This window comes from Cibotium barometz, chromosome 52 (assembly GCF_041138505.1).
Source record: "Cibotium barometz isolate CiBa-2024 chromosome 52, ASM4113850v1, whole genome shotgun sequence".
In the NCBI taxonomy this organism is placed as follows: Eukaryota; Viridiplantae; Streptophyta; class Polypodiopsida; order Cyatheales; family Cibotiaceae; genus Cibotium; species Cibotium barometz.
This window is the reverse complement of record NC_141097.1, coordinates 40252619-40322663: the sequence shown is the minus strand read 5'-3', so window position 1 is coordinate 40322663 and position 70045 is coordinate 40252619. Positions and strand designations below refer to the sequence as shown.

Genomic DNA, 70045 nt, shown 5'->3' with positions numbered 1-70045 from the left:
TTTTGACAAATGAAACCATTAATATCTCATTCGACTGGCAAGCATCTCAAGCCCTCATCATCTAGACCTTTTCAAACCCAAGCGCTCTGTCATAAATGATGGGAATTCTATCCATTACTCTACCACCCTAAGGACCTAATTTTTATTGAGAAAAGGTGAAAGAGAAGTTTTGACCAATTTTTTAAAAATAGAAATTTTCACAACAAACATTTATATACTTAAGTTTCAATTTATTTTAAAAGTGTAGCATACATCAAATCAATATATATTTTATAGAGTATAATATTATTTTATATACCAACTTTATTTACAAAGACCTAAAAAGTAAATTATAATTTACTTGATTTTTAATTTTAATAAATGACATATTTCATAAATTGTGTAAAGAAAAATGATTATATTATTTTGGATTGCAAGAAAAATAAATTTCTCAAAGTAATGAAGTTGAAAGCCAACTCATGAGCAAGAGGAAAAAATTAAAAGAACCTTTTTTATGAGACAGTTAGTATCCGCACGTAAATTATAATTTACTTGATTTTTAATTTTAATAAATGACATTTCATAAATTGTGTAAAGAAAAATGATTATATTTATTTTTTAGTGCAAGAAAAATAAATTTCTTAAAGTAACTAAGTTGAAGGCCAAATCATGAGCAAGAGGAAAAAATGAAGAGAACCTTTTTTATGAGACGGTCAGTAACGCATCGCATTCCAAATGTCATAATCTGCCCGCGCAAATCTCTCAACAATTGATACTGTAAACATAATGGGTCAAAAAGATCGGACACCATAGCATTTCTACCCGCTGCTGGATTGTGTGTAATAGCACCATAGCCCCATCCACCACCCAGTTCTTCTCCCCCAAGTACCAGCACCCAACCACCACCATCCCCACCCCCCTCGGGCACATCCACCCTACCAAACTTCTTCTCCTCCCATTCATTTTCCCACACCACCCCCCTAACCAACCCCACCCTCAGCACCCTTTTTATCATTACAGCTCTGCGATATCCCGTCAACCTCAGCAATACCCCCACCCCTCTTCGACACAAACCTCACCACACAGGAGCCTCCACATCGACCACCCCTCCTCCTCCATCGTCGACACAACAACCCCCCCCACCCCTCTTCGACACAAACCTCACCACACAGGAGCCTCCACATCGACCACCCCTCCACCTCCATCGTCGACACAACAACCCCCCCAACCAAACCTCGAAAAAAGTGAAATTCTACCACTACCACCACTAGAGTGTGAGGAGGTCGACCCTCTGCTCAACCCTCTCAACTCCATGAAATTCGAGTAGGATATCGCCATCCTTCTCGGTCGACAGCTCTAGGTCGTGCCCATCACTTGCATAACGGACCGCATGGACATCCATGTCATGTGCCCATACCTTGAAGCCAAGCATAGAGAGTGGCGGTGAGAACACCCACCCAGGGAGCGTGAAGGATACCACCGCCACCCGGTGCTGCTCACCCCATCACGTTTGAGCTCATGGGGGCGAGCATCCGGCCTGGAGGCTCCCTTTCCTACTCAAACCATTCATCTAGGAAACATATTGCAATGTGCCCTACGCACTCCGCATCATCAACCCAAACTACCTACCCATACAAAGACGGTGGGCATATAATGTTTTCCACAAGGAGCAGAAGACGAACCCGAAGCTCCAATTCAACTTTCCTTGGTTCTCTCCTTTGACGGTGCAGCAGCCATGTACCGAAGATACCATGATTAGGCGCTTCAACGAGTTCATCTACTGCTATGATCAAGTCCCAGACCTAGCCGTGATTGCAACGATCAGATTTTTCCACTTGATTATCATGTTGCTGGAGTCATTTCTGGATTGGGACCACTACAATGAAGGCACATAGAGTTTGGCCTTCATCATCAATAAAGGCCCAACCCTGAAGCAAATTTTTGACTATTATGAGGGGATTATGTGGATGCCCGCCTGGTGCCTCTGCAGACATGATGGAGACGGCCTTCTAGACCATCTACAAAGTCTTCCATCGAGCCCCCCTACTCTAACCTTGTGCCGCAACTTCATCTGAACATACTTGATATACTACTGATAAATCCGGCTAGCTCTGAGGACGGACCTACATTAGGGAAGGGTATGTTAACCACTCTGTTTAACATTACCTTTAGTGTGGCTACACTTATTGTAATCCATCTTTTGTAAAAGATGGATTACAATAAAAGAGACGTGGGATGACCAAGCTTACGGCTTGTGTGATGCCCGGTCATGAGGAATAGTTGTACATAGAGCTAGAAAGACTAGCAAGACTAGTTTTGGGCCACCAATTTTAAATGGTTGGCTGGCCATTGTAACTATGAGCTCTTGTATATAAGTCATTTTATGGAATATGAAAGGGAACAATCCTATTAGTCTCATTTGAGCGTCTCATTTGAGCTTTGCCTCTTCTCTCTCTCTCTCTCATTTGAGCTTGTGGATGTATGCTTGCTTGCATGCTTGATTGCTAGTGTGTGCATGTAGAGATAGTGATGTTCTAACCTCTCTCCTTCTCTTCCCTCTCCTTGCTCTCTACCAAGTCCCCTTTGTATGCATGTGGCATGAAATGAAGGTTGAGCTTTCCATAGCTCCCTCTTTCTTGCTCTCAACCTAGCCATTAAATCTCTTCTTGGGGTGACACAAGAAGAGGTGGAGTGAGCCCCTAGCTGCTTCACATCCCTCATTAGGGTTGGCTAAGTGTAACTCTCCGAACTCAACCCTTTCATGTGTCTCTCTTTTCTTCTCTCCCCTTCTTTGTGCAAGGTAGTATGTTAGGCTCAACTGTGAGTGTGTGTGGGGTGTGTGTGTGTGTGTGTTGAGAGAGAGAGAGAATGTGTATGTATGTGTGTGTTGAGAGAGAGAGAGAGAGAGAGAGAGAGAATAAAAGTGCCACGTAGGATGGTTGTTCATCATCGGCTATCTTAAATATGAGAGAGAGAGAGAGAGAGAGAGAGAGAGAGAGAGAGAGAGAGTGGATGTGCATGGTAATACCAGGATTGATGGTACATGGTGGGATGTGGTGAATGGTTCCCAACAGGTTCGAGTGGTGGCTTCTCCTCTCCTTTCTCATTTGATGATCTCATGGAAGGAGGTGTTGGCACACACTAAATAGAAGCCTTTAGATCAGCAGTGGTTGCAGTTGAATTCTATGACAGGTGAGGTGTTGGCTACTTCACGACTTCTGGAGTGGCTTGACAAACTTGTTGAGAGCAGCCAAATTCAATAGGATGGATCAATTGGGACTAGTGAGAATTATGGATGCTTTGTTGCCATATAGAGGCCACTTATTATCTTTTCGAAAAATCCGTCAATATTTTCAGGTTCCACGTGGATATGTACAGTTATGGGATAAGGTGAGTATATGACTTACACCATTTTGTTATATTTCTCAATTGGAGGATCAACACCTTGGCTAGATTCGAAATTTAGAAAGCCTCAGGACATTGTCTAGCGTACAACTAATCAAGTGTACCATATGATGGTGGAAGATAAGCGCTAGATCACTGAGAATGCTAGTAGGGTATGGAACATAAGGAAAAGTAGGGCCTCGTGGAAGTAATCTTACAAGGTTGGTGGTCTAAGATTCCATATCAAGGGAAGGTGTTCCTATGGTGCATGCTAGTTGGAGGCCTACCATTGGGGGACCAGTTATGAAAGCAACAGATTGCTTCTAATAATTGTGTTTTGTACTACATGCTTAGAAACATGCCTGCATCATTTCATTTCATTTCTGGTGGTGGCAAAGATAGAGTAATGGCCTTGCTCTTAATTATGGACATTCGGTGGTAGTGTGATTCAATCTGCACATAGAGAACCACACCAATTTCCTGCGGGGGTAAAGATGGTTATGCCCATGCCCAGATAATTAACTTCCCTCCTTTACCTTCAATTTCTCTAGTATTGCGTTACTGAGCTCGTCCACCACAGTCATGTTTCCAACTTGCTTACTCCGAGTTCTAATTTCTTGGTGACTCAAGAGACAAGAAGTCGTAGTTGCTAAAGATATTCTGACATCTTCTAGTTTTACAGCAATTCTAGCATATTATCTTTATATTCAATTTCGAGTTTGCAACATGTATCTAGAGTGGTTGGTCGGGCTAGTACCAGATAATTATGCATCTTGTGGTCTCTAACCCCTCTCCGGAAGCAAGGCAATAACTGATTGTTAGTTAACCTCTCCCATAGTTTGCAACATGTATCTAGAGTGGTTGGTCGGGCTAGTACCAGATAATCATGCATCTTGTGGTCTCTAACCCCTCTTCGGAAGCAAATCCTTACATGTCTAGGGGTTTCCCGCTTTTGCGACGTAGACGCTTCGGTGGTAGCGTGAGCTGCGGCTCTCCTTTGTGTTTGCATTCAAGTGACTGCATTTAGAGGCACTATGTGAATGAAGCCATCCTATCTACTTAGCAAGTTAGTGCTGGTACTAGGTTTAGCTTCATTTCCCTTCCCCATTGTACTCGTTCTCAATGGACAATCCTTGTACATATGGTACCTATGCATAAGGGAGTTAAAGTGGGAGTACTCACTAAAGTATCACTAAAGTACTAGCCATCCCTTTCTTGACTGGACACTCACCTATTCGGTGAGGTGGTCTGGCAAAGTGATAGCACTGCATAGGCAGTTGTTTAGCCATGCTATTCAAGTCTTGTCCCCGTCTCGTGGTGTCGTGGGGGGCGGCTAGGTACACAAGGGGTACATGTGCTCACCCTTTATCACATAGCGACTGAGGATTTATGGAGATGGGCTACTTAACTCAATAGGTTTGAAGATGGTATTATTGATAGCTTCTCCCTCCTCACCTTATTCGAAGATTTTGGTCAGGGTTAACTAATACGGGTTACTTAAGGTAATGGTGGTTGTTATGGAAGAACTAGGGGTGGCAAGGGTACTTTGGGTACCCTAAGGATTCCTCGTGAGGCGACTTCATGGCTTTGTTGAGGTGCATTGTGTTGTGCTAGGACTGGCAAGGCCAACAGTTATTTTGGGTTAGGTGGTAAGGCTTGTGGTAGAGCCCTTGCTTGAGTAGCTCTTTGGTGGTAGTAATTGGAGGTCTCGTGATTACCTCACCTTTAGCAACAATAAGCATAGTAGAGAGTGGATCAATGTTTCAAATGGGGACACTCCATACTATTGTGGTTTGCTCGACAAATCGGGCACCATACTAGCTCTCTCTTGGGGTAAAGATGGGTTTGCCCAACTAGGTCATGGCCTTGGCCTACTCTCCATTATCGAGTCATTTGCTACATTCATGCAGTGGCTATGTGCTCCCTTCAGCTTCTCCACTGTGTGTGTGTGTGTGCGTGAGCATGGAGAGAGAGAATATGTGTATGTGTGCATGAAGAGAGAGAGTGTTGTGTGTGTATATAGAGAGAGAATATAGGTGGAGTGGAGGCCAAAAGCTATGCCCCTGATGTCAACCCCAAAGCTTAAGCAAGATGGAGTGGAGGCCAAAAGCCATGCTCACGATGTCAACCCCAAAGCTTTTATTTTCTCTCTTTTTTAAATGTATGTGTGTGGGGAGAGAGAGAGAGAGAGAGAGAGAGAGAGAGAGAGAGAGAGAGAGAGAGAGGCAGGGGGTTTAGGGTGTGCTTGGTTGTCCTTGTGTGTGTGTGTGTGAGAGAGAGAGAGAGGGTTTGTGTATGTGGGACAGAGAGTGTGTGTGCAAGATTGAGAGAGAGGGAGTGTGTGTGTGTGAGAGAGAGAGAGAGAAAGAGTAGAGAGGAAAGAGAGAGATAGTAGAGAGAGAGAGAGAGAGGAAAGAGGGAGATTGAGGGAACCTAGAGAGATAGAGAGGAGCGGGAGGGATGTGAGAGAGAGGGAGGAAAGAGAGAGAGGGGGGAGGGATGTGAGAGAGAGTAGAATGTACATATGTGATGGTGGAGAGAGAGAAAAAGGGGAGAGGGATGTGTGTGTGTGTGTGTGTGTGTATGTGTGTGTGTGTGTGGGAGAGAGAGAGAGAGAGAGAGAGAGAGAGAGAGAGAGGAAACTAGAGGGAACCTAAAGAGACAAAGAGAGCAAGTAAGATTGTGAAACCGCTCGCCACTTTTAGCATTCGCTCGTTATTAGAAACTACTCACCAATGTGTTCTACCATTGGAACATTGTTAAGTCACGTGATGTTGAACTTTGGGTGGCTATATCTAAAGTGAATTGTGGTTTCTTAGATTCCACTTGCAACGCAGATGGTTTTAGGCGTCAATTTTTTTGGATGAGGGCTTTTCTATCATGAAAGATGACCTATTTACCTTCTTTATGTGCTTGTCAAACTTTAGTGACTTTGACACCTTTTTGCTTTCATTATATTCTCTTGATTCCCTAGCTACTGGACCGAAGATCCTAGTTCCTCTAGGATTCCCTTCCTGGTTGTTGATAACAACTGCCGCGTTGTCATCAAATCTAAGAATCATACCATTATCTCGTTTCATCTCTTTACAGGTGCACGCTACCACTACTCTAACCACTTTTGATCTTTTCAGAGACATATTGGGTACCACTTCCTTGATCACGGCTATAATAGTGTCACCCGTATCCGCATATCTACGGTTCCCGGTCCCTAGCACTCGAATACACATTGGTTTCCGGGCTCCGCTATTGTCTGCCACATCTGAATAACTTTGAGTTTGAATCATTTATTAATCAGGAAAGATGATAGGTTTTTTATGTATCTATATCCGAATTAGCTTCATCACGCTACCCATGTATGCGTCGGCGAATCGATAGATTATTGGTGTTGCAACAAACAGCAGCAACAGTAATACCAACGGTCACTCTAGTGACAATCGTAATAATAATTATGGATATTACTATCATTACGATTACTACTATTTCTAAGTTGTTTGATTATTATTTTTGTGGATGCTTATTATCATCGTAGCAGATAATAATAATAATAATGACAATATGAGTGTTTGCACTTCTGTATCTTCGAGACGTAAATAAAAAAATTATCAATCAATTAGTACCACATCCCGCATTGAACAATAATCTGATTCTTCCCTCTTTTCTTCCCTCTTCAAGTATCACGATTCCATGGTGGTCACTATTCAGGTAGGTATGGGCATCTTGTGGGCAGCCATCCCCATAGGCAGCTCTGGCTACATCTTCCGATACTCCACTTAGTTCATAAATTATTCGGCCTGGTCTAACTACGGATACCCAATATTCTGGAGATCCTTTGCCCGATCCCATACGTGTTTCAGCGGGTCTCATAGTGATTGGTTTATCAGGGAAGATGCGTATCCATAACTTTCCACCCCGACGGGCATAACGTGTTATCACTCTCCTTCCCGCTTCTATTTGTCTAGCTGTAACCCATGCAAGTTCGAGAGCCTGGAGAGCAAATTTTCCAAAAGAAATAGTATTACCGCGATTAGAGATTCCCTTTAATCGTCCTCTATGTTGCTTACGAAATTTGCTTCGTTTGGGGTTACAGTCGATGGCAATAGAATCTTTCCATCTCTGATACATACCATGTGAATTGTGTTGGGATAAGCTCATTTGCAATCCATACCTTGGTTCCCTTCAATTTCTTTGACTACTTAAGGATGTCCACCTTGTTGGCTTTAGTATCGTAGGTTTTTTACTATGTGCTAATTGCTTCCAACTTTTTCATTGTTGACTATTTACACTATGTACTTGAGTTGTTCAAGACAATCCCTCTCACAAATCAAGACCATCAAACCTCCTTTCATTTGGGATCCTCAATTTCATACACAACCACCATTTATGAGTTACCAAATGTCTCTTGCCATTCTTCCTTTACCTCGTCCTTCTCCTCTTCTGTCACCTTAGTAATGTTTTCTTCTTGGTTCTCAAGGATTGAGCTCAGGTTGCAACATTGCAAATGCAAGCTTCAAACTCATGCACTTGTCCACTTTAGTAACACAATCTAATCCAATAGGTAAGATATCCACTCATTGTCTATATTCCTCAATTTCAGACACAACCACCATTTACGAGTTACCAAATGTCTCTTGCCATTCTTCCTTTACCTCATCCTTCTCCTCTTTCATCACCTTAGTAATGTTTTCTTCTTGGTTCTCAAGGATCAAGCTTAGGTTGCAACATTGCAAATGCAAGCTTCAAACTCATGCACTTGTCCTCTTTAGTAACACCATCTGATCCACTGGGTAAGATATCCACTCATTGTCTGGTGGCAATAGGTTTTGTGGTATTACTAAAGCACTTGAAAATGTGAGCTTATTTATTGTCCCTTGTCAAAAATATTTACCACAACCGTTAGTGTGTGAACACACCCTAATATGAAAAACCTTTCAAATAAGGTTTTCTTCAAGGTAGCATGTGGTCATGAGCTCATGAGTGAGATAGCTTGTTGTTCATGCTCTATTGCTAGCACTCTCATACTATCGAATGGGTGGAGGACCTTGACTGCAAACAAAGAGAGAGAGAGAGAGAGAGAGAGAGAGAGAGAGAGAGAGAGAGAGAATGATAATCCCATAAATGAACATAAATGTCTTTCTCAAGGTTTGCTATCATGTAGCCACCACATGGGTGGCTACATAATTATAGAGTGGGTTGTAATAAAAAATGGCCCATTGGAGGAGCTAGCACTAGACTAATGTGAGTAGTGGGGCAACACCACAATATTACATATTCCAACTTCTATCTCACACACTTAACTCTTCTTTTCCACCTACCCATAATAGCTGATAGCTAGTCCATCCTTGGAGTCTTCTTGTATGAACGATTATGATTCTAAGGAAACTTGAGTCAAGTTCCACATACATGCATTCTCTTGGGTGATGTGTGTTTGTAACTTGGTCAACCGCATTGATGACCACATTAGAAAAGTGAACCACCAAACATCAATCAAGCTTGAGAGCTACTTGGCACATAGTGAAGTAGGGTTAAGAAAAGGTGACTCCTAGTATACATAAGACAAGACAATATCTACCTGATTGCCTACATATGTGAAGCTCGATCTGTAAGCCACATGGCATGAGGTGTTGAAAACTACGAGGTCTTGTTGCTCACAAAAGGCTTGCAATGCCATCAAGTGCCTTTCTAGCCCCTCTATTGTTGAGTTTTGAGATTAATACTATGTTGCTTGTACAAAGCAAGATGGATACCAACGTATCACATAGTTTGGACCCTAGCATACTACGTATGTCAAAGGTCTTATCGATGAAAAGTCCAAATGGTGTGAATCCTAGCATACTAGGTATGCCAATAAAGTCAGAGATCTTATCTATGAAAATTCCAAATAGTGTTGGTGAGAGAAGGCATCCTTGCATCAGCTAGTGATCACATCTGACATGCCTCTTGGTGCCCAAACTCTCCCACTGATTTATATAATGCCATCACATCCCCATATCAAGTCCACTAGAAGGGCCAACTCCTCTAGGTGTCTCTAAGAAGACACGCTTGGGGTATGATATCAAAGGTCTTGTGGAAGTCCACAAAACAACAATAGAGCTCAACCCATTTGATCAAGCCTCCTCAATAACGGCCGAGAAGTCAATGATCCTGGAAAGTAGGCCAAACCCCTCATGGAGGACACTGTTATATACACATTATGTGTGCATATACTAGGAGGCTAACCCACATTAGGCTTGTGAGCATGGGAGCATGGGAACAAGCTCTAGTGGAGCTGGGTTAGGACTAACCTTAAGGGTTAAGGTTAGGGTCAGGTATCCAAGGGTCACACATGGGAAATGGAGAGTCAAGAGTCACTTCCCTCCTATATAATAGGGGGATGGGGCACACTCAAGGGAGACTTGGAGGCCAAGGCTATATTATCTTCAGGCTTAGGCTATGGTCTCCTAATGTTAGTTTGAGGCTAGGTTATGTTATGCTCTCTTGTGTAGAGGATCATAACTACTCACCTACCATTTCACACTATAGTAGCTACATGCTATTGGATTGGAGTTATACCTCTTGATGGTATGGGACATCAAGGTAAAGGTATGATGTATTTCATTATATTTCATGTGTACATCCCTTGGGCTCGGGGGTGGATGAGTTTATGCCTGATTTATGCATGTTTATGCATAACAATTATCTAGAGAGATCTTAGGGTTTTAACAGACACGATGAAACCTCCCACAAATGTCATAGTATACAATGCATCGACATATGTAATGCTCTGCTGTCTCAACCTTTGTGTGGCATAATCAGTAGATCCTCTCCTCTGTGGGTCTCTATATGAGCTCCTTGGCTTCGAAGATGCACCCTATCTCCATTTTGAGGTGGTGGGATGAAACTTGTATCTAGCCAATCCCAATCCAAGCAGAGAGAGAGAGAGAGAGAGAGAGAGAGAGAGAGAGAGAGAGAGAGATCATAGGAGAGTAAGATCATAGGGGAGAGAGAGAGAGAGAGAGAGAGATCATAGGAGAGTAAAATTGTCAACCATGCATCTTCAAGATTTTTTCAAAACATTAAACTTAGATATGGGTACTTAAGGAACACTAGAAAAAGGTGATAGAGGAAGAGATAACATGCAATGCCATGTGCTTGAAGAGGTTAAACATGCCAAAGTAGCAAATGAGACATTAATAATACCTTTATGAAGCCATTAATCAACACGGTATACAGTTGCATATTCTATGTAAATTAATTGAAATATTCGAAAAATAAAATTTCGATGTCATATTTGGAAAACCAGGCTTACATCTTTTAGGATAAAACCTCATCTTTTAGGATAAAACCTTAGACATAAAAAACAAATAACAGGTTCATTCCTTTTATCGCACCTTCTGGTGTCAGAGGAGAGGAGGGGTCTAAGGGCCTCAAAACAGTAAAGCTTGCCCAATTTATGGGCATGAGTAAACTTAAAAAATTTGAATAAGTGCTGCCCACTGCAACGTGTGTTTACACATTGTCATGCTACTTTAATGTGAAATCCATAATTGCTTATGCGACTCTCCATCTTTACACATCTCCTGGCCCATTTTTGAAGAAACCATTTTATTGGTTGAAAAGTGGCTACGTAATTTGTTACCACCCAACTTTGCCCGTCCATGAGCAAAGGAAGAATGGGTTTGAGGTGGGAGCTTAGGATGTAGAGAACTTTGGGCAAGGAAACACTGAAGATCAGGCAGGCAAAAATCCACGGGCTCCCCTTTTTTTCTAAGATGTGTGCAGACTCAAGAGTGCACTAGTGTGTAAAGATCCTAGCCCTAGAGTTCTACCAAGGGCCGACATAGTAAAGAAAAAAAAACGAGAGAGAGAGAGAGAGAGAGGGGGGTGCCACGTGCACGGTGTTCGGGTTTGAGACATCATAAAGAGAAACAAAGCTGCTAGAGCGAACCCTTTTCGGACCCGCGGCGGAGCCGAAGGCTATCGTTTGCTCGAACTTGCCATCGCTTCAAGGAGCAAACCCTAGTCCTCTCTCGTTGCCACGTTTTGCTTTATCTCGGTGCTCCTCCTGTTCTAGGTATGAGAGAAAGCGAGAGAAGACAGTCTTGTTTTCTGTGTGGGCAGATCAGAAGTGGATGGATCACAATGATCATGCTGTTTTATATACGTGACGGTGGAAATGGGGAGGGGTGATGACCAAGGGGAGGGAGGGCGGTAGGGCGGATGTCATCTTGTAGATACAGTACCCATGTTCCATGCCTTCATTCTAACATGTCACGTTTTCGAAAAAGAAACACCCATTTTTGATGTGCCTTACATTCCAAACTGCATGCCACAGGTTGTCAAGTCACCCTCGGCATTTCAAAATGGTGTCAGACGCAAGCAAGAAGAAGGCAGCTCAGAAGAAGGCAGCAGCCGCTGCCAAGCGTGGATCAAAGTCAACTTCTACAACAGCAACCTCATCTAAAAGTAATGGTGTTTCCAATGGCAGCACCAATGAAGTTGTAGATGAGATGGCATCTATGCAAATTTCTGACAGGACATGCACAGGAGTCCTTGCTTCGCATCTGCAGTCCAGGGATATACACGTAAGAGCATCCAGAGGTTTTTAATAATAAACTTATTTTGGTGCATCATACAAAATTAAGTTTGTGGTCCAAGAGTTGTTGTTTGGTTGATCTAGATCTGAAACACTGTTTTTGGTGACCCGGACATGTTCCATTTTCAGATCGAAAGTTTGACACTCACATTTCATGGTCATGACTTGATTGTTGACTCAAGCCTTGAGCTTAACTATGGAAGGTACGTGGGCGATAATTTTTTTGATGATTAAATTTGTCCTTGACTTACATGCTATGTTTGGTTGTGCCAGGCGGTATGGGTTGTTGGGATTGAATGGATGTGGAAAGTCCACCCTTCTGGAAGCCATAGGGTGTCGAGAGCTCCCGATTCCAGAGCATATGGACATCTACCATTTAACTCGTGAAATTGAAGCGACAGACTTGACTGCCTTGCAAGCTGTTGTGAATGTAGATGAAGAGAGGGTGAGACTTGAGAAAGAAGTTGAAATCTTGTCTGCCCAGGTATTTACAGCCTTTTTGGAGAGCCTTCATTAGCTTCGTGGATTAGTTCATTAGGTAAATTTCAAAATAAAAAATCTTTCAAAGTTCTCCATCGTAGTGTAGTTTTTCGTAGAAGCAACTGTTGCCATCTTTCAAGTCCAAAAACCTCGAGGCAATCTTGCTTGCCATTTGTTGCCATCTTCAAGTTCAAAAATCCCAAGGCAGTCATGCTTGTTTGCCAAGGTTGCGTCGTCACTTCCAATCTATGATGAGAATGTTGTGGATAGGTTTAAAAAGGGTTCATGGATTTCTTTTGTTAAAAGATGGAATATTAACTAAAGCTGATTAGGGAAGCCATGACCATGACCATGGCTTTAGTTAGTTGAGAAGGTTGAAGGGTGAGCAAGGACTTATGTGGATGAAAGTGAGATTAGCAAGGTCCTTTATTAGTGACTTAATATTGGACCAGAGATGGCTTATTTTGTTTGGCGTTCAAAAGGGCCTTAGGTTCTACTTGTCCATACCATGTACTATTTGTAGGAGTAGTTTTGTTGACTTGAATAAAAGGGGCGTAATATTGGACCGGAGGTGGCTTATTTAGTTTGGAGTTCAAAGGGGCCTCAATTTCTACTTGTCCATATCATATACTATATGTAGGACGTGTAGTTTTGTTGACTTGGAGAAGAGGTGCTTTAGTCTTTAGAAGCCATTGGATGCATGTAAGGCTTTTTCATCTTGGTGAAATAAGTTCATGATTTCTTTCTCGAAAAAAAGTTATGATCTCTTCATCTCTTCACTTACAGATGGAAGTTTGTGGTGAACCGACATCTATCTTCTGGCTTTCAAGGTTCTCTTTGTTTGAAAATTCTCTAATCTAAAATCAACTCATGAATTCTAGTTGAAAAATTCATCAAAGGAAAATGTGATCTTAAGGTCATGTAGGAGTGTAATGATGTCATTTTTCATTTGGAAACGCTAGAGTCTATTAAGAACTATCATGACAAAAACCCACCCAAACTGACATGGATACAATGCCGTGACAGGTGCTGATGACTCACCCCCCAACCATTCAGAGCATCTTCGAGCCATGAGGCTAGACCGACACAGTGGCAATACTCGACACTCGTGTCCCGTACTGTTCAGCTAGAGCCATGGCCAAGACCCCGCTTGGGTCTTCACCCCTCCGGAATTCTCCCTAGTGATGTATAGTTATGGGCCAAAAACTCACTCATATAGGCTTTGACTAATAATAAATCAAGAAAGCATACTCATTAATAAATAAGTTAATTATAACTTTTCAGAATAACCCTTGTGGCTTGCCAGTAAGTGCCCATAAGTCACTTTTTCCCTATGGGCAGGGTCCTAGATATAAGCCTAGCCATAAATTAGATGCTAGCCACGTAATGACCTTTTGGGGTCATAACAAGTGTGAATAAAGGCCTTCACATCATAGTTTTTATGTAACTTGTCCCGCTCATGAGGTTCGTAAAATACGATATGGTATGAAACTATGCAAATGAAACTAATGTGATTTTTTTTAATGACCTTTTTTTGTGACTTTTTTTTAATGCTCGTTTTTTTTGGGACTTTCTTTATGGCCGATTGGGCAATGGGGGCTTTCTACCTTGCTTGTAAGCGTTCTCTTTTTTATGGTTGATTGGGCAATGGGGGCTTTCTACATTGCTTGGAGGCGTTCTCTTGTTTCTTATATGTTCTTTGTCAATCCTCAATACTCCTCATCACTACGAACTAGTCTAAGGTCTTGACTCTTCATAAGCTCATTGCTCTCAACTTTCAAGTTTGAACTTTGAAGCCCCATTGCTCAAGCCACCTTCTCTCGACTTTGCATCTTTGAATGTGTACAAATATCTAATTTTCAAGTGTTTTTTAAAGTGGACCGTACCTCTATTGAACTTATTTTTTCAAAATAAAAAGTCTCGCACTGGTATTGTTTTCATACCTTTCGTTTTGTACTTGACAACTATGCTTTATGTAGTAGTTCAATATTGGGCCTTCACAAGGCTCTTTTTAGCTTGCCTTGGAAAGGTGGACATAAGTGTTAGTTTTTACTAAACATTTAGGGTAAGAAATTATTTTATAAAAAATCATTATTTAGTTTTGAAATCCATTATGCCAATATATTTATGTTCTTCTCTTTTTTCTTCTCTACATTTAGGGTAAAAAATTATTGTTATAAAAAATCATTATTTAGTTTTGAAATCCATTATGCCAATATATTTATGTTCTTCTCTCTCTTCAATACTTCCTTTTGCTTCCTTTTCGATTACTATTCATAGTTGAAATTTGCATTTAGTATATCTGAAAAAATGGTTCAAGTACCTATTAGGGTTAAAAAGGAATATTGATACATTTTTCAAGACGGCAAAGGTGCGTACAAAAGTATTAGAGCATGGCACATTTGGCGTGCATGATGTAGGTAGACTAGAGGGGGCTGCCCTAAACTGACTTAAAGTTACAAGTGACGCTTCAATTATTTTAGGCAAGTAGAAATAATCCCAAAATACTTTACCAAGCATTGATTTTAACCAAATTTGGGGCTTTGGGTTTTTTGGATTACAAAAACCTGTTTGAAATGTTTCGTATAACGTATGAATTGTATCTTGATGCAACTATGAGATGTTTGGGGTTCATTCTATAATTGATCCACTAGAACGGTTGAGGATTATTGATGCGTGTCTTATCCCACTTCTTGAACACACTTTCCCTATTTTTTTTAGCATGAACAATTCCATAGGTTCGCTTCTTTGATCTTGAGGAGTCCAATCTTGTAGCAATTGTAGCAATATGTGATGTACTTGCTCAGTATGAGTAGGATCAATAGTTTCCATCGAAGGGATGGGTTGCCCATGGGACCCTAGAAAAGAGGCCATGCAGGAAAAGACTAGTTTACTGCAGTAGATGGGTGCTGGACAAGTGGCAGAGCGGTTGGCAGGTTGGGGTAGGAGGCCCCTATACCCACAACCAAACACCCCCCCTTCCCCCTCCCCAAAATAAAACCCCCGTATTGCTGCTCAATCCAAGTACTTTAGGATGAGCTCAATTACAATCAACTTGAGTGAAAAAGAATTCCCACTATCATGGGTTATGCAAGACATTACAACTATTCATGCTAATAACACACATGTAAAATATGAGATAAAAATATGCAATATTTACAATACTCCATTAAGCGTGAGGTTCAGCCTAGAAGAGGGGGAGAGAAAATCAGCCTTCGTTCGATTCCATTGTATCAAACTTAACAGATTTATTTCCGGCTTTGAAGTCACGAGACTTTGATGCATTAGCTTGCATGTCAACATGTTTTTGTGTGTGCATGTCCATTGGGAAACAGCCCGTGTGACTGGCATCATTTTGGGAACAAAAGGGGATGCATTGGGCATAGAATCATGTGCCATGTATGGCTAGCCTCAACATACATTGGTGCATTCTCACCCATAGCTTCTCCCTCACAAGCACACTCGGGGGCATGAGTAGCATGGGAGATACGTGCACCAACTAAAAATTGCAGCCCATCTTGCATGTGTTGTGCATGCACATTTTCAGCCTGCACATACATTTTGACCATTGTGATAAACATCGCATTCTTCATGAGTAACATAAGGTATACCTACAAGGTGTGAAATCAAGACACGTGGAATAGTTGCATTCATAGTTGCAATGAAACACGTTTCATTGCAATTGAATGAAACGAAACATTTCATAAACGTTTCAAACGTATGAAAAAAGTTTCTTTCATGTCACCTGGGAAAAGATACGATTTCAACGTTTTTTTAATCTAGAGCCGGTTTTTCGAAAAAACGGCTGAATGCTTTACTTTGTGTATTTCAGACTTTAGTTTTCTTTTTTTGTATCAGCCCAGGATTCAGACTTTTTGTGATCACTTTGAGTGCCATTATTGATGATGGAATCCAGATCTTGATTCTTTATGTTGCTAGTTTATTTATGTCAATTGGTTGGCTGGGTGTCCACTGTAACTTGGTCACCCAGATTCTTTCGTTTTAGCTTGTAAACATGTTTTAATGTGTAAATGATGCATGTTTAATATTGTTTTGCAAAGAAGGCAACATATTTTTTTACATATTATAAACTTATATATAAATTATAGGGTTTGTAACTCCCCCTTTTGTATGAAACGTTTGGGAAATGAAAGAAACGTTTATGAAACGCGTTTCATGAAACACTTGGCAACTATGGTTGCATCATGGCATAATCCATAAATGATTCAGCTTTTTTGGCCTTCAAACGATGGATCGTGACGGTAAAGCTTCAGTTCTTCTTATTGTGGTCCTTAAGGCTATGGACTCCTTCTTGTATTTTCTCTTTACCATGGGAAGGTTGTCCCACATGTTCCTGTGCCTTGGTATGCACCACATGTGTATGTTCTTCTGTAAAGCATTAGAAGCATGCATATCGTTGTACTTGTCTTTGTGTTGGCATCGTCAACAGTGACTGTCCATAGTGTCTAAGTGTATAACTAGTGTTCATGGGGATGGAAGTGAAAGAGATAATATGCCATGATATCAACGTAATTTCATCGGTAAGTGAGGAATGTTTTGTTAAACACAATGCTAATCGATACACTTAAATACACTGATATTTAATGGACAACAAGCACAATACAAGATATAATTTGTTGAATTGACAAGAGACGCATAATGAGTCGGAACGGCTAGTCCCTCCCTCAGATAACGTTTTTGATCTTGGGAGAATCAAGTACATAGTGTCATGGGCATTCTGACCAGATTTTCATACCAATGCATATAAATACAGTATTGCAAACACTATGGATGTCGCTGAAGATCTTCAAGTCACACTACCCTCTCAAGTGCGCATGTTCCTTACCATCTATTGTTCCACCCACACATGGTAGAAACAATGTTCAGGAGAGCACGTAGGACAAGAGAACATTACATAGGGTATGTGAACATAGGGTCCTCCTCCTTCCTCTTGCTACTTACGTCCATAATTGATCAATAAAACTTATAGCAAATAGAGTCGATGTTAGCGGAAGCCTTCGCGATGGAAGCGTTTGGAATGTTGAAAGTTCCAATTTGTTGTGATCCTTCACAACAGAAGTCTTCAAGTGGTTGCAGGGAACCCTGGGAAAGATTCCCCTATGGTTCAACTTGGAAGGCTGAAATTAGGATTGTCAACCAAAAGACTAGAAATCACAGGAAATAAAAGGGCTGTTTTGCTGAATTTCAGCCATTGGGAGTGTGTGTGAGCGTGATAATGGCTTGGAAACACTCTTGGAGGCTTGGAAAACATTGTAACAAACTTGGATATGGTGTAGGGAAGGAGAAGGTGCAGAAAATACAGCCATACTGCCTCTTCAAAGAAGCGCTAACTTCTAGGGAGAGTGGAGAAGAGAGAGAATGAGATGTCCACCTTAGGTGTTAGGCAGAGAGGGAAAGTGAGTTTGGGGTCCAAGTTGGGATTGATACATGGCTGGTTGCTCTCTTTGAACAAAGGGGATAAGGTCTGGGCGGTGGGCATTGAGCTTTGTCCACCTCAGGACATGAGTGTGTGCGAACACAGGACTGCCCAAAACTTAATAAAGTGTGCACACACTCACTTATAAATTAATGCTAGATCCTAAGGCTCAGTTATGACCAATACTTACCACTTGTCACATGCCACGGTATAGACAATCCCCATTCATGAGACTTACCAAAATAGATGTGTTCTAGGCAAGTACACGAGATACGAGGCCCAATGGAAATGGAACAATCCTCTAGGTATTTAGGGGCATGTACACGCAGATACAACTTCGAGCGGAAAGCCAAATCCACAGTATCACAGGAGTGGCATCAATCCCTTGCATAATAGCCATGGACGATGTCACCAACTTGGACATTTCCCAGTATGAAAGGGGTTTGGTGGACTCGAGGATGTCTAAATACTTGGAAAGTACAAACTTTGGGAATGGGGGATTATCTTGCAATACAAAGGATCATACTCCTAAAATCTAGGAGGGTTGCTATTTTGGACCTTACTTCGAGGGAAATCCTATTCATGCCATTACGTCTGGAATTGAACAAATACCAAGAGGTACCAAAGTGCTTATGACAAATGGGCTACCAGTTGGGATATTTGTAGAGATAAAATTTATGAAAGGACCCATCTCTTAGATTGGGACATGTGGCAAGAAAGTGGATCAAAATGAGACAATTGGCCTCACACTTGTCAGAAAGTGGATCAAAGTGAGATAGGGGCCTTACACTTGTCAAATTCAGCTATTGTGTGGTTCTCCACATGTCATTATGGCCTTGTCTTGCCATTTTAGCTTGTGGGAGGCCCAAATCTATAAATTGGAGCCCCCTCTTTTCATTAAGAGGCTCTCTTGCTGCACACTAGTCTCTACCACCGTTACAGGCTGCCTTAATGATGGCTACTCTCTTTCCGTCTCTCTTGAAGGTTGCCCATGAAGTATACCGGCTGTTGGGGTTTGTCTTGGAGCTTCCATCGCGAAGAAATACTGAAGGCAGGATGTTTAAGCATTTTATTATGATTTCCAGCCACAAATTGTTGTACCAATCGTTGTAATTATTGTACCAGTTGCTGTTCTTGCTGTACCAGCCATTGTACTTGTAGGGGAAGAATTAGTATCCACACAGAGGTATATGGATTATATTGTTGGCTCGGCATTTCTATAGCTTGTGTACCGGTTGAATTTTATGGTTGCCTCGTGTTGGACTGTGTTATGGAATTTGTATATGGATAATCCGACATCTCCCATTCTCAAAGCTTGTGCATGTTATATTTCTCCTTGGGTAATCAAATACTTCGAGGGAGTAGTGGACCCATTCCGGCCTCTATGTGGTGTCAGCTCTGCATCTCTCTCTTTTACAGCTATGATGTGGATAAAGTGGCATATGTTTAAGGTTGTGGCTGATTTCAGTGTTTAATTGCATTAATGGTCAAGTGTTTTGGCGAAAACCCCAAGCCCTCTCTGGAAGTCACACTGGTATCAGAGCATTAATAGTCATGAGTGTTTTGCGCATCGTGCCTAGGAAGTTACATTGGTATCAGAGCATTCGCTCTCTTACACTCTTGTGTGAAGACGATTCTGTTGGGGTATAAACACTGGCTATTAGTGTAGTTAAATATAGCTGGCCTATCCACTTATGGGAGTAGTCATGCATCAAGGCATCTGCAAAAGACAATCTGATTTATGGATTTTTAGAATCTATTTTGGAATCGTGGGATTGCCTTTATTGCCTGTATTCTCTTTTATACGGAGTTGGCTATTTATGCCTGATTTATGGATCTTATTATCAAGCTCGAATGCAACCGATATGGGAAAATATTTTTTGCTGAGCATGGTGGGTTAATAACCCTCATGTCACTTGATCGAATCAGGAAAATAAAAGCTGAGTATACTTTGAGTTTGCAAAGTTGGTGCTTTTGCGGGGAAAACATCAACGAGTTTTGTTTTGATGCTTTCTAATTCACGTGTCTCCCAAACATCCAACTTCCTAGATTTAAAATCAGAAGTAACATCAGATGAAAGAGGATCAAGAAAAGATTGAAACACCTCATAATCAAAATAAGAACTCTGTATAATATTATGAAGTTTTGCAGAGTTTGCAAGAGTAGAGGGTGGGACTCCAAAATCACCTTTAAGACAAGCTGGAGCATCTTCCAATAAAAAAGACAATGTATGATCCTTCCATATTACATGGACATCATGGTTATGAACCATTCTATACCTATAATAATGTCTACCCTATCTACATTCATCAACAAAAAATCTAGTCTATCCGAATAACTCTTGATAGATATAGGTAGCTAGATCACACATCTAGTCCTAGATCTGTCCATGCCTTGCCACCAAGTTCACACAATAGACATGATCACTTGACCGGGTCTCCATTCCCAATTTCTACACCAATTTGGCATATTAATAAAATTGTGAGTGTACCAAGATCAAATAGAATGTGTACAATTTTCCCCTAAATTGATCCACACACGTATGAGATCATTGGGCCAAAAACTGACATACTAAAGTTACAATCCATGCAAAACTATGATTAAGAAATGTGGTATGAACGGATGTAACCTTAGGATTACATGTAATCTCGGTCCAATGAACTCCCTCACGCTTCTGCTTTTTCTGCACTTGAGGACAGCTTCCTTTCCAATGGCTTCCTTTCCAATGGCCTGTTTGACCACAAGTAAAGCACCGTCCCTCCCGAATGTTTTGGAGGCTCTGCTTGGTCCTCTAAGTCTTCTTAGAATTGGGTTGACCCAAAGTCTCGATCTAATTTTGGGTTGTGAAAGCCAGAACTAAACTTACATTTACATTTGGAATCTGGTTCAAAGTTGCCCGAGCTTTTCTACTTCTGAGGAGGAACGCTTTTCTTACTCTTGCCGATAACTATTTCTTCATAAATCTTTGCAAAATAGCATCCACGAACGTTTTGCAATTGTTGTTCCTCGCTTTGAAGCTTATGATCGGGGGACAATCCCCACATTAAAAAAATCCCAACAAGGTGACCACGTCCATATGTGTTGCCTTCGCCTTCTATTCTTTAAACTTGTGCAATTAGGTGTCAAAAGACAAGGTCTTCATATCTAGCTCTGCAAATCTGGATACCACGTCACACTCATCTCCTACCTCGAGAAAGTCATTCCTAAACATATGCTCAAAACTAGCCCAAGCAGTAGACTTATTTTGAAACTCTCTCCACACAACAAGGCTTTCCCTTTCAGGAGGGGCCCTTCACCATCTGAATCTTCCAAGCGTCATGGATACGATGGAATTCAAAATAGACTTGCTAGCACCATTACCAAAATACTAAACATGATGACTTGTCATTGACATGCATACATCATGGATAGAAGGGTCATAATTATAGTGTATAATGAATGCCCAATCATCCTGCACATTATTGACCGACTCCTTTTATGCACTTGGTGCTTGTCATTGACATGCATACATCATGGATAGAAGGGTCATAATTACAGTGTATAATGAATGCCCAATCATCCTGCACATTATTGACCGACTCCTTTTATGCACTTGGTGCTGATGCATCAACCACACAGCCCTGCCTAACTCTTTCCTTTTTCCTTCACTAGTCTTTTTCTACATTCATTGATATAATGGCCTCGCCTTCGATAGTAGTTGCATTTGCGTTTCTTCTTAGGTTCATCACTCCCTTCTCAGCATCCTTGCCAGGAGACTAGGCTGATTCTCACTTTGGCTTTAGCCATTCCACCAATTTCAGCCTTGCTCGCCAGAGGAGACGTCTGGGTGAAGAACAAAGCTATTGAATTATACCCTGCAGCAGATTTGGGAGTACTCACCACCACCTTCTACAGAATAGTGATCTCTAATGCAATACACTTCTCTCCTTCAGGAGAATAGCCATCTCACTATCCTGGCTTCTCAAGGTAGATACCAAAGCTTGGAGTTTCTGCATCTCGCTGTCAAAATAAGCTTTCTCGACCACAACTATCTTCTACTCTTCCACCATGATGGTATGGTGGCCAATCTTAGTATCATGGCCAGGTTCCAGCATCTGCCCCTATAACTTCTCGTTAGGGGGTGGATACTCGCAAGCATTGGATGCCTTAGCTCATGGCAACCATGTCCATATATAGTACTGTAGGCGGTGTGGTAGATGCGTATACAACGAAAGCGATTACATTGCATAGACGCGGTCATCGCCCGCGTATCAAGAACGCGGCCCACCAACCACCGCCCACTAATGATGGACCTAGCATCCGAGGGAGTATTCTAGAGAATTTTCCTCATATCGTCGCCACCTCGGAGCGATGCCCCGGACCCCAGCTAACGGTCGTATCCTTGACCATCTCCTAACCATCATCAATGGTCACAATAATCACCCCGTCAGCGTCTAAGTCAGGGTTCCCACTAAAGACATATACATTATGACTAACAAATGTGCATTATACATCAAAGTGAGAAACATGCTGAGAGGCGGGCATTGAGTGTATACTAACACCCGCCTCAATGTCCACCCGAAGATGAACTAGGTTTGGTAAAGTAGAGAGATTGGGGAGACCGGGGTGTCGCCATTGTCACAACCCCATAGAAAAGTGAAAAACTCTTGTATCCTTTCAATAAATTGCATTTCTCAAATTTTAATCACATATTACTTTTCAAGTTTTCCTTTAGAAAATAGATATTTATGAGTGAACTAATCCAATTGAATTGGATAAATTGTGCACTTGAGCAAGGCTACTGGTGTGTGGCCATAGGTCATGGTGGACCCACGCAGTGGGTCATATGTCATGCACAAGACGTGTGCATGCTCATTCCCAAGGCTATTTCTTGAAGGGCAATAGATAAAGAACCAATTTTGGAACCCGAGTCTAGAGCTACAACGGCTCGGCATGGGCAAGAAGACTCTGGAATCACCCAGGAAGCTGTCGGCCAACATTTATGGAGGCTAACTATGTCGGCTAAAGAAAGTAGGGGATTTGTCTCAGGGACTTCGCCGACAGCAGGTTGGCCAGTCCACAAGTGTTTTCCAAGCCTATAAATACCAATCGCTTAACTCCTTGATGATCATTCAGTCCTTCATGACCTGAGTCATTAGTCTAATGACCTGAGTCATTAGAATAAGCATAGATTAAGTGATTACCACCTTTTGAGGGGCAGTCAAAGGCTTGCCATGATGTACACCTTTTGTACTATATTAAGATGTACACCTTTTGTACTATATTAATATATTAAAACTCAGGTATCTCTCTCTTCTCTCCATCTCTCTTGCTTGCGTTTTGCATCACGTCGTGTACCAAGATGGTGTTTAGGGCTGAAACAAGACTCCCAAAGCTTCCGTATGTGACATTGGCATCAAAGCATAAGGCTCAGCAAGGCTAAACACTGATTCAGTTCCAGATAAAGGTGCACAATCCAAGGAGAGTAACACAACACATGGAACAAGTTCCCAAAAGGTTGGTTGGTGGTGTTCCACAACACACAAGGGGAATGGCAGTTGTGTGAGTCCGGCATACTAGGGCTTTCAAGCAACGGTGGTGGAGTGAGAGTGCCAAACTCCATACTCAGAAACAGAAGATCATAGAAAGAGTTCAGAGGCAGGGCATGAAGAGCTAGGAGACAAGACGGAACAGATGCATAGAACTTCATCAGATTTGGAGTGGATTTGAAGATCAGGCAGGGTTTTCAATGAAAAGGTTGCCATAAAGGAAAGGATGACAAGTTGGGGAGTCCAAGAAGAGAAAAAGGGGATGATGACAGTCACCCAAGAACAGAAGTTGGAATCCCATCATCAAGTTTAGCAGAGAGGGATGTCATGTGCAAGACATTTGCATGCTCATTCCCAGGCCTATTTTCTGAAGGGCAGCAGATAAAGTACCAGTTTTGGAACCAAAGTCTGGAGCTACAACAGCTAGGCATGGGTAGGAAGACAATGGAATCACCCAAGAAGCTATCGACCAGCATTTATGGAGGCATATCTGTGTCAACTGCAGCAAGTGAGGGATTCGTCTAGGGGGTCTGGCTGACAACAGGTTGGCCAGTGGTTTCCAAGCCTATAAATAACACTCGCTTGGCTCCTTGATGATCACTCAGTCCTTCATGGGCTGAGTCATTACAATAGGCATAGATTACGTGATTACCATCTTTTGAGGGGTAGCCAAACGCTTGCCATGATGTACACCATTTTGTACTATATGAATATTCTAAAACTCAACTCTCTCTCATTCCCTCCATCTCTCTTGCTTGCGTTTTAAATTAGGTTGTACCAGGATGGTGTTTAGGGCTGAAAGAAGACTCCCAGAGCTTCCCCGTGACATCAAAACAAAGATAGTTTACACTTCCATCTGTGTGTCTCGAACAGACGCCTGAGGTCGTTAACTCAAATATACCAAGGTTCAGCTCGCACACTGTGTCACCATTTGGCCACCCAACTGGTCCCCCCATGCTTTCTCATTATGTGTATACATTGGACTAGCGTTTGTAACTTCCTGGGCGCAGCACGCAAGCGGTGTCGCAAAACACTTATGACTTTTTATGCTATGATACCGATGTAACTTCTGGAGAGGGCCCGAGATTTTCGCCAAAACACTTGACCATTAATGCTATTAAACACTGAAATCGGCCACAGCCTTAAACATATGCCACTTAATCCACATAACTCTAAAAGAGAGATGTGCACAGCTGACACCACATAGAGGGCAAAATGGGCCGACCCCCCCTTGGAGTATTTGATTACCCAAGGAGAAATATAACTTGTACAAGCTTTGAGGGTCTTACTCTCCTCCCCATCATCCACGGCAAATGCTGGATTATCTATATACCAATTCCATAACACAGTCCAACACGAGGCTCAACCGGTACACAAGCTATAGAAATGCCGAGCCAAAAATATAATCCATATATGGAGGTGTGGATACTGTTTCTTCCCCAAAAACCACGAGTCTTCATGCAATAGAGATGGTACAACAAGTTCAGCTCTCCATCCAGCAAATACAACCATATTAGCAAGAAACGACCTTTTCCTAGCCTGGAAACGCGGAAATGCCGTTTCCCGAGAGTCTTCGTTTTCGTTTTCGTTTCCGTTTCTCCATTTCCTAATCTCCAATAAAAAATCACCCATTGATTTGTCTCATCTAGTGCTTGCTTAGTGATTTTCTACAAATTTTGTTCACTATTTATTTCAAATCGTGATGGTGTACTCCTCAAACTTTTCCCTAGTTATTAATTTTCTCTTTACTTTTATATTATGTATCATATATCCACCATTCCAGCCGTTTCCGTTTCCTAGTTTTGACCCGTTGCCGTTTCCCAGAGGCCGACCGTTGTCGTTTCCATTCCATGCAACTATGAGTACAACAAGTACAATGGCTCGTACATTTAGGTACAATGACTGGTATAGCAAGTACAATGGTTGATATTGCAAGTATAGAGCTTGGTACATCAAGTACAATGAATGGTACAACAAGTACAACGACTGGTACAACAAATTCAGTGGCTGAAAAATCATAATAAAATGATTAAACATCCTTGCCTTCAGTATTTCTTCGCGATGGAAGCCTCCAAAACAGTCCCCAACAGCTAGTATACTTCATGGGCAATCTTCAAGAGAGAGAGAAAGAGAGTAGCCATCATTAGGGCAACTTGTAACGGTGGTAGAGGCTAGTGTGCAACAAGAGAGTCTCTCTTCATGAAGAGAGAGGACTCCAATTTATAGATTTGGGCCTCCCATGAGCTAAAATGACAAGAGAAGGCCATAATGACACTAGTGGAGAAAAACACAATAGCTGAAGTGACAAGTGTAAGGCCACCTGTCTCACTTTGATCCACTTTCTGAGGCCACTTGTCTCACTTTGATCCACTTTCTTGCCACATGTCCCAATCTAAGAGATGGGTCCTTCCATAAATTTTATCTCTAAAAATATCCCAACTGGTAGCCAGGCACTTTAGCACCTCTTGGTATTTTTTCAATTCCAGACGTAATGGCACAAATAAAATTTCCCTCGGAGTCGGGCCAAAAATAGCAACTCTCCTAGATTTTAAGTGTGTGATCCTTTGTATTGCAAGATAATCCCCCATTCCCAAAGCTTGTACTTTCCAAATATTTAGACGTCCTCGAGTCCACCATACCCTTTTCATACTAGGAAATATCCAAGCTGGTGACATCCTCGCAAGCTTCTTAAAAGTTGTCTGTGACTTTAAGCTTCAAGCCATATATCCAAGATATAATCATGTCCCATCAGGTACGCGAGACGAGATCCAATATAACTGAAAGAATCCATGTCCCAAATAAATGGGCAAGACTTAATAAGTCTCCATAATACCAATATCAAAATCATGTCCCAAAATAAATGGGTGAGACAAAACAGTCCCATAAGTCCAGATATCATATCTATGTTCATGCTCCAAGAGTATATCCAAACAAAATAAGTTTTGGTGTCATATTCACCAACTCGAAGAAGCATTCTCTCGTTCCCCAATTCCCAGCCACGTCAAATGCATGCAACTCTCCACTGGCTTCCATGCTTACACATGCAAGCACCAAACCGAGAAATAGAAGACTGATTGACCATGCATGCAGATGTAGAACGTCCACTGGATCTGAGTGCAAACATCAAGTCCCCAGCATACCAAGTTCCAATTTATTGGCACTTGGCATAGACATAGTCCCCTGCCAACAAGGTGTCAGTCCACATGACCCTTCGCGTAGACATAAGTCCCCTACCAACGAGGCGTCATGTCCACTCTACCACTTGCACTCCGTGTTGGTACTTTGATCAGCACCTGAGGAGAGGTGGGCTCAAGTGTGGAACATAAGATAAGAATCACTCCCAGACAAAGATACCGTGGTGCTCCATAAACATTTCTGCTACACATAGTTTATAGGCATTTCGGCCACCAATAGTTTTATACACATTTTGTTCGCCATTAGAAATCCTCAATCCATGAGGCAACCATCAGTTCCGTAAATCCAAGGCATCCCAAATAAAGGGAGCCAAAAAGAATCATCCATCCCAATAAAGAGAGCCATAAACAATGTTTCCCTGAAACCAGTTTACCGCCCAATTGATTGCTTGATCATAGGATTCGAGGTTCTCAACATGTGAGTATTGCACCTTATAGGATGAACCAACTGGGAGAGGAATCGATCGCTCGACAATTGTTGGAATATCTTGGGATGGGGTAGATTTCAATAGAGGAAATTCCCCATGGGAGCTCCAGTGCTTTTGAAGCATAGAAAAGATGGAACTAGGAGGATGCATATCAATTATAAAAGTTGAGCAAAGCTACAATCAAGAATAGATCCCCTCTTCCTAGACCAGATGATCTAATAGATAGGCTCCACGAGCGAAGTATTTTGCAAAGATTGATCTTTGTACATGTTATCATGGACCTTTTCGGATCCTTAAAAAGATCGGAGAGGTAGCCTATAGACTAGTTTATCCATCTTTCATGTCTGTAGACTCAAAGAGATGTTGGGAGCTGAGGATAGCATTGTGACTCCTCAAGAACTTGTTGAGGTTGATGACTTATCCTATATTCCACATGAACCGAAAGCTGTGATTGATTTTAGGGAAAGGCAACTTAGAAATAAGTTGATCCTTGAGTATAAAACTAAGTGGAAAGATAGGCAAAGGAGGACTCGACTTGGGAGACACTTGCTAGTACACATCATAGGTTTTCCGGTTTTCTTTCTTAGATAGATTTTGTTTCCAATGTCTTAGAAGGGAAAGTACTGTTTGTACCTGGAGCTAATCCTCGGATCAATGGGTCTAATCTAGCAAGGTTAGGGAGCCTTGGTGTAACCGATAGGACCCGGACTAGAAGAGCATAGTTGCCAGTTATTTCTAAAACAGGAAGTATTATACGAGTTTTATACTTTTAAAAACGTTTTTTAATTTTTGGGAAAGTTTTTAAAATAAGTTTTTTATTCATTAAATTTTTTAGCTATAATTATGGTATGTTTATTTAGTTTTTAAGCCTAGGAACCAAGGATTTCATGTATAAAAGTTAAACTTGTGCATAAAAACTCAGGAGTAAACAATTTGAAGCCTATGGCTATCATAATTCATTAAATCATAATGATAATACATTCACATGGCTTGAGGCCTCCATGGGTTTGGTGGCGGCAATGCCACTCAACATTAACGTTAATATTGATTTGCCAATGACCATTCAACATTAACCATTCATGTACAAAAAAAAACACTACTCCAAATTTTTTAAATAAAAATTTATTTTTAAAAAATATATATATATATATATTAAAAAAACTGCCTTAAAAAATGCGTCCCAAAAATTGGGATGTTTTGAAATGTACACGTTTTTAAAATTTTTCCCAAAAAAACGTGTTTTTTTGCAACTATGTAGAAGAGAAACACTTCAATAGCAAACTGAGAATAACAATAGAAAGATAGAGAGATAGCACACTGAGCTGCCCCGTAGGTACGTCTTTATTACGTAGAAGCTTTTTACAAAGAATCCAAGGTGAGGGTGCAAACGGCACCGGATTTCCCACACGTATCCTGACAAAGCTTTCTTCACAAAAGCCAGGCCAAATCAAAGCCATAAATCAGTCCCAAACAATCAGTCCCAAACAATCTCCAAAACTGTTCCAAAATAGCCCTTTGTTCACATCTTGTTTCGTGCGAGAGAAATCAGAGGACAACTGTCTACTATACGGCCAGTATTGGGAGATAAAATACTGCTGGACAGTCAGTTTGAAGAGCAGCCAGGAAAGGAAAAGACTCGCAACTGTACGGCCTGCTACTCAGCAGCATCCAGTCGACAAAGAAAGAGATAAAACCGGCCTCTTTTTGTACGGCCAGCACACTGCTGCGACCACAAGGTGAAGATTCCACAGCCTGCTGTTAGTCAATAGTAGAACACACTGTTGAACAGCCAGCTAGAGCAAAAAGGTAGTAGCACACAACTGTTGGCCAGCCTGTAGGTGACCAGCTCCAAAGTGAGAGAAAAGAGAGGAAAAGAATACATGCTGATGCTATAGTTGGCCAATCTGTAGGCGACCAACAAAAGGCAGGTGCAACACAGCTGCAACCAACAGCTCGAAGGCAGCCAGAAGAGAGAAAAGGAGAGAATTAGTAGCCGCCAACTGGGGAACTTGAGTGCATATCTTCCCAAAAGGGCCGTCCCTTCATGTCTTTTACGATCCCTCTTTTGGCTAGCCTAAAAGCATGGCTCCAATACCCCCAAAAAGCAAGTTGACCAGCTAAAAGTGCTTGGGGAAGTCACTTTTAGCATCCTCAAACTTCATGCCCAAGTTTTGTAAGCCAGATTTGGTGCCTATGGCTCTCAACCATAGGCGCCTTCTTTTATCCAGGAATCCATACCCAAACAATGATATGCTTGACCAACTTTAATGATGTCTGAACACATTGACTCATAAACTCTATAAGCCACATAAATGATTAAAATCCCATGATGCTCATGCTTTGTGACCATCTTTCAGGCCTATCCATGACATTGAATGCTTTAGCTTACTCCTCTTGTGGAAAATCCTTGTTCTCACCTTGGTTCTGTTTTGTGTCACCATTTGGTCCCTTGACTAGTCTTGATCAGTGTTTTAGGGCAAGCCCACACAACAAAACCAAGGTGAGAACGGGGATTTTCCATAGAACAAAATTGAAGCATTCACTCGCAAAGATTGGCTTGAAAGATGGCTACACAACATGAGCAACATTGGAATTTAATCATTAAAATGACTTGTAAGGTTTATAAGTAAGTGTGTTCACACATCATTAAAGCTGGTTGGACGTATTTTTATTATTGGGCATGTACAAGTGGACCGAAGGAGGCGCCTAGCTACAGCTTGGAAAGCAAGTTGGGGAAAAACATAAAAGCAGATATTTTTGGCAGCAAAGCCACTTATGGCAAAAAGGGAAAAGCACAACTAAATTAGAGCTGGTCGACTTTATAGAAAGCAAGGAAGGGCTTTTGTTCATCATGTGCATACACCTCCTGGCCGGCTGCAGTTGTTCTCTCTCTCTCTCTCTCTCTCTCTCTCTCTCTCTCCTCTCAGTGCTGGCCGTACAATAGTTGTTCTCTTGTGGTTTTCTTGCGTTAGTCGTATAGGAGTCTTCTTCCCATCTTTTGAGCTAATCGACGGTTGTTTTCTCTCCCCTTTGGTTGCGCACAGAACAACAACAATATTACTCTCTTTACCGGCGGTTGTCCTCAGCCTGCCTTCCATTGAGGAGGCCATACGGTAGCTGGTCCTACGTCTGTGGGTTGTTCCGCTTGCAGTATACTCTTCCCAAGGCTGGTCGACAGAGCCTTTTGCCTCCAAATGTGGTTGCCTACTTTCCAAACAGCAGCCATACAGGGTTCAACATCCGTACATCTGATTCGTGGACAACTGCTTGTGTGTTCTTCTCTCTATCAGTTTCGGCCGTGTAACGAGCAAGATTTGAGACTGATTCGTGAAGTATTTTGGGGCAGTTTTGGTCAGTTGTTGGTATTGTTTTGTGCTGGCTCTGGAATGAGAGCTTAGTTTGAACCTTGTATATGTTCGATGGAAGGTTTCTTAGTGTTTATGTGGAAAATCCGGTGCTATATGCACCCACATCTTGAGTTCTTGTAAAAAACTTCTATTGAATAAAGAAGTTCTTATGGGGGGCTGGCGTTTCCGGCTCAGTGTGCTGTCTATATATTTTTGTGACTTCTTGTTGTGTTCATACTCTGTTGGCATATTTGAAGTGTTTGTCTATTGTTCCGGGTCCCCGATCGGTTACAATGGTATGAGAGTATAGGCTTTCTCGGGAGCAAAGGCTTCCTAGGAAGAGAAAAGATCAGAAGTGGGGACCACACTGACCAACAATTTTGCTATTGAGCTTATTGAAGCAGTCATGCGTCAAGATCATGAGGAATAGACAGCTTAGTTTAAGGATTTATGGATTCACAGATTTTATCCTCGAAGTATGGAGTTGGCTTTATGTGCCCGTATTCAACACTCTTTCCATATGGATTATTTGATTATAAATCAAAGCTTACAGATAAGTTATATGGAGATATATCTCAGGATATCTTATGGATATGGTGATGAGATATTTCTTTTGACTTTATGACAAACTTGGCAAAGAAAAGCTAAGGATACTTTGAGTTTTGGGAAGTTGATTCTTTTTGCAATTTATTGCAAGTGTTTTTGGACACTTAATCCCTGTATACCCGTACAAGGAGAATTGTGTGTTGTTTGCCTTGAACTGTTTTAGGTGAACATTGTTAATGGTTGAAAAGCCTAGTTTATATGCTTTCATATGGATATGTTCAACGACTATGGACTAAGTTTCTGGCATATCTTTGGTCGAAGATTTATACAGATACGATGGTTTGGCGCATCTATATGGTTATCATTGTCTTGGTGATTCTTGGGCTTTATATACAGCTCTATCACTCTCTTTACTAGGATGGCGTATGTTTTTCTCTCCCTTTATTTGGGACGCAATGGACTTATGAAACTCATGGATAGAGGATTTTTCTCTGGATTTCTATCATAGGCCGAAAATGCCTGTAAAACTATCTATTTCATATATGCTTATGGAGAACCAAGATCTCTATGCCTGTGATTTATTCTTACCCTATGTTATACCTCACTCATGGAAGAGTTGGTGACTCTAGTGAGTATTTGAACTCATGGAAGAGTTGGTGACTAGTGAGTAAATACTTGAACTCATGGAAGAGTTGGTGACTCTGGTGAGTCAGTATGTAAACTCATGGAAGGGTTGGTGACCGTAGTGAGTCAGTATCTGAACTCATGAAAGAGTTGGTGACTCTAATGAGTGACGAGAGTTGGTGACTTTAATTAGTAAGGAGAGTTTGTGACTCCGCTTGCCGAGTATGTAAACTCATGGAAGAGTTGGTGGCTCTGTCCAGTGAGTATGTATAAATGGAAGGGGTGGTGATCCTAGTGAGTTATGTGAACTCATGCCATGGTAAATAAAGCCTCGTGGAAAGGGAAAACTTTGACTTCATGGACGGGCACTGGTCAGCCTGAAAGATCTTATCCTTTGTGTGCAAAATGGGTGGTACCTTCTTTCCTCCTTCCACAATCTCAAAAGGCGCCTTGCTCGTTGAGGTATGGACGGTGTTGTTATAAGCGAACTCCACCAAAGGAAGATACTTTTCCCATTATTGCTTGTGCTCTGACCAAGGTGGAAAGGTACGTAGTGTACGGCACGCTATTAGTACGTACGGAACGTACTTTTGTACGGAACAAATTTTAAGGTACGTAAACAGTACGTACCATTTGTAAACAGTCCTAGAAACCTGAATATTTTGTAGACATAGCAACCAAAATACTTAAAATAAAGACTGAACCTCATTACTTAAAGTTTAAATCAGTTACCAAGCCCATTACACAATACCTCATGTCAACAGTCATAGTGATATAAGCAAGAACCATGAAAGTCATAGATGATAAAAGAGAGTACAAATATCATGTCTACAGCACATGTCCTGGTCCACAAGTGCAAAAAGCAAAACAATGAAACACTACAGTTGTCTAGACTCTAGACGCAAGAGTCACAAATCTCATCATCAGATGAAGATGATGAGTCTTCTGAAGAGAGCATGCCTACATCATTGATACCATTGTCCTCTTCATCGAACTCTAGCTCAGCAACAACAAGCTCCAGTGCATCCTCGTCATGTGAATCGAGAATCTGAGTGTGAATGAGTTGGACAGCCTCATTTGCACGCCTCTGCTGGGTGCGATGAACTGGAAACTTTCCCCTGCGAATGCTCTCTCGTCTCGCAGAGCGTGGATCTGGAGTTGCATGGCGTAGAGGAATGCTGAGAGATCGTGCACGTGAGCGGGTCACACAACGATCCACACTCTCAAGCTCTCTATGTAAAGCTCTCAAAATCTCATCTTGCTCGTCTCTAATCTGCCGATCCACAAGCTCCGGGCTGGGTTCATCTACCAATTTGAGTAGTGTTGGATCAACCTGTTTAAACATGTCACAAATTGCATATTGGATATTCATTGAACGAGAAAAAAATTTCTACTTCTAAGTTCTTCTTGAGTCCAATTTATACCTGCTTCGGTGACCCCAAAGCATGGTAGCTTCGCACGAGCCTCATGTTAGCTCTGCAGTACACCAACTTCTCTAATTGAGAAGTACTAAGGCGATTCCGAATCTTGGTGTGTATAAGAGAGTATGAGCTCCAATTCCGCTCACATGCTCCAGCTGAGCAATCCTGTGCAAAAATGAGTGCAATGCGAGCAAATTTGTAAATCTTTTAATGCTAAAACATCAAGCTTCACTTCCGAAGACTATACTTTAGAGATTAATTACAAGTTACCTGAGATAGAACACGAAGAGCAAAGCGTGAAAGGTTTGGAAGACCAACCCTTCATAAGAGTGCCACCATGTCAAAGGGAATTTCATGGCTTCCTTCCTCAATGACACATGTCTCGCAAATGAAGCACCAATACCACTCATGTACGTGGTCAACTCTCTATCGATCTGAAGTTGCTCCTCCTCTGAGAACATTCTTCTAACATACTCTAATTGCTTCATGCTCAAAGCAGTATTATTCCATAGCTCTGGCGGCCTGTAGAGAGGATGGAGCATGGCAGCCATCGCATGGATGGGACGGCTCATGAATGTCCACCGTTTGTCTACAATGTCCAAGATCTCACCTCGGCTGAAAATGAGAGATTGAAAATACATGTCTTAGGTTATAGTGTACACATGTCAGTCCTGACATGTCATGAGAATCGAGAATCGAGAAGTCATAAAAATCAAAGAAAGAGGAAGAAATTAGAACTATTGCTTATCGTTGAGCAGTCATCATGGAGCACTGAGCAACATGGTCTTTCATTTGCATAAACAAATGAAAGACCAGCCCCAAAGTTGAGCCCTCCATGTCTGTAAGTCGGAGAAGGACATACACGGGCTTAAGTGCAACTGAAAGGCTATGAACTTGTTGCCAAAAATCATCATCCAGGATCCGCCTCTACAAGTATTTTGTACGCTCATCCTCTGAATGATGCATCTGTCGCCACCTTGGATCCACAAGTGTTGATGATAGTGAATCTCTTATCTTGTAGAGCCTATCCAAGACCAAGAATATGTAGGCAAACCTGGTCTTGGAGGGTCTCACCATATCCAAAGGGCTATGGCTCCGAAAGATGGCAAGAGCGTGATGCTTCTTGCGGAAGAAGGTGGTGATCTTTACAGCATCTGCAACAATGGGCTGCACCCAAACAAGCTTCCCAATGTCTTCCATAAGTAAATCAAGACAATGGGCAGCACATGGAGTCCACACTATATGTGGATACTCTGCCTTGACCATTTGATCCATTGCCTTGCAGTTAGAGGCGTTGTCGGTCACCACCTGCACAACATTGTCCTCCCCAACCTTAAGGATAGCCTGTCGAATGTGGCCATAAATGAACTCCCCTGTGATCCTGTCTCCTGCTCTCCTTGCATCCACGGCACGCAAGAAATAGGTGCCCAAGCAAGATGATGTTGGGGTAAAGGCATTATGCCCACCCTTATAGTGTGTACAAGCCCATAAGTTATAGTACATAGTACACTTAGTACTTTTAATGTACTAAGTGCACTATGTGTACTAGTGCAATATACATGTGTGATAGGGGAGTCACACTCATATTATGAGTTGACTTATCCCCACAACTCTCTCTCTCTCTCTCTCTCCTTGTTTCTCTGTGTATGTCTCCCACATGAACTCTAACCCTAATTCTCTCTCCCATTCAACTCGTATCAGAGCCATAGCCAGCCGCACTTATTGAAGGCGTTGCTATTCATCTCTGCGGTGATACACACACACAAATTTTCGGGTTTTCTCTGCTCGAATAGGGTTTCTTGCATTGATGGCTTTTACGGGTAGCCAGTCTTTGCATTTGGGAATCGAGCAACAGCAGCTGCCTCTTGATCTCCCATTGGTGTGGTGAGCGTGGAGGAGGCCTGCGCGAAGTGGTGAAGTGTGTCCCCGCGAAGGCAAGCTCGAGCGACTGGTGGCGTTGGGCGTTCAACTGGCTACTAGGAAGGCGGCGAAGTCAGCACACATCCATACTTAGGCGAAGGGCAGGCGTGTCAGGCGCCTACAGCAACCAGGCGGACACGTAAGCCAAGTCCAGTCGGCCCAGTCGGTGGCAACAAGAATTTTCCATTCGCTTGTGTAGACCCCACCCCTGCGACCAGCCCAAGCCCGACTACAAAGCAGCCCAACCAGCCGGTCACACAAGCTGGTGGTAGATGCAGCCATCCGTACAACTGCAGCACTGCAGGCACATCAGCAAGAAGCGCTCCCTCCCCTTTCTGCATCAGATTTCTGCAACAGCATCAACAGAAATTCAGCCTGTAAATCTCAGAGAAATTCAAAAATTAAGAGGTATTTGCCTTCAATTTTGGGAATTTCTTATCAATTCAATCAATGGAGTAGGTACAGGTGCCGAATTGCTCAATTTTTGAGCAAAATTGGCAAAATTGGGTGACATTGGTCACAATCAGGATCAATTTGCAGGAAATTGGATGTCAAAATTTGGGGCTTTTGATATATTTGTGCAATTAAGCATTCATACATGCTGTATGATGTGAGAAATCGCACATTCGGGCAAAATTGCAACAAATTGCAGTGCAAATCAAGGGGCTTTTGTGCCGATTGGATTGATTTGCATGCAGGCAATCGCATTTGATGCTGTGGATAATGTGTTGATGCCTGACAAGCACTCAATGTGCCTGTAAATCAAGGGGCTTTCATGTATTGGATGTATATGTGGCAAGGGGAAGCATCGTGAAGACTCTGGATGCCTTCATGTGCGTCAATGTACCATGTATGATCAGCAATTGATCTTAAATCAAGGGGCTTTTCAAGATTTTATGCTTGTTGAGCTCGGCAAAGCAGCAGGCAAGACTTTTATGCCTTGAATCCTCAGAAATCAGCTTGCAGTCAAGGAGCTTTTGCCCAATTTTTGTTCGGGACTGTTGTATGCAGTGTTCGGGACTGTAAAAGTCTGATTTTCACTCATTTGGACAGCCAGGAGAGCATTTATTGCTACTGTACCTGTTGGTACAGATTTGGCATAGCTTTGTGCAAGCTTTGGCATGGCTGTACACTGATTTGAGTGAGGAAAAGGTTCATTTTCAGCTGCTGTACTTGCCGTTACAGGTTTGGTACATCATTGGTGAGCACTTAGTATTGCTGTACAGTACTTTGGAAGGGGAACAGAGCACATTTAAGGTGCTGTCCTAAATCTGCAGCAACCAGATTTTGGTGATTTCATCACATACAGTGGGAGAAAAGTTGCATTCTTGCTTCCGTAGTGGGAGATAAAGTTTGGGAGAACAATTGTGAGCACTTTGTGTGCTTTTGGTGCAGTGTTTGCACATTTTGTAGGGAGTCAGGCATTGACAGGTTGCATATTACTATGGCAACCACAGGTGAGAGCTCTTCATTGCTTCACATCAAGAAGCTTGAAGGCTCACATAACTATGATATTTGGCAAACCCAGTGCTATAATGTGTTGCTCCAGAAGAAGCAGCACAAGCCTATCAAAGAAAGGGGTGTAATGCCCGCTTCTCTTACTGCTGAAGAGTGGGAAGATATGGATGAGCTGGCAAGATCTACTATCATGTTGTCTGTGTCAGACTCTTTACTTTTCAGCATTCGTGAAGAGAAGACAGCTTGGGGAATGTGGCAAAGATTGCAGGACTTGTATGCCCAGTGCCTCAAGCAAAGTGTATTGGTTGAAGAAACACATAGGTCTTCAGATGAAGGAAGGGGCGTCTATGACAGCCCATCTAAATGAGTTGAATGGTATTGTCAGCCAAGTTATAAATCAAAAGTTGGCAATGGACGACGAGTTCAAAGCCACTTTTCTCTTATGCACTTTGCCAGAGAGTTGGGACACACATTCAGGACAGCCACTAGCAATTCGAATGCTATGCTGTTATATGCAGATGTTGAGGGTGCTCTTCTTCAAGAAGAGATGAACAGGAAAAACAACTCTGTTGGAAAGTCCAATGCAATGAATGCACGTGGGAGATCCCAGCAAAGGGGTAAAAGCCAAGAACGGGGAAGGAGCAAGTCTCGCTCCAAAAAGGACTTGGAATGCCATTATTGTGGCAAGAAGGGACACATCAAAAAGCAATGCTACAAATGGAAAAATGATCAAAAGGAAAAGGGAAAAGGCAAAGACAAAGACAAAGATGTAAAGCCAAAGGGCAAAAGTGGAGTCAAGATTGAAGAAATCAATGTGTCACATGCAGGTGACAGTGAGGATGAGGTCCTATTCACGTCTTCACTTGATGCCCATTCACTTCTTACAGGAGATGGTCATGGTATGCACTCATGGATCATTGATTCAGGTGCCTCCTTTCATGTCACAGGTTGCAGAGACTTGTTTGTCAGGTATACTGCTGGCAATGAAGGAGTAGTTTATTTGGGTGATAACCATGCATGCAAGATTCTTGGCAGAGGTGATGTGAGGCTTGTGTTTTCAGATGGCTCACAGCTTATGCTCCATGATGTCAGGCATGTGCCTGAGATCAAGAAGAACTTGCTTTCTACTGGACAGCTTGATGATGCTGATTATGTTACCACATTTGGTCGTGGAAAGTGGAAGATTAGTAAGGGCTCACTGGTTGTTGCCAGAGGCTCTAAGGTGGACACTCTTTACTTCATGGATGCAGGTGTTTGTCACCATGCTAATGTAAATGCAACCGAGCTGCCGGAAATTTCTATGTGGCATAGCCGGTTGGGACACGTGAGTGTCAAAGGAATGGAGCAATTGTCTCATTTGGGTTACTTGCCTTCTCTAAAGTTTTCAAGTTTTCAGTTTTGTGAGCATTGTATATATGGCAGGCAACTCCAGTGCCCCCACAAGAAAGCTCTTGGACAGAAAGATGCTCAGTTAGAGCTTGTGCATACAGATGTATGTGAGATGCCTCAACTTTCTTTGGGAGGGGCAAAATATTTTGTGTCTTTTATTGATGATGCCACACGCAAGGTGTGGGTTTATCCTCTTCGTTTGAAGAGTGATACATTCTCAGTGTTTCAGAAGTTTGTTGCTCATGTTGAGAATCAAACTGGCAAAACACTGAAGGCTTTGCGTTCCGACAATGGTGGAGAGTATATGTCCAAACAGTTCAGGACTTTTGTGATGCTAAAGGCATCAAGAGGGAGCTCTCTACTCCTTATGATCCTCCACAAAACGGGACAGCAGAGAGGATGAACAGGACTATTCAGGAGAAGGTCCGTTCTATGTTGTCACATGCTGCGTTACCTCATGGTTTTTGGGCTGAAGCTGTTATGACAGCCGTTCATCTTATAAACAGGTCACCTAACACGAGGCTTGGTGGGAAAGTGCCAGAAGAAGTATGGACAGGGAAGCCTCCATCATACAAGCACTTGAGAGTGTTTGGTTGCGTTGCGTACGTGCACATACGCAGGGAAATGCGCACCAAACTTGATCCTAAGTCTCACAAATGCATATTCCTAGGATATGGTGACAGAGGTGAAATGGGGTATAGACTTTGGGATCCCGTGAATAGAAAGATTATACGCAGCAATGATGTCATTTTTGATGAAACATGCATGTATAAGGAGCCTGGCAGAGTCATCTTTGATGATGATGGACATCATGGACAACAACAAAGGGCTGTAAATCAGCCATTACAGCAGCAAAACCAGCCCTTAAATGGTGCTGAAAATGGTCCAAATGGACAGCGTTTGCCATGCAAGTGGGTATACAGGCTCAAAGTTGCACCTGATGCAAAGCCAAGATACAAAGCCAGGTTAGTGGCTAAGGGCTTCAAGCAGGAATATGGTGTGGACTTTGAGGAGATCTTCTCTCCAGTGGTCAAAATGACCACACTTAGAGCTGTGTTAGCTTTGGTTGCTCATGATGATCTGGACTTGATTCAGATGGATGTGAAGACTGCTTTTTTTCACGGTGATCTCCATGAGGAGATATATATGCAGCAGCCAGAGGGTTATGCAGTGAGTGGAAAGGAGAAGCTTGTATGCAAGCTACATTGGCAAAGTCTTGCAGAGGTTCAATATGGACGGGGGGAAGAAGACTAGTACTCCTTTGCCTCCATATGTGAAACTCAGTGCTATGGACAGCCCACAGTCAGATAGTGGCAGGGCTGATATGGCCAAGATTCCGTATGCTTCAGCTTGTGGCAGTCTCATGTATGCCATGGTTGCTACTAGGCCGGACATTGCATTTGCAGTGGGAGTGGTTTCTAGATACATGGCCAAACCTGGCAAGAAGCATTGGGAAGCTATGAAAGGTGTCATGAGATACCTGAAGGGCACACAGGATATGTGCATTTGTTTTGGCAAACAGGATGCATTAGTGCATGGTTACACGGATTCGGATTATGCTGGTCATCCAGATAACCGGAAGTCTACTACCGGTTATGTGTTTACATTCACAGGAGGTGCTGTGTCATGGATATCCAGGATGCAGAAGTGCACAGCCTTATCTACTACAGAGGCCGAGTATATTGCAGCCACAGAGGCTTGCAAGGAGGCATTATGGCTATCTCAGTTAGTGGTTGATTTGGGCTATACAGGGGATATTCCATTGTTGCATTGTGATAGTCAGAGTGCCATCCAGTTGGCAAAGAACCCTGTCTTTCATGCAAAGACGAAGCATGTGGATGTGAAGTATCACTTCATCAGAGAGGTGATAGAGAACAAGCAAATTCAGCTTGTTAAGATTTATCCGGATGACAACCCGGCTGATCTGTTGACAAAGAGTTTGCCTCCGGAGCGGTTTGCTCATTGCAGACACTTGATGGGCATTGGATGAGGCCAGTTTTAGCCTTGATATGGCCTTGTATATTATCATGTACATGCTGATTTTTCTTTTCCTTTACTTAAGGGCACTTTGCCTTTAAGTGGGAGGTTGTTGGGGTAAAGGCATTATGCCCACCCTTATAGTGTGTACAAGCCCATAAGTTATAGTACATAGTACACTTAGTACTTTTAATGTACTAAGTGCACTATGTGTACTAGTGCAATATACATGTGTGATAGGGGAGTCACACACTCATATTATGAGTTGACTTATCCCCACAACTCTCTCTCTCTCTCTCTCCTTGTTTCTCTGTGTATGTCTCCCACATGAACTCTAACCCTAATTATCTCTCCCATTCAGATGACACAAGGATATTGATTATGTGCCTCTTGCGAATGTCTGCCCACCCATCTGAAATAATAGTGCATCCAAACTCCTGCCAACGTGCTTTCACAGGAGTGAGCGCCTTGTCTATCAAGGCCTTCTGCTCATCCAACATGGATGTACGCATCTTCGTATACTCAAGACCTGTCCACGTCTGAGTAGGCCCTACCTGCGCAATTGCTTTCACCATTCTTTTCCATTGGTCTGTCCTTAACACATTGAAGGATATATTACACTCAATAAGAGTACGACAAATCTCCATTTCTGCCACCCTTTGCCGCTCCTTTACCCAAGCTTGTGAACGCAGAGTGGATTGCTTTGATGCCTCCCTTGTACCTCTCGCATCTTGTGGCAGAACGTCCTCATCATCGGCAATACGTGCCCTCTTCCTGCCTGTGGTGGTGGATTGGACTGAAGCCAAAAGACTTTCACCCTCATCTAGAGTACCTGAACCTGTAACATCTCCAATAAAAGCATCATGGAGAGCATCTTGCGTACTTTCACCACCTCTAACACTGCTTGCACCACCCATTGCAGGACAATTCTCCGCAATCAATTGGTCCCTCAAAGCTTGTGGTATTTTATCACATGGACCACATTGATTGGTGCACCCAATACCTGTCATGTGCTTGATGACGCGAGTTATGGTGCTAGTGTACTGCTCCCCGCAATACTTGGATGCCCATAGCCGAGTACCTGACCCTTGCTGAGAAGGGGTGTTTACAACCCTCAGGACATTGGTGTGGATTACCTAGTTCGGGTTAGTCTTGCGCGGCATGATGAAGTCTGGGCAGGAGAGAGAGCGAGGAATGTTGCTCTGCAAAGTTTTGCAGGTACACACAGGACACTCGATTTTGCAAGTACACACAAAATGCCCGAAATTAAATGCAACGTGGTCGCTTATCTACAATCGCCTGAACACGCGCCTCACCACACACGTGCCTCGCCACACACTCCACTTATTTTTATTTTTTTAAATGATTGCGTACGGATCCGTATAGTACTGTACCGTACAGCTATACCGTACTGTACGGATCCGTATGTACGTACAGCAGCAACCTTGGCTCTGACACATAGCACTTGAGAAGATCTAACACTGTGGAATTAGTCTGTTTTGATTGCCCATCTGTCTGTGGATGAAACGAGAATGAAAACTTGAGAGTTGTATTCATGTTTTCAAACAACCCTCTCCAAAATAAACTTCACAGTCACTGATGCCTTTGCCGTGGCCTCAATGTCCCTCTGACCTGCATACGGTGGAGCATGACTTTCAATCATAACCTTACGCCGTAATTGCTTGGTAACACAGAGTCTACCATGCATTTACAAAAAGCCATCCCTGAGAGTATAATGATCATGTTGTTGACCCTCAGACATTTGATCATAGACCCTCCCAAAATGCTCATCCTGTGCATACTGCTCTTTCATCTCATCAAGTTCATGATGAAAAGCAAGTGAAACTGTTGAGACCTGTGGCTTGCATGACTAAGCATCTGTCACACCATTCTTTTTGCCTTCCACATGTACAATCTGGAAGTGGAACATAGACAAAAAGTTGGCCCATCTCATATGCTTCTCAGAAAGCTTAGTTTGCATGAGGAAATAACACAAGGTTTGATGATCTGTCTGCAGAGTCAAATTAGTCCCAAGCAAATAGTGTTTCCATGTAGAAAGAGCATGAATTACAGCCAACATCTCTTTCTCATAGACTTGTGAATGCTTCTCGGCATTCTGCAATATACAACCCTCATAGGCTATCACATGTCCTTCCTGCATGCTGTTCCCACATGCATCACACTGGACAACAAAAGCCTTTCGGAGATCCGGTAGTACCAATACGGGATCCTAAGTAAGCTTTTCTTTAAGCTTCTTAAAGGCTGCAATTTCTTGATCAACCCATCAAAACATAGTTCCCTTCTTTGTCAAAGCATGAAGGGGCAAAGCAATCTCAGCAAAATATCGTATGTACCGCCTGTAATAGAAACACAATTCCAAAAAGTTGCGTACATCATGCACGGTCCTCAAATCTGGCCAATTGAGAATTGCTTCTACCTTAGAAGGATCCATACGGACTCCATCTTTAGACACGATGTGCCCCACGAAGTGTATTTCTTCCAAGAAGAGTTCACTCTTCTTGCCATTTATGACCAACCTATGCTTTCGAAGTTCCTCAAACACTGTGGCCAAATGCTCCCTATCCCATCATCCTGTTAAAGGTGGTGGGAGCATTTGTCAAGCCAAAGGGCATGACCAAGAACTCATATAGCCCAAAGGTGGTCCGAAATGCTGTCTTATGCACATACTCGAGTCTAATGCGTTTCTAATGATACCCACTTTTTAAGTCTATCCGACTAAAAATTGTAGAGCCCTGTAAGTGGTCCAAAATGTTGCGATCCTCGGAATAGGGAATCAACTCTTGATGGTATTCTTGTTTAGCACCCTATCATCTATGCACATGCGCCAAGAACCATCCTTCTTTTGCACCAAGAGCACAGGTGACCAAAAAGGCGAGGAGCTTGGCTGAATTAGCCTCTTTCTTAAGACCTCCTCTACCTGGCTCATGATTTCCTCTTGTTGGGTTGCACTAACACGGTATGGCGGTCTATTTGGTGGGGTACCCCCCGGAACAATAGCATGATCTTTTGGCCTTTTTGGAGAAGGCTCTCTTGGCAATGACTCGGAAAAGCAATCTTGGTACACGTACGTAGGAAATCGGTCCCGTCTTTATCTAACATAGACAACTTAGATTGAGTTTCATCATCTTTGGCATCCTTAACAAAAACCAAGTATGCGGAAAGTGAAACCGAATGGGAACCCGGAGCGATGGACAAACGCTTGAGATGCCCAACAAAAGATGTGAAGACGCAATGGAAATGATAATAAACAAGGAACACAACACTGAGCCGGAAAGGCCTGCCTCCCATAGGAACTTCTTTATCGATTGAGACGCTTTACAAAATACCAAGGTGCGGGTGTGAACAACACCAGATCTTTCCACAAACTTCCTCAGCAAACACTTGCACAGGAGTCAAAACACAATCTTGTGTCTCCAAAAACAGCCCCTGATTTGGCCCACTATACAACTTGAGCGAAAAAGGGAGAGAAGTCCTTCCTGGCCACTATACCACTGTACGGCCTGCCACAATACTTTGATAAGTCCACGATCCACGAAGATCCTCCCAAATTCTGTGCAAAGGTAGTCAAAAACAACCCTCTAAACTGTCCGGAACAAGAGAGAGAGAAAAGCCGCCTAACTGCCCATTGTATGTCCGGTGCAAGCAAGATAAAGAGAGAAAATCTGCCCACTGCCCACGATATGGCCAACAATCTGACCAGTCAGCTCCCCCTTCTGTATGGCCAGCAAACTGGCAAGAAAGAGGGGAAAAGTTGGCGCTTGCTGAAGACTGGGTGAAGAGGGAGAGTGACCAATCTTGTAACCGCATATGCGACATATTCTAGCGTCCCATACGACTAGAATACCCCCCATATGAGATCCTTGTGTAGGCGACAGTTCTAGCATCCCATACTGCTAGGAGCCTCCAATACACAAGACCAAAACCATAAACTATTTATCAAAACCATAGAGAAACCTATTCCAGAATCGGAATGTTTTCCAATGAAAACGCCTTTCAAAAAAAGAAATTTTCCTGAAATACATCTCAAGATAGACATGAGAAACACTCTCCACTTGCGTCAACAAGGGAGTTTAACATGTATAAACTTCCAAATATTGGCAAAAAGCATCAACTTGGTAAAATTCAAAGTATACTTAGCTTTTCTCTGCCAGGATTCGTCGTGAAGCCAAAATACATATCTTCTTGGCATATACATAAGATACCTTGATATATAGCTCCATATAATTCGCTTGAACAAAATTTAATTTAAAATCTAGAATAGTTTATATGGAACGAGTGCTGAACATGGGCACATAAAACCAACTTCATTCTTCGAGGATAAATTATGTGAATCCATAAATCCTTATGCCAAGTTGTCTACTGCTCATGCTTTGGACATATGACTGCTTCCATAAGCCCAATACAAGAAGTAGATCTGTGTCTGCAAGAGGTAAACCTGTGTCAACACTAAGAACCTTCTCACTTCAGGATTGCGAGCGACAAACTGATGATTACTGTAGTCCCCACTGTTGATCTTTTCTCTTTCTCATTGTTGGAAGGAAGCCTGTGCTTCCGAGAAAGCCTAAGCTCTGATACCAATGAAACCGAACGGGAACCCCGAGCGATGGACACACACTTCAGATGCCCAACAAAAGATGTGAAGATGCAGCGGAAATGATAATAAACAATAATAAAAGGAACACAACACTGAGCCGGAAGGGCCGCCCCCCCGTGGAAACTTCTTTATTGATTGAGAAGCTTTACAAAATACCACAGTGCGGGTGTGAACAACACTTGATCTTTCCACAAACTTCTTGAGCAAACACTTGCACAGGAGTCAAAACACAATCTTGTGTCTCCAAAAACAGCCCCTGATTTGGCCCAGCTGCTGTACCACTATACAACCTGAGCAAAAAGGGAGAGAAGTCCTCGTTGGCCACTATATCACTGTACGGCCTGCCACAGTACTTTGATAAGTCCACGATCCACGAAGATCCTCCCAAAATCTGTGCAAAGGTAGTCAAAAACAGCCCTCTAAACTGTCCGGAACAAGAGAGAGAAAAGCCGCTTACTGCCCATTGTATGTCCGGTGCAAGGGAAAGAGAGAGAGAAAATCTGCCCACTGCCCACGATATGGCCAGCAATCTGACCAGTCAGCTCCCCCTTCTGTACGGCCAGCAAACTGGCTAGAAAGAGGGGAAAAGTTGGCGCCTGCTGAAGACTGGGTGAAGAGGGAGAGTGAACAAGGGAAAACCAGTTGCTGTCCAGGCTGTACGACCAGAGAAAAAGCAGATCCAGCAGCCACTCTCTGCAGCAGAGAGAACGAGTTAGTCAACTAGTGCGCGTGCTTCTTCTATCGGTGGCAGCTGAAGGGCACTGCTGTACGGACAGATCCATGCAGCCAAGAGAGAGAGAGAACCCATAGAGCTAGTCGCCTCCTCCCTCTCTGCGCATCTTTTAATACCATAAACCTCTCTTTTTGGGAGATAAAAGGGGCGCCCAATTAAAGTGTTCACACATGGTTAAAAAAATTAGGTCCACCTCGTATATAAGCTCCTTGTTCAAATCCCCATATGTCCACCCACTTATAAGTAAGTGTGAACAAAAATCCTTATAAACCATATAAGTGAGTAAAATCATGTAAACTCATGTCCTGTAAACTGCCTTCAGGTAGAAAAGCCTTCACACACGTTCTGTAACAAAACTTGGCTTTACACGGGCGTCTTCCATCCTGTGGCTTTGTTGCTCCTGTGGAAAAATCCCCGTTCACACCTTGGTTCTACCTAGTGTATAAAACACTGGTCAAGACGGGTGAGGGACCAAACGGTGACATCCGCTCCGTCTTATAAAGCAGTTGTCCGCAACTGTATAAACTTGGTACGACTGAGATATCCTGCAAGAATAGCAGATCCACTACCCATCAGTAGTATGTCATAAGTACAACATTAAAGCCATAATCCCAGATCCATGATCCGAAGTTTGATACGAGCACAAGAGCCAACCGTATCAAGAAACTGTATCCTTATCTTGAGTCAATAACTCTGAGAATAACAAAACACAGGCACAAGAGCCAACTGTGTCTCAAATATCCATAAATCCATAAGCCGCTTTTTTGAATGTTCAGGGATGTTGAATCCTTCCCAAAACATAAGTACGAAATGAGCACCAGGGTTGCTAGTCATGTGTTGTCATGTCAGGCTCCATAAGCCATACATGTTTCCGTCATGTCAAGCCTCAGAAGTTATACATGTCTTTTGATGTCAAACCTCACAAGCCACGCATGTTTTGCCATGTCAAACTTCACAAGCCGCACATGCTACCATGTCAAGCCTCAGAAGTCATACATGCTCTGCCATGTCAAACCTCACAGGCCATACACGTTACCATGTCAAGCCTTAGAGGTCATACATGCTCTGCCATGTCAAACCTCACAAGCCACACATGTTACCATGTCAAGCCTCAGTAGTCATACATGCTTTGTTATGTCAAGCCTGAGAAGCCACACATGTCCTATCATGTCAAGCCTCACAAGCCATACATGTTACCATGTCAAGCCTCAGAAGCCATACATGCCCTCTTGCCATGTCAGTGGGCTCACACCAGAGTCCTTCATGGGAATCCATCCACATACATGCAAAAGAAATGTGCCACGGTATGATTGATGTGAGAAATCCTTTTCCGCAAAGTCGCCACAATAAGCACATGTTCACACAAGCTAGGGAAGCTCAATTGGCACACTTTGGTCCAGAACAACCTTGCATATCTTTGACCAACCATACGAGCCTAGAATACTTGCTATGTTGGTTTCAAAACAACTCATATACTAGAATCAACCAATCTAGGATATTGATAAATAATGCATAATCTTGTAATTGCATATGCGACATATTCTAGCGTCCCATACCACTAGAATACCCCCTATATGAGATCCTTGTGTAGGCGGTAGTTCTAGCATCCCCATACTGCTAGGAGCCTCCAATACACAAGACCAAAACCATAAACTATTTATCAAAACCATAGAGAAACCTACTCCAGATCAGAATGTTTTCCAATGAAAACGCCTTTCAGAAAAAGAAATTTTCCTGAAACACATCTCAAGATAGACATGAAAAACACTCTCCACTTGCGTCAACAAGGAAGTTTAACATGTATAAACTTCCAAATATTGGCAAAAAGCATCAACTTGGTAAAAATCAAAGTATACTTAGCTTTTCTCTGCCAAGATTCGTCGTGAAGTCAAAATACATATCTTCTTGGCATATACATAAAATACCTTGAGATATAGCTCCATATAATTCGCTTGAACAAAATTTAATTTAAAATCTAGAATAGTCCATATGGAACGAGTGCTGAACATGGGCACATAAAACCAACTCCATGCTTCGAGGATAAATTTTGTGAATCCATAAATCCTTATGCCAAGCTGTCTACTGCTCATGCTTTGGACATATGACTCCTTCCATAAGCCCAATACACAAACTGATGATTACTGTAGTCTCCACTTTTGATCTTTTCTCTTTCTCATTGTTGGAAGGAAGCCTCTGCTTCCGAGAAAGCCTAAGCTCTAATACCAATGAAACCGAACGGGAACCCCGAGCGATGGACAAACACTTCAAATGCCCAACAAAAGACGTGAAGACTCAGCGGAAATGATAATAAACAATAATAAAAGGAACACAACACTGAGCCGGAACAGCTGGCCCCCGTGGGAACTTCTTTATTGATTGAGAAGCTTTACAAAATACCACAGTGCGGGTGTGAACAACACTAGATCTTTCCACAAACTTCCTGAGCAAACACTTGCACAGGAGTCAAAACACAATCTTGTGTCTCCAAAAACAGCCCCTGATTTGGCCCAGCTGCTGTACCACTATACAACCTGAAACTAGACAAGGACTCTTCCCTCTCAAGATGGTCACAAAATATTTGCATGAGAACACTTCGCATTGTTTCATGTGGGCTACTGGAGACAAAAGGAGCATGCAGGTTGATTAAGGGGGCATCAACCCGTCCTGCATAGTCAGCCTGTTCCATCTAGTCAGGCCTCATCTATGATCTACAATGCAGCTCCAGGGCTATGCAGGATCGACAGGCAACTTTTGTATGTATATTGAGCCCTGTACCTTCCTTGTCTGATGGTGAGGATGAGGTCGCTTTGCGTGACAGGGCCACCTATGGCTCCTACGTATGTAGTCTCTCTTTAAGAGCAGCCATCTACGGAGGGAGCATCACCCCTCTTTTTTTCTTGGACTGGTACCTCATTAGAGGGTCATCGTTTGTTTTCTCAGATGTACTTTCTTTTTACTAATAAAAGGATTGTTGGGGGGGGGGGTGGGGGGGATCCCTAGTGGGGCAAACTCTGTTGCAAGGGATGCTTATAAATGTCAGAGGCATTCATATTTTAGTGTTAAGAGTTTCAAATTGAAGATGCAAACGATGTTAACAGCATGTGGGGTTGACAGGATGACGGAGGTGGCGAGCCTCTGGAAAGAATTTATGAGCGGCTGGAAGCTATGGATGCAGCATCAGCAGTAAAGAGGGCAGCTGAAATCTTGCATGGTTTGGGTTTCACAAAAAGCATGCAAGGAAAGAAGACCCGTGATTTTTCTGGTGGTTGGCGAATGAGAATAGCATTAGCTAGAGCATTGTTTATGAGTCCTACAATTTTACTTCTCGATGAGCCAACCAATCATTTAGGTCAGTATTGAAAACTTGAATTATCTGATGGTTTATTCCTTTTTTGGAGAGGGCCAGCTGCTGAAATATTAGGGTTTAGGGTTTCTAACAAGTATCTTTATGCAGATCTTGAAGCCTGTGTTTGGCTGGAAGAAATGCTTAAGAAGTTTGATCGTATCCTTGTCGTTGTATCCCATTCTCAAGATTTTCTCAATGGAGTCTGCACGAATATTATCCACATGCAAAACAAGGGGCTCAAGTTTTACACGGGGAATTATGACCAGTATGTGCAAACACGAGGAGAGCTGGAGGAGAATCAGATGAAGCAATACAAATGGGAACAAGAACAAATAGCAAACATGAAGGAATATATTGCCAGGTTTGGGCATGGCTCTGCCAAACTTGCTAGGCAAGCCCAGAGTAAAGAGAAGACCTTGGCAAAAATGGAAAGAGGGGGTCTCACAGAGAAGGTGGTTAGAGACAAGGTGCTCGTTTTTCGTTTCACTGATGTCGGGAAGTTGCCTCCACCAGTCTTGCAGTTTGTTGAGGTGGATTTTGGTTATACACCAGAAAATCTTATATACAAGAATGTTGATTTTGGAGTGGACTTGGATTCCCGGATAGCCTTGGTCGGACCAAATGGAGCAGGTAAGAGTACACTGCTGAAGTTAATGACAGGTGAGTTGACCCCTCTTGATGGCATGGTGAGACGCCACAACCATCTCCGGATTGCTCAATTTCACCAGCATTTGGCTGATAAATTGAATCTTGACATGCCCGCTCTACAATATATGATGTCAGAGTATCCTGGTATGGAAGAGGAAAAGATGCGTGCAGCAATTGGAAGGTTTGGGCTCACTGGGAAGGCCCAAATTATGCCCATGACAAATTTATCTGATGGTCAGAGGAGTAGAGTTATTTTTGCCTGGTTGGCATGGCGTTTACCTCATCTGCTTCTGCTTGATGAGCCAACCAATCATCTTGACATTGAGACTATAGATTCACTAGCTGATGCACTGAATGAATGGGATGGAGGGCTTGTGCTTGTGAGTCATGACTTCAGGCTCATCAATCAGGTGGCCAAGGAGATTTGGGTCTGTGAAAACCAGTCAGTTTCAAGGTGGGAGGGTGACATCATGGACTTCAAACAGCACCTCAAGGCAAAAGCAGGCCTTTAAAAATATAATTTTAAAAAAAGCTTTAACTGTAATGCTGCATATTAGTAGAACACACTAGTTCATAAACCTGCCAACCTATTACTTTGAAACCGAGGCAACTATTTATTTTGTTTGAAGCTCTCAAGCTAGGTCACTCTAATTTCTATGCAGAAAAGCTAGAGGGTTTGTAGTGTTGATGTCTCCCTTTGTAGGGACACTTCTTCACGGGAGAGAAAAGGTTACTCTTGCTTTTTGTGAGGCGGAATAGAATGGGCTTTCTAGCTTGTACGATTTTCGTATGCAGGTCTACTTATATAAAGTGTACTTGGGTAGTGTCAGATGAATGCATACTTTCTAGTTGCAGTGTGTGCATGTCATCCTGATGATATGGAATTCTTCTCGCTAATATCTGGGGAGGTGAAAATGCTGATAGAAGTTGGAAGTGCATATGTTGGGTCTTTTAATGGGGATTAGTTAGTAAAAAATCTGAATTCACCTTGCAAGAGTATGTTTACCTAATTGTGTGGATGCATCACCATCTACCAAGTGTTCTGTCATATGTTCCTGTTTATCATATACTGAAGTGCATTCTGGAGCTATGTCGTTAGTGGGATTGACCCTAAGTACTTGTTTTGCTTGAAGTGAGAACAAATAGGGGGCCAAAGAGAAGCTTGTAAAAGCCAAAATAAGAAGATTTGGACATGATCTCATGGCACTTCTACAGTGGCCGTGCATCTATTCGGGAAGAGCCTTTTTCAAAAGTTCATGGTTTGTAGCTCTATACTGGTAGGACTTGATAGTAGATATTGTTTTCCCTATTTTGGTTACACTTTTCTAGATCCAAGGTAGCAGGATTTGGCATGTTATTGTAGGGCAGGTCGCTTTACTAATAAATAAAGGCCTTTGGAGCAGTGTACGCGAGGGAAAGAAAAACAACTTTGCCTATGATAAGAAAGGAAGCATCATGATTTTTTTTCTCTTGATGCATGTGAGGCCAATATTTATGCTGTTTGGGTGCATGGAATGTTTTAAAGTAATAGTTTTTGGGTTAAAGGTGGTTCCACACGAGTGAACTCAAATACGATGGTGCGAACCTAAAATTGTCCAAACGTCTAAGAATCTTCTCAATGCCACGTCAGACTGAATCTACCACATTTTGTGGTACGTCCAGTCCTGGACCGAGGTGGTTTAACTTGGAGGTCCTTTAAAACTACTAGCTTTTTTGGACCTTGGTGCCTCGTGAGTATGTTTTTTGTTTTGGATGATGTCTCTTAACACACCATCTCTGAGAAGCAAAGCAACCAAGCATGCAAACATAACTGAATTGTTAAGTTTACTCAGTTTTTTTATAGTTGTAATCAAATTTTCATAGCTTTACATCCTATGTTACTGCAAAAGAATGTCTGATACTTCTTTCTTTCGGAAGCAAATTATGCGCTACGAATCTCTTTGAGCAGTTGGCCTTGCTCAAAGTTTCGCGACTGTTTCAATTAGGAAATGGGCAAACCTTAAGGAGGGAACTAGTATGCACAAGATGATATTATGAGCGATGTTTCCCCTTTAATGAAATGACTTGCATCATGAAGCTTTAATGAAAAGCGTGTGAGGTTTATTACATCTTACTAGAAGAGCATAAACCAACTATGATTCTTGATTATCTCTCATCACAAGACATTTGCAGCAATAATTAGTGTTTAAGAGGACTATCGTAAAGTCGAACACTTTCTTGCACAATGAATCGTCATAATAGAAACAAAGTATGTTCCCAAGAATATGTTTAGGAGAGGAGCAGGAGGGGTCTTATTGAAGGCTTTATTTCTTGCACACGTCTCTCGAATTTGTGTTAATTTTGTAGATCGTTTGCAAACAAAAATTAAAGACGAGAGGTCCAACTCTGCATGAAAGAAGCGCGGATCCCGCAAGGAAGCCTTTACCTCTTCCCAAAGAGTAACCATCCTTTACTCGTCTTTTGGTTGGCACTGTGGTTTTCTTGGTGGTGTGGGTGACGCATCTTGGAGGGTGGAACCTTCCCCACTACCATCCAGCCCCTTCTCTAGGGGTGGGTGTGTATTATGCGGTCACTGATATAGCCACAAACATGGCCGGCCAATAAGGAGGGGGTAGGCTTCCTTAGCCAGAGGCATCACAAATTTCATGGAGAAGGTGATCCCCGCTATGGAGACAAGAACCTTGCCTACCAACAACATTTATATGCTACTTTGATGGGAAAGGGTGTTGGGTTGGTGATGCAGAGGCCAAGCAAGTATGTGCCGGGTAGACTGACTCTCAAGCTATCATTAATGATTCCCATGAGACAGATAATGTTACCCTCCGAGTCCACTAAGAGAGAAGTGAAGCACACACCCACCTCTAGGGGTATTGTGGGGATGGTGGAAGGCTGGATGGCACCCTGTGATTGAGTCAAAAATCCGCTAAAAGAGGGTCTCCTTCACTGGGGGGAACAACCTTGATGAAGTTTATGGTGGGCGGTGTGGAAGAGTGGAAAGGCGTTGTCTTTAGTCAATGGGGGCAAGTTGGACTTGTGGTAGCCCCTTGTGATCCTTGTTATTTTGGCAATGGAGGCTTGGAGTACTCCCTTGTGAAGTGATCCTTCTTATTTGGGTAATGGAGGCAAGGGGGACCTTGGTCAAATAACCCTCACTTTCAAACTTATAAAAAGAGGCTTAGTAACAAAATCAAGGACTATGATCCTCCTCAATTAGACAATGTCCTCCCCCTTGAAGATGAGATTCCCTAACACTCCATGTGTGCTAAGGCTTTTGTTTCAAGTTCACGACTTGAACATACCCCTTAATGCCTCATGAAAAAATTGGCTACTTTCACCAACAACGAGACACCCTTAATCTCACCCCATCATCATGTCTCAAGATCTTTGAACTACTTTTTATAAAACAATGATATAGTTTACATGCAGTAAGTGAATGAAAGACAAATGATAATGAACCAAGAATAGAAGACAAGGTCTTCATGTGCTCTAAAAAAAGTGATCATGCATTATAATTGTTAACCCAATCAACGCTTTGATTGAGTCAATGCCAGCCTTGGGTGGCAATGGATGAAGAGACACTACCAAGGAGCACAATTTTGGAAAGAATTTTATACTACATTTCATCGTAAGAAGGATGGATTATGTTTTGAAATTTTGGGTGGAAACCATTTTTGCATGGCATCCTTCAATTTTATACATGGCATCCTTCAATTTTTGCATGGCATCCTTCAATTTTATACATATCACACTACAGTATTGTGCCTAGGCCAACATTTCATATTTTGAAGTTAGGAAAATAATGAGCCAGAGGATACACTATTATATTTGAGATATGAGCTATGGACAAGTGTGAAACATCTATAACTTGGCTTATAGACATGTATGTATGTTACATTCTCTACACTCGTTGCATGCTATTTTCAACTTTGGGAGATCTTGAGCTCTAATTTTTGAGCCTCTTGTTCTCATTCTTGTGTTGTGCTTTCTCAAACTTTTACTTGTTTCATGGTGCTCGTGAACGTCTAGGTTAACATTTGAGCTCTGGTGTGTGTTGGCTTTGCATAGAGGAGGCAATACTAAGTTGAAGATTGAGATTTATGTGAGTGTGGTGGGAAGCTCCCATGGGTTCCTCTTGAGTGGGTGAGATTCCTTTGGGGCTAAATATTCACATTAGGGTTGCTTAAGACAAGTAATAGAGGTCGGACCATTTTTAAGTTTGGTTGGCCTAATGTAAAAACTACTCATTTGTATCTAAGTCATTTTTGACATTAAGCAATGCACAATCATTCCCTTGCAATGATTTTCTTATGAGCTCTCCTTCTTCCCTCCTCTTGCGTGTTTGCATGCTAATGAATCTTGCTTGCTTGATGGATGCATACTAGATAGGTTTGATTGAAGGTTTTATTCTTGCAATAGCTTTTTTTTCTTCCCCTACCTTTGGGAGAGAGAACCACCGTGAAGACGAACCTCTTCTTATATCCATCTAGGCACTAAGAGGGCAATGAGCTTTCCGATGTGACAAGGGAGTGAGGATGCAACGAGCTAGTATTGCATTTGCAACCCAAAGAAGGCAAGACCCAATGACACATGCTTAGGTAAGCTCTTGACTTGAATATATTTGGTATCACTGCCATGAACTAGCCTAGGGCTTAGCTCCATTTATCTGTCCATTCGATGCTATTGGGAGTGCCTGGTGTTGAATAGGAGGTCACACTCAGAAAACACACAGTTTCAAAGCATTGGATGTTTTTATTTGGTGATTTTGATTTTGATTTTGATTTGAAGTTGATGTTGCATTATGGCATTCTATTTTCATCTATTGGTAGAGCAAAACCCTCATTTTTTGGGTGATTTACATGAAATTGGAGCCCAAAAGGCTTAGATTTCATTGCTTAACTTAGCAATTATGATTAGGAGTGGAAACTTCAAAAACATGAGCATTGAGCTCCATTAGGTTGAATTACAGTGGGATTGTCAATTTTCATTCTTACATTTTATATTTTTTCATAACTTGTTCATGCATTATGCTATCCTTGGAAGATTTTCTTGTTATACAATCTGTAACAACTACTACAAGTTCCAAGGAAAATTCTTGTCCTTCGTAATTATTAGAGAATTAAGTACATTTATTAATGTCACAACAACCCTATCATTGTAGGGTCCAATTCTTAGATTTTTGTACCTCACGTAGGCTAATTCCATATAAGAAAAGTACATGTGAGCCGAGTTCATGCAAAAAAGGCATGAGCTTATATACATAAGCCTAGAGGCATGACTTGGACATGTAAGCCGAGGATGTGAGCCTAGATGTGTGAACCTAGACACATGAGCCTGGAGACATGAACCTTGATACGTCAGCTAAGAGACATGAGCCTAGAGATGTGAGCTTGGATACATGAACTTACATATGTGAACCTTTCAGACATAAGTCGGTAGACATGGGCCGAAGACATGAGTCTCAAGGCTTGAATTTGGACACGTGAGCCGAGTAGAAACATAAAAAAATGTTGTTTGAAACCATTTACAGACCTGTTCCAGAAACACCAGGGACCTTTGATGCAAACTCGATCTGGACTAATCGTTGGAAATGATAATAGAGTTAAATGTAGTGCATCAAACCACACTTTCTCAAACTAGATCCAAAAACACCAGGGACCTTTGATGCAAATCCGATATGGATCAATTGTTGGAAATGAAAATACAATCAGCTATAGCATATCAAACCACACTTCCTCAAACCCACCAAGCCCTCGATATCCCAGTAAATGACCAGTACCACAGTAGAGTGCTTCCCTATTAAGAAGGCTAGACTCCTTCTTCTGATCCATCTCAAGCAAGGAACTTTGGAAATAAATAAGCCAAGGAAAAATAAATGAGTGGAGGAACAATGGAACAATTGGAAACAAGAGAGTTGCTAATGGGTCTTCGAACTCCGGATTCACCAAGTGAATTCGTCAACATCACCTTTAGTTTTTTGGAGGCGGTGTTCAATCGGCTTATTTTTGGGCGTAGGTCTAGTGAAGGAGCGAGAGTAGGACTAGGAACCTCAAGGTTCGCTCCCATAGGAAGCGGTTAAACCATGTATGAAGCTACAATTTTTAGTGTTGATCCTGTTGGGTTTTTCCAAAGCTAACCATGACTAGCAAATAGACCAATAATTGCAGTTACGGTAAACGAGACATGCTTCTTTTGTTGTAGTACCAGGGAAAAAAGTTCCATAGTACATGCAATAGTAAGCGCACACAGTCCCACTCTCCACAAGATTCCTTTACAAAAGCACTTTTATCGTGAAAACAAGTTCTCAAGTATATTAGCATTCCCTCGGATAACTCCGTCGGTGAATGCTATCTATCAATATAAACCGTGTGCTTTCCTTATAATTCTTGATACCATCCTAAGCATTGACTAGCCTTTTTTGCATATCTGCTAAGAAATCCATAGCTGCATCAATTTGAATACCGTTAAGTCCCAAGGTTATTGGAGATCTAGGTTAATATCAACATACACATTCTGTAAACAAGTAGCCGAATCCTTAAGCCTATTTTAGGTAAACACAACCATAGGGATGTACCTCTCTCAGTGAGATGGTCGTATGGAGAGGTATGCATGAAACATATCCACCAACATTTGATTCTTGGGTGAATCAAATGTTGCATGAGATTGAGTATGATCAAAGGAACTCATACAGCCCTGTAAGCATGCATGGCTAGCCCCTTAACTTGTCCCTCATGAGCACCCTTAGGGGCGTGAGTAGCATGGGAGATATGGGGAATACATGCACCAACAGAAAATTGAAGCCCATGTTGCATGTGTTGTGCATGCACGTTTTCAGCCCCCGCCGCCGGCAACGGCATTTGCAATACATTGCATTCTGTACGAGTTACATAAAGTACACCTACAAGGTGTGAAGTCGCCAATTGTTCCTCTCTAATTTTATGAGGGTTCATCCTCTTAGACATGTGCTCTTGTTCAACCACCTGTGGGGATGCCAAGACACGTGGGATAGTTGCATTTTCTCCATAGGCATCCTCAATAATACGAGCCAAGAATGCACATGCTGTATCCCTCGGTTGCATGTGCAACTCGAGCCATCACTGTCATGGCATGATCCATAAATGATTGAGCTTTCTTGCCCTTCAAACGATCATGTACCAATGGATCTTAATGGAAGAGATTATATTCTTCTTCTTGTGCATAAAGAAGAGCTTGTATAAGGGTAAGTTCAGCCTTGATGGCTATGGCTCTCCTTCTTGCATTTTCTCTTTACCATGGGATGGCCGTCCCACATGTTCATGTTCCTTGGTATGCACCACATGAGTATGTTCTTTTTGTAAAGCATTGAAGCATGCATATCATTGTCTCTGCCTCTTGTTGGCATTTTAACATTGACTGTACAGTTGTCCATAGTGGTTTAAGTGTAGGCATAGCTAGTGTTTGTGGGGATCGTCTTTCACGAATGAAAGTGAAAGTGAACTGTATGCTTTGATACCAACGTAATTCCACCAATGGTTGAGGATTTTTTGGTCGAACACAATGCTAATCAATACACTTAAATACACTGAGATTTAATGGACAACAAGCACAATATAAGATGTAATTTGCCGAATTGATAAGAGACGCAAAATGAGCCGAAACAACCAACCCCTCCCTTAAATAATGTTTTTAATCTTGGGAAATTCAAGTACAACGTGTCATTAGAATTTTTGTCCAGATTTCCATTCCAATGCATATGAATACAATATTGCAAACAATATGGTTGTTGTGCCCAATACTTATCACATGTTACATGCCACGTAACCATGTTAGCATAGTCTCACACGCATGGTTCAAGCATGCATCCCCTTACCCAGAACCACACATTAGTCAAGCAAGCATGAAGAAATTCAATTTGCAGGCAAGCACATCAAGATGCTATGCAATGCACCATTGGTATGGACAATCCTCATTCATGAGACTATACCAAAATAGACATGTTCCATGCAAGTACACGAGAACACTAATCCTCCAGGCATTTTTTCTAGGCATGTACACAAAGGCACAAGTCCTAGCGGAAAGCCAAATCCACAATATCACAAGAGTGGATCAATCCCATGCATAATAGCCATGACATAATGAAAAAGCACGAGAGACAAATTAGGTGGCCAAATGATGGCTATGTGTGCAAGATAAACCTTGGTATGTTTGAGTTAATGACCTTAGGCATTCCTTTTGGGACATATAGATGGAAGTGTAAAACTATCTTTGTTTTGACCCAATGCGTGGATCCACCATGACCTATGGCCACTCACCACCACTAGCCTTGCTCAAGTGCACAATTTATCCTATTCAATTGGATTAGTTCACTCATAAATATCTATTTTCTAAAGGAAAACTTTAAAAGTAATATGTGATTAAAGTTTAAGAAATGCAAGTAATTGAAGGGATATAAACAGGAATTTTCACTTTTCTATGGAGTTGTGACAATGGTGACCCCCCGGCCTCTCCTTTACCAATGATTTATTAGATCATAAGCGAGAACGAGAAGTTATAGGGGTAGATGTTGGGAACCTGGTTGTGATAGTGAGATTGGCCACCATACCACCATGGTGGAAGAGGAGAAGATAGTTGTGGTCAAGAAAGCTTATTTTGACAACGAGGTGTAGAAACTTTGAGTAGTGGTCTCTACCCAAAGAAGCCAGGACAATGAGATGGCTATTCTGCAAAAGGAGATAACTATATTGCATTAGCAGATCACTATTCTACAGAAGGCGGTGGCAAGTACTCCCGCACTTGTAGGGTATATTTCAGTAGCTCTGTTCACCCTAGAGGTCTCCTCTGAGAGGGAGAAGCAAAGAGCCCAAGAAGTGGTTGAAGCATGGCTGAATCGGTAGAATGGCTATAAGCCAAAGAGAGAATCGGTGCAATCTCCTAGCAAGGATGTTGAGAAGGAAGTGATAAACCTAAGAAGAAATGCAAATGCAACTACTGTCGAAAACTAAGCCATTATATTAATGAATGTAGAAAAACACTCATTAATTAGGCATGGCTGTGTGGTTGATGCATCAGCACCAAGTGTAGAAAAGGAGTTAGTCAACTATGGATAGGATGATTAGGCATTCATCGTACACTATGATCATGATATATGCATATCAATGGCACAACAGATTATCATGTCGAGTATTTTGATAATGGTGCTAGCAAGTCCATTTTGAATTCCATTGTCTCCCGGATGCTTGAAATATTTAGATGGTGCATGGCCCGTCTTGAAAGAGGAAGCAGTGTTGTGTGGAGATTTGAGAGAGCTTTAGAACAAACCTACTACTTCTTGGGCTAGTTTCTAGCATATGTGTAGGAATGAGTTTCTCTGGGCGGAAGATGAGTATGACGTGGTATCTAGATTTATAGTGTTGGATAGGAAGACCATGTTTTTTTGACACCTATTTGCACAAGTTTAGAGAGTTGTAGGGGCAAAGGCAACTCATAAGGACACGATCACCTTGCTTGTTTTTTTAATATACAAGGGTTGTCCCCCCAATTAGAAGCTTCAAAGTGAGGAAAAACAAGTGCAAAAAACTTGAGGATGGTATCATTTTGTAAAGATTTATGAAGAAATAGTTGTTGTCAAGAGTAAGAAAAGTGTTCCTCAGAAATAGAAAAGGTTAGGCAACTCTGAATGAGATGCCAAATGTAAATGTAAGTTAAGTTCTATGAAGGCTTCCACAACCCAAAATCAGACCCAAACTCTAGGTCAACCCAATTCTAAGAAGACTCAAAGGACCAAGCAGAGGCTCTTGAACATTCGGGAGGGCGGGTGCTTTACTTAGGGTCAAACATGCCATTGGAAAGGAAATTGTCCTCAAGTGCAAAAAAAGTAGAAGCCTAAGGGAGCTCACTTGACCAAGATTACAAGCGATCCTAAGGTTACATCCATTCATACCACAATTATTAATCATAGTTCTACATAGATTGTAACTTTAGTATGTCAGTTTTTGCCCCAATGGTCTCCTATGTATGTATGGATCAATTTTGGGAGAAATTGTACACATTCTATTTGGTCTTGGTAGCACTCACAATTTTATTAATGCCAAATTGGTGTAGAAATTAGGAGTGGCGACCTGGTTAAGTGATCATGTCTACTGTTTGAACCTGGTGGGGCAAGGCATGGAAAGGTCTTGGACCAGATGTGTGACCCAGCTACCTATATCTATCCTGAGTTATTTGGATAGACTAGATTTTTTGTTGATGAATCTAGATAGAGATATTTGTATATATATACTTATACATGCATATATATAGACATACATACATACATATGTATGTATTTATATATACATATATACATACATATATATAGACATACATAGATATATGTACATACATATGTGTGTGTGTGTGTGTGTGTGTGTGTGTGTGTGTGAAAGGAAGGGAGGGAGAGGACACTTGTGTACATGATGTCTAAGACATGGGAGAAGGTGTCCTTGAAAGCTTGCTTAGCAAGGCATGATTATTATTGATTAAAAGGGATTATGAGTTATTTACAATCAGGGCTTATAATTGTCTTATATATCTATGCCCATGTTCACACTCACATATGCCTTGCCTCCACATTTGACCCATGGCCCCTTTATTGCTCCATTTCCATTTACAAGTCCTTTTTCCATAATCCCATGTGGCTAATTAATGATTTAGCCTTATCACTTTCTTGCAAACCATCCCCACCTTCTATAGGTTTGATCAAAACCTTATAACATTTAGGCCTTCCATATGGGTTGGATTTTCACATATAAGTGCGCAGGCACCATATCCACAAAACATATGAATGAGTGACAGTCAAATCAATATGTGAGAGGATCCAAACGTGATTGATCGTTGTTGTAAATTGCCTCTAATGGCTGAAAACTGCATCTTATGCCTTTAAATCAACCCAAAACTTGCTCCCCATGATAGTATCTCAATTACCAATGCTCCCAAATGCAAGTATCATAATCCCCAATTGGTATGAATCTCTTTAATAGTGATTTACATGAATTTCTAGCAAGCAAAGTCACTATTACTCCTTCTCATTTGGTCCACAAAATCCACCCAAAATGTCCTCATATCCTTCCAAGATTGAGGCGGGTTCCCATGAAGCCTCTTTGTTGGGTAAACCCCTCCACTCCAATGAGGTATTCCACTGAAGAACAGTTGTATACACCTTTTTTCTATTTCCCAACACCTTCTTTGCTAGATATTCTATCATACCTTCCTCGTTCATTGGAGGTAACTCATCTTGTACTTCTACTATTGGTCCCACATATGCTTTCAAAATTGAGTGACATGAAACACATCATGTATGTGTGTAGTTGTTGCTAGCATTAGCTTATAGGCTACCTGCCCAACTCTCCTCTCAATCTTGTATGAACCATAGTATCTATATACTAACTTAGTGTTTGTGTTTCCCTTATCTTGGATTTAGTATGCGTAAAAGCACCCAATGACCCACATTGAACTCCACAAATCTCCTATGGGCATCGGCATAGTCAGCACATGACATGTCCATGATAGCATGTATGTCCATGATGGCCATACATGATGTCATAGATCATCGCCTTGGATGGTCCATATGGTTAAAATGGGCTCTATGTGATTTGTATATTCTCGGTGTTATGTTGTGTGGTTTGTATGGCCTATATGCCTTGCACATGGTTTTAGAATGGGCTCTATTTGATCTCTATATGGTCTTGGTGTTATCTACATGGTGCATATGTGTTGTACATGGTTGGGATAGGTTGCTTAATATCTTCACATGCTCAGTATTTCTATGAGGGGGCCTATATGGTTACAATAGGATACATGTGTGACATTTACTTGGTTAATATGTTCCTTGTATGGTTTGTATTGTTTGAATGCTCTAAAGGATCTGTATGTGTGGCCCAATATGTGCTTTGTATATCTGGTCATCATTGTGCATGTTACAAATGGGAGTTTTGACAAGTGATTTATATGCTATACATGTGATCTTTAAATGGTCCCTATTGCACCCATTTTTTGTCCTTGAGGTCCATATGCACGTGTATTATTCAAATGGGTTGTGCATGATCCTTATATTCCTATTATTGCTCGTGTTGTTCGTATGGCCATATGGCCCATTTAAAGTGGGAATGGGATCTTTATATAGTTGACATTATTCCCTCATGGTTTACATGGTGCATGCAGCACATGTATGACTGGGATAGTCTTTAAATGATCTTAATGTGTAGCCATTAGGTGGTCTATATTAGTACCTAGAAAAGCGGCAATGGCTTGCATGCATGGCCTAGATAATCCAGACAATACATGCATGATCATGATGGCCATAAGTTATCTTAATGTGGTCATTATAGCATATGGAGAAGATGAATAGTGTTTATGGTCCACATAAGGTGGCAATGGGCTACATGTGTGATCCTTATGTTATTGATATAGCTTGTATGTGTTCAAAGTGGTCCATATAGAATGTGTATGATCGGGATGGCCTGCAACAAGTGATCTGTGCATGCTCAATATAGGGCACGTGTTATATCCACATAGTTTATATGGTATATATAAGACGAGAACGGGTTTTATGTGGTTCAAGTGTCATCAACGTGTGCTCTATACGATCCATGTGATATGCATATGGTTAGAATGGGCTCTATATGTGATCTCCACCAACTTAGTCTTCTCACAGTATGCTCTGCATGGTCCATGTGGTCTTTATACATGGTTAGGAATAGGTTGCTCGAGATCTTTACATGCTCATTGTCATCTCAGTGTGGTCTATATGATGGCATGTGTCCTGTGCATGGGTGGAATGGGCTCTATGTAATCTCTGTATGCTCTCTCTTCTCATGGTATGCTTTCCATGGTCTATATATGGTTGGAATGGACTGCTCGAGATCTTTACATGCTTGATGACAACTTGGTGTATTCTGCACGATGCATGTGATTTGCATATATTTGAACAAGCTTCCTAAGATCTTTACTTGGGGTGGCTTGTATGGTGGATACAATGTGTACATGGTCAGAATGGACTACTTCAGATCTTAACATGCTTATTGCCATCCATATGGTTCATACATGTGTGGAATGGATTGTATCATTCACATAGATCATGGCCTTGGATGAAGCATATGGTCCGTACATTTGTGCAATGGGTTCTATGGGATATTCGCATGCTTGGTCTTCTCTCTTGATGTACTCTATATAGTCCATGTGATCCGTGTATGGTTGGAATGGGTGCCTTTATACTTGGTCTACTACATGGTCCATGTAGTCTATATGTGCTTATAGTATAGCTCCTGGTGGTCCATACAGTCTATATGTGCTTATAGTATAGCTCCTGTGTGGTCCATATGGTTTATATGTGCTTCACATACTTGGTCTTCTCATGGTGTGTTTTGCTACATGGTCCATGTGGTTTATATGTGCTTATGCGATAGTTCCTGTGTGGTTCATATAAGATGGGATTTGGTGGATATTATCTTTATGTAGTTGTGTTTATCCCCATATGGTTTTCATAGTGTATATGGCACATGTATGATTCATATGGCTATGAATTGATCTTCATGTGCTCATTGTAGCTATTAATGTATGATCCACCATCAAATCAATGCTTGCCTTACAGACATAAAAAACATCTCGTTCCAAAAACATCTTGTCTTCAAGGTCCTTGTAATGTCGTAAATCTGTTGTGGTTGTAATCCCATATGTTAGCTACCACAGTACACACAAGCCTTTGTATCTTTGAGTTAGCCTTCCCTTCGAGTAATTGTATATGCATACACACACCAAATAGACCTGTAAATGAAATTGTTGACTCCATTTTTGAGCTCACACTTTGAACTACCACATGACCTTTGCGGCTGACGGCCCGAACTACACACTTGCTCTGTTAGCACCTTCAACATGACCTTTGACGCGGACGGCCCAAACTACACGCTTGCTCCGTTGGCGCCTTCATTGTTGACGTAATTCAGATGATGTCCTATAGCCGACGACCCTCGCTTCAATGCAATGCCCTTGTCAAATTTATATGTATATATTGCGGTACTGGCCTGTATATCGTGGCTTGGAGCTCTAAGCTTGTATAGCTTAAGTTCATGCAAGGATTTTTTTAATTAAAAAAAAGAACTTCAACCTTAGACAATGAGCTGACTGTGATGCTATACAAAGAATATCTACAAATTTTTTTGGAAGTCTTTATGGATAACTTTTGTGTCAATTCTACATGGAAAACACATCTGTGGTGTCTTTATGGATAACTTTTGTGTCAATTCTACATGGAAAACACATCTGTGGTGTATGAGGAAGGTGCTAGAGAGATGTCGGCTCTACAGGATCTCTCTTAACCCTTTGAAATGCCAGTTTTGGGTCCTACATAGAGTAATCTTGGGACATATTATCTCAGAACATGGTATGTCCACAGATGATAGCAAGGTGCAACTCATTCTTTAGCTGGCACCCCCTACCAACTTCAAGGGAGTCCAGCAATTTATGGGGCATGTAGGTTATTGCCGGCGTTTCATCGTCCCCTTTACGGACTCCTAGTGATTTTTGAATGGACAAAGGAGGACAGAGGAGTACCAACACGTGTATGATATCCTCCAAAAAGCATTGGTGGTGGCAAGCACTCCCATTTTGAGATTCCCTAATTGAAAAATCATATTTCATGTCCACATAGACGCCTCTGCCTTCACAATTGGTTGCATGCTGGCTCAACCTGGGAAACACAACACGGATTTTCCTCTTAGCTTTGCCAATCGTCGCGCCAATTGAATGAAGCAAAACAAAATTATACCACCACGAAAAAGAGAAGGGTTGACCATGGTCTATATAGTTAAAAAGTTTCATCATTATCTTTTGGTGATCAAATTTGTTTTCTTCGTAAACCATCAAGCTCCTCTTTATCTAGTGAATAAACCTTCACCATGGACAGGATCACCGGATGGCTCCTAATCCTACTAGAGTTTGATTTTACCATCACGGTACGTAAAGGCTCCCCACATGTATTGGCCGACTATATGTCACGCATCCCTATAACGGAGAGCCATTGGTGGATGTTGATGACGACTTACCAAATTCCCCCCCTGTTCCAACTATTCTTGATTCCTGAATGGGGAGAGGAAGTTGCACACTTTGTGGCTAATGGCCTACCCCCACCATTGAAGCACCGATCAACAAGGATCGGGCAAGACACCTCATCAAGAAAGCCACCCCTATCAATTGATTACATGATAACTTTACAAATAAGGAAAAGATAAAATAATGAGACCTGGTGTCCGAGGACGAATACGTCTCTATTTTGGAACAAGCCCACTTTGGAGTCGCAGGAGGAAACTTTGCAACAGATACAACTGCTCAAAAAATCCTTATGGTGGCAGGCTTATGGCCTTTGACAAAGCCCACCACGTCCTCACTACTACTTACAGGTGGGTCCTCAAAGCCCAAAAGTTCTACAAAGGCAATTAGCAAATCTGGCTACCACCACGACTGCCGACACACAACGTCCCTACCCCTAAGCTCATTGCACCGTAAGACTTCCAATAATAGAGGCCAAAGCTGGCCACCACAATTGCTACCATAGCACTCTGTCAGATAAGGACAAGGGAAAGACCTAGGAGGAAACTGTTACATGTATATATTTTATCATATTTTTGATGAATTAATAATCATACAAAAATATGTTTAATTTAATTTGTGCTGGATTCAGCTTAATGGAAGGTGCAAGTGGGCATAAGATTAATATATGTGCAAATGTGCACAAAGTCATTTTATGTAACAAGGCCCACTAGCAAAGGTTTTTATATGTACAAACCTTAGGAATTTTGATATGATTAAAAATATGTAAAGCAATATCCCAAAAGTGGAAAAAGCAAGCCCAATTTGTACGCTCATCTATTCTTAGCTCCTTGGGCTAATTTTTATGAATAAAAATTCTCTAAATACTCAAGTCATGGAAGTGGAGCTACACGTTTGAGTGGGGAGATTGCACCCAATCTAGTTTACTGTGTGGTATTCTCTATTTTTTACTTTTGATGGTGATGTTATTCTAATTCTTTTCCCTTGTGTTATGCTAAGTTATTTAATTGTCAATTTCAATTCAAGTCTTTATTCAAATTATAATGTCAGTTGTGAGGTTTTTAATTAATTTTTCAAGTACAAAGGGGTCTCGTGTGATAGATTGAGATTGTACCCAATCTGGTTTACTGTGTGGTATTCTCTATCCTTTACTTTTGATGGGGTGATGTTATTCTAATTCTTTTCCCTTGTGTTATGCTAAGTTATTTAATTATCAATTTCAATTCAAGTCTTTATTCAAATTATGATGTAAGTTGTGAGATTTTTAATTAATTCTTCAAGAGGTACAAAGGGGTCCCCTGTGACAATGGTATGAGAGCATGGGTGTACATTCTCGAAGAAGGTCAACTCACCAAAAACCAAAGGGTAAAGGGGAGAAAGCTTAGACGACCTTTGGGCCAAAGATTTGAATGGTCCGTGACATGGTATGAGAGCATGGGTGTACATTCTCAAAGAAGGTCAACTCACCAAAAACCAAAGGGTAAAGGCGAGAAAGCTTAGAAGACCTTTGGGCCAAAGATTTGAATGGTTATAGGATTTGTATAAACCCTTGGATGGAGATTAGAATCAATGGCTAGAAATTAATGTCACCCTTCTTCTAAAAACCACTACTGTGGGGAAGAGAAACCACTTTTAGTTTCTCCAAGAGTGGTTTTCAGAATTTGAATTTGGTTTGGAGATCCTTCTTTACTGATGTGATAACCAAGGCATGAGTAGCATTCTCCTACTTTCAGAATTCTGGGCAGTGGCCAGGACATGAATTCTATAATGGACGATATGGGAGGGTTTTAACTCTCAAATATATATATATATATTTTTTATAAATTTGTGAAGCGCAGCAAACCCAAATTTTTAATTAATTTTTTTTTCTAATCTCCTCTCCCCGGACGGTCGCATGGCGGTACTGCGCGAACGTGGAAGAAGAAGGGAGGGGGTTGATGTTGTGTCGATTATGCAATTCGAAGCTTGCTAAATAAAGCTTTATTAAACCAAACTCTCTCAGCGTATATATAACCTTCATACTTTCAGCGCGCAGACAGTGTGAGGGGTGAAGCTTTGATTAAAGCTTGATCTCAAAAAAAAAGCAGAGCTTTTACAATATATATATATATATATATATATTCTTCATTTATGCCTTTTTTTGTGCACCCCTCAGTTGTCGGCCGTTCAATTAGGCTGGAACCCTTGATAAAGCTTAGTTTTATTTATATATATATATATATTTGGGGCTTCATGTCCCTTATGCACTAATTTTCCTTTACCAAAGCTTGTGGTCAAGCTATATAAAGTTTAAAGGCTAAATAATCAAGCCTTTATAAATATACATATAATATATATAACTCTTCCTTTCGAACGACCGGGCGCTTGTACAAGAAGTAAATTTTGATATATATATATTTACCTCCCTTTTATTCTTTCCCTTTTACTCAAGCAGCCGAATTCTAAGAATCTATAGCCTTGTTTAAAGGCCTAATAATCAAGCTTTTTATATATACCCATTTTCAATTGCAAATCAATGACCGTAGGTGCATGAGATGCAGTTAAAATTAAAGAGGTTAATAATTAAATATACATGCGAACTCTATATCTTTTATATATTAGTTGCTTATGAAATTAAAGAGGTTAATAATTAAATATACATGCGAACTCTATATCTTTTATATATTAGTTGCTTATGACTTTTAATAGAATTACCTTGAGACCCAAAATTAAAGCTTTTAATAGCCTTAATCATCCCTCTAAAAAGCTTAGAGACCAAAGATACTAATACCTGACCATATGCCCGTATAGCAAATTGATTCTCCATTTTTCATTTTTTATTTTTTATAATTTTTAAATAATCGCATACGTTTGGAAGAATAATTATATTTCAATCCATTCGCATAGTTTCTCATTTTTCTCAATGAAGAGCATCATTACAATCGAATATATTTAAAAGGTACGATTCTCTCTTAGGCTTACTCAACCTTATAATTGCTAAATTTCATGTTTATTATTTAAGTTTATTTCAACTTCAAAAGTACATTAATCTTTCATCATCCAAACTTGTTCACTTAATCAAGATGGTTAGAATCATTACTAGTCATTCGTGTTTTATTAATTTTATCTACTCACATCGTTTCTAATCTCACACCCTCTCTAGTAACTTTTTAACTCAAGATAATTTCAATGACACCAGAATGATGGAGGTATGTATATATATATATATATATATACTAACTTTTATTTATAAGACTTTTTTATATGAGTTTTTATAATATTTTTACAACCTAATAACCTAATTAATAAACCTTAGATTCTACCATCCTATGCATGTATGTACAACGCACCTATGTAGTATGGGACACTTGCTTACATACATTCATTTGATTGGTTCACTGCATATGCATTTTGTGTAGATCTAGTCTTCCACACCAATCATGAAGCCATCCTCTCATGCGTTTATGCAACTGTATATCGGGGACACTCGTATATGGTATACTTTTGGATCTCCACTATTTGTTTTAGTTGGTTTGTATGGAGGGGTGATTCTCGGGGTACTTACATCGGGAAAACATGTGTGTGGCTGTTATTTGATTATTTATGGGTTGTCTATATCTCAAGACGATGTTGGGATTAATTGATTTGTTCAATTAATTGTTTAGCTAACGTGGATGGTATCTGAGTATAGCAAGAAGTGTGAGGGTACCGATTGAGGTGTCACACTGCATGAGATGTGTGAGGGTACCGATTAAGGTATCGCACTATACAAGGGTACCGATTGAGGTGTTGTATGGTGGGGTGGTGTGAAGATGATGATCATTTTTCTTTTATATTAAACTTTTTTGTACATGTTATTTTTATTTGTGGTCGCACGAGTTTTCTTGATTGGTATTCCATGTCCATAAGAACCTCTGAGCCATGCCTTCGTGCCTCTGAGCCATGTTCGGACCTCTGAGTTTACCTTGCAGGTTATGACATCAACAATCTTGTTCTCTTAACATTTTTCTTACACAACTGAGGACAATTGCTTCCTCAGACGAGAGGACTGTTATACATGTATATATTTTATCATATTTTTGATGAATTAATAATCATACAAATATGTTTAATTTAATTTGTGCAAGATTAAGCTTAATGGAATGTGCAAGTGAGCACAAGATTAATATATGTGCAAATGTGCACAAAGTCATTTTATGTAACAAAGCCCACTAGTAGCAAAGGTTTTTATATGTACAAACCTTAGAGATTTTGATATGATTAAACCCTTTACTTTTGATGGTGATGTTATTCTAATTCTTTTCCCTTGTGTTATGCTAAGTTATTTAATTATCAATTTAAATTCAAGTCTTTATTCAAATTATGATGTAAGTTGTGAGATTTTTAAATAATTCTTCAAGAAGTACAAAGGGGTCCCATGACAGAAACCAAGGCCACGCCCCCTCTGCCCACTGTCTCAACCACTGAAATCCCCTCAGCCACCCCACTTGCCCTTATCATTCAACTCCCCTGTTACACCCCTACTCAACCTCTTACCTCCCCAACCCCTCACTATCACACAGCTCCCTCGCATGAGGCACCAAGGATTCAAGAAGAGCTACCAACCTTGTCCAAGCCTAATTGGACCCGACTTCTTGCCGAAACCTGTAAATGGGGTGCTGACCACATAGTCCCACGATACAAAACTTGTTTTGATAGGATTACTGACCACATAATCCCAGGGCATAAAACCTGTTCACAAGGTGCAAAAAAAAAAACATCTCCAAGTCAAAGCAAATGGCCGTTGACTCATGAATCCACAGCCGTTCTTGTGTAAATCCATGGTCGTTCACTCATAAATCCATGGTCGTTCACTCATGAATCCACGACCGTTCATCTGTAAAACCACAGCCGTTCACTCGTCATCACAGGACATGGCCGTTTCCTCACGCCAATCCACGGTTGTTCACTTGTTAATCCCCAGTCGTTCCCCCCGTAGTTATTTGCTTGCTGAAATTTACTGTTTGCTTGCTCGAATTTACTGTTGTATGACTATGTTTGAGGTCCTTGCTAGAATTTACTATTGTATGACAGTGTTTGAGGTCCCATAAGTGGAAGACTTGAGTCCTCATGCAAGAAATCTTTCATTACACATTGACATTGGGGATCATTATTGGGAATGACTTGAGAGAATATTATGCAATTTTTGGTGTATAGAAGGCACTATGTTCTCATGGACAAATTTGGAGCCATGTGCATCGAGACCATTATATGCTAAATATGATCTACATGGTTATTGGAGTTACACTCAATTTTATGAGTTAAATTTTTATAGTTTTAAGGACGAAACCAATGGGAAGGAACATGCTATTTTGGGAGATCATAAAAATATGAGATTAGAGAGATGATCTTCAGCCCATGTTCTTTCCATCCATAAGGCTAGATTTTGAAGAGTATCTGAGACTCAAAAGGTACTATTTCCAAAGTTGTAAGTGGTTTTTGCAAAAAGATGACAAAGATTTGAAACCCTTGATCTAGATATCCATCCAATGGCTCACAAAATTCCCATAAACCATGCCACCTTTACCCAAAGGTTCTTTTTCTTCTCTTTACCCTTTGGATTTTTGGTCTCTTTATCCTTTGGATTTTTGGTAGGTTCCTCTCTTTATGCAAGCATTTGTACCCTTGCTTGGTGGACTTCCTTTTTTCTATTATATTTCTCCTTTGATTTACTGAGGCTTTAGTAATTCCCAAAAATTAAGCCTTTAGTCTTATTTGTACTAAGTAAATTGTATAACTTTGGTTTTTGATTTTTTTCTTTAAAAATCCTTTTTCTTGAGTGTTCCCCAAAGCTCTGATACCATTGCTAGGATCTGTCAGACCCTTGGAGAAGGAATTCTAATTTCTCAACACAAAAATTAGAGCATAACATATATTTGCACAAGTTAAAGCATAACCTCTAATAAACCAAATTAAATAAAAAAGAGAAAGATGGATAATATAG

General features: G+C 41.5%; 2 protein-coding genes across 2 annotated transcripts; one reads left to right on the top strand and one right to left on the bottom strand.

The window, feature by feature from the left end:
- Positions 1-11065: 11065 nt before the first annotated feature.
- On the top strand, positions 11066-49855 carry LOC147609112 (ABC transporter F family member 1-like). The gene is made up of 6 exons (XM_086788185.1): positions 11066-11413; positions 11675-11924; positions 12065-12138; positions 12209-12419; positions 48147-48381; positions 48487-49855. Exons 2-6 carry the CDS (start codon positions 11703-11705, stop codon positions 49536-49538), a joined length of 1794 nt encoding a protein of 597 aa, XP_086644311.1. The 5' UTR covers positions 11066-11413; positions 11675-11702; the 3' UTR covers positions 49539-49855.
- Positions 32059-33252, bottom strand: LOC147609113 (uncharacterized). Its single transcript, XM_086788630.1, has 2 exons — positions 32944-33252; positions 32059-32852 (listed from the first exon to the last, which is right to left on the bottom strand). Exons 1-2 carry the CDS (start codon positions 32986-32988, stop codon positions 32415-32417), a joined length of 483 nt encoding a protein of 160 aa, XP_086644756.1. The 5' UTR covers positions 32989-33252; the 3' UTR covers positions 32059-32414.
- Positions 49856-70045: the final 20190 nt, after the last annotated feature.

What these genes read in the sequence shown, in the direction of transcription:
- LOC147609112 (XM_086788185.1), top strand. Translation starts at nt 11,703, where the DNA reads ATGGTGTCAGACGCAAGCAAGAAGAAGGCAGCTCAGAAGAAGGCAGCA. An exon ending in CTTGAGCTTAACTATGGAAG is followed by an intron (nt 12,139 to 12,208) that starts GTACGTGGGCGA and finishes TGGTTGTGCCAG; the next exon opens with GCGGTATGGGTTGTTGGGAT. An exon ending in TTGAAATCTTGTCTGCCCAG is followed by an intron (nt 12,420 to 48,146) that starts GTATTTACAGCC and finishes TGGGGTTGACAG; the next exon opens with GATGACGGAGGTGGCGAGCC.
- LOC147609113 (XM_086788630.1), bottom strand. Translation starts at nt 32,988, where the DNA reads ATGAGGCTCGTGCGAAGCTACCATGCTTTGGGGTCACCGAAGCAG. An exon ending in CTTTGGGGTCACCGAAGCAG is followed by an intron (nt 32,853 to 32,943) that starts GTATAAATTGGA and finishes ATGTTTAAACAG; the next exon opens with GTTGATCCAACACTACTCAA.